At 36.7% G+C, this 53,766-nt stretch overlaps 2 protein-coding genes and 1 long non-coding RNA gene across 7 annotated transcripts; all 3 read right to left on the bottom strand.

Annotated features, from left to right (window-relative positions):
* Positions 1 to 9,961: 9,961 nt before the first annotated feature.
* On the bottom strand, positions 9,962 to 20,743 carry LOC145559500 (DNA ligase 1-like). Its single transcript, XM_081620916.1, has 17 exons — positions 19,856 to 20,743; positions 19,461 to 19,577; positions 19,116 to 19,217; positions 18,922 to 19,038; positions 17,003 to 17,233; positions 16,748 to 16,842; positions 15,482 to 15,569; positions 14,769 to 14,900; positions 13,798 to 13,910; positions 13,096 to 13,197; positions 12,301 to 12,362; positions 11,795 to 11,866; positions 11,620 to 11,693; positions 11,450 to 11,506; positions 10,855 to 10,932; positions 10,646 to 10,723; positions 9,962 to 10,516 (listed from the first exon to the last, which is right to left on the bottom strand). Exons 1-17 carry the CDS (start codon positions 20,717 to 20,719, stop codon positions 10,442 to 10,444), a joined length of 2,457 nt encoding a protein of 818 aa, XP_081477042.1. The 5' UTR covers positions 20,720 to 20,743; the 3' UTR covers positions 9,962 to 10,441.
* Positions 20,744 to 26,484: 5,741 nt separating this feature from the next.
* LOC145559499 (uncharacterized) lies at positions 26,485 to 29,479 on the bottom strand. 5 transcript variants are annotated; one of them, XR_014092740.1, is made up of 4 exons: positions 29,377 to 29,471; positions 27,496 to 29,076; positions 27,225 to 27,409; positions 26,485 to 26,666 (listed from the first exon to the last, which is right to left on the bottom strand). It is a non-coding gene; the product is annotated as an uncharacterized LOC145559499 (long non-coding RNA). The 5 variants fall into 5 exon arrangements; XR_014092738.1 differs by lacking the exon at positions 27,496 to 29,076 and having other exon boundaries at positions 29,377 to 29,479; XR_014092739.1 differs by lacking the exon at positions 27,496 to 29,076 and having other exon boundaries at positions 29,369 to 29,473.
* Positions 29,480 to 38,061: 8,582 nt separating this feature from the next.
* On the bottom strand, positions 38,062 to 40,392 carry LOC145557389 (uncharacterized). Its single transcript, XM_081618571.1, has 6 exons — positions 39,793 to 40,392; positions 39,554 to 39,697; positions 39,332 to 39,457; positions 38,728 to 39,276; positions 38,416 to 38,646; positions 38,062 to 38,301 (listed from the first exon to the last, which is right to left on the bottom strand). The coding sequence occupies exons 1-6, from the start codon at positions 40,390 to 40,392 to the stop codon at positions 38,062 to 38,064; spliced, it is 1,890 nt and encodes a 629-aa protein (XP_081474697.1).
* Positions 40,393 to 53,766: the final 13,374 nt, after the last annotated feature.

The raw sequence follows: 53,766 nt of genomic DNA, 5'->3' as shown, positions 1-53,766 counted from the left end.
CGCCACGGTGGCCAACCACGACGTCAGCAAGGTTCTTGTTGATGGTGGCAGCAGGGCAAACATCCTGTTCCGAAAGGCATACAATCAAATTAAGCTAAAGCCCAAGCACCTCACGCCGGTACCCTACCCGGTATCCGGATTCAACGGGGCCTCAACTTATCCAGATGGGAAAATGACACTTCCTGTCACCATCGGCTGCGATGAGGCAGCCAGGAACGTCATGACTGAATTCTTGGTCATCGATGCTCCTTCTGTGTACAACGTGATCATGAGGAGACCCATTATTCATGAGATCCAAGGGGTAGTCTCGACATACCATCAACTGATGATCTATGTCTCGGATGCCGGCTACCCCGAAAGGATCGAGGGCAGCCAGAAGGAGGCCCGAAGGTGCAACTACCTCAAGCCGTCCACCAGTCGTACAAAAGAGGACGACGAGGATGAGGAGGAGAAAGATAATCAGCCGAGCGCGAAAAGGCCGAAGGGCCTAAGTGCTTCGGCTCAAGGAGACCTGGCCAAAGAAAAAGGGCTAGGAAAAGAAAAGGATGGCTCATCATCTGAGCCGAAAGACTCAGAGAGCCAGCCGAAAAAGAAAAAATCTGGAACTCCTGCTGACATAGACAGCAGACCAAAAAATGAGGAGTCCAGCCTCACGACGAGGGAGCTGGACCATCAGACCGAAACGGTCGAGTTGACCAAAGGAGACGCTGAAAAATGCATTACAATCGGATTGGACCTTGATCCGAAAGTCCGCGTTGAACTCATCCAACTCCTTCGGGACAACCGAGATGTGTTTGCTTTCTCGGCAGCTGACATGCCTGGGATAAGTCCATACCTCATCTCTCATAAGCTTAATGTCGACCCCACGTGTCGACCAGTTAAGCAAAAGAAGCGGAACTACTCCGCAAATAAGAACCGAGACATCGTAGCCGAGGTCAAAAAGTTGCTGGATGCAGGCTTCATCGAACCCTGTCAGTATCCAGATTGGCTGGCTAATGTTGTGATGGTTCAGAAGGCAAATGGCACCTGGAGAATGTGCGTTGACTTCACAGACCTAAATAAGGCGTGTCCGAAGGATTTTTATCCCTTGTCGAGGATCGATCAGCTAGTTGACTCGACAAGTGGCCACGCCTTGCTTAGTTTCATTGACGCATTTTCTGGGTATCATCAGATCTTCATGCACCCCGAAGACCGAGAAAAAACGGCATTCGTTACGAAACGCCGGGGTGTATAATTACAAAATGATGCCCTTCGGATTGAAAAATGCGGGGGCAACATATCAAAGATTAGTGGATCAAGTTTTTGCCGAGCAAAAAGGTCGAAACATGGAAGTCTATGTTGACGATTCGATCGTCAAGAGCAAAAAGGATGAGGACCATGTTAAGGACCTGGCAGAAACTTTCGCCACCCTAAGAAAGCACCAGATGAAGCTGAATCCGAAGAAGTGTGTCTTCGGCGTGAAGTTAGGGAAATTCCTTGGGTTCATGGTCAGCAAAAGAGGGATTGATGCCAATCCCGCCAAGGTGCAGGCAGCACTCGATCTTCCCGAGCCGAAAACAAAGAGGGATGTTCAGCGGCTCACCGGAAGCATGGCAGCCCTCTCGAGGTTCATCTCCCGGGCCTCGGACAAGGGGTTACCTTTCTTCAAAGCTCTGAAACTCCCGAAAACAAAAGAGCTCGTCTGGGAAGACGAGCAAAAAGAAGCCTTCAAGCAGCTTCGGGAGCACCTGGCTCAACTCCCAACGCTGGCTAGTCCAGTGGAAGGAGAGTCCCTGTACTTATACGTGGCTGTCAGCCCAGCCACCATCAGTGCAGTGCTGCTGAGGGAGGAAAATAAGGTTCAGCAACCGATCTACTTCGTCAGTCACACTCTGACGGATGCCGAGACCCGCTACCCCTTACTCGAAAAAGTTGCTTATGCAGTGGTGGTAGCTGCTCGGAAGTTAAGACCCTATTTTGATTGTCATCAGATAGTGGTTTTGACCGATCAGCCGCTGGAAAAGGTTCTCGGCAAAGTTGAGAAATCTGGTAGGCTGGCCAAATGGGCTTTCGAGCTCACAGAATTCAGCATCAGCTATCAGCCGAGAGCAGCCATAAAGGCTCAAGCTCTGGCGGACTTCCTGGCCGAATGCTCGTACCAGGAAACGCTGGATGATGAAAAGAAAACCTGGACCGTGTTCACGGATGGATCCTCCACCGTGAACGGTTCGGGGGCAGGTGTGGTCATAACCTCTCCTGAAGGCAAGTCCTTCGAGTACGCACTAAAATTTTCATTCAAAGCTTCGAATAACGAAGCCGAATATGAGGCGGCCATTGCCGGCCTGGAATTGTGCATCTCGCTGGAAGCCGAACACGTTTGTCTGAAGACAGACTCTCAGCTAGTTGCATATCAGATTGGTAGCAGCTACGAGGCCAAAGAGCCCTCAATGATTTCATACCTTGCCAAGATCAAGTCAGTTATTGCAAAGCTGAGAACTTTTGAGGTTCAGCTGATCCCCAGGGGTCAGAATGCCCAAGCCGATGCACTCTCCAAACTTTCCAGTTCAACTCTCACTAAGCTGAACCGATCTGTATATGTGGAGGTGCGCTGAGAAAGAAGTATCGACGAAGCATCTGAAGTATGCTGCGTTGATCAAGAACCAAGCTGGATGGATCCCATCCTGGCTTTCAAGCTTCGGGGAGAAGTTCCCGAAGACAGAATGTTGGCCTCCAAGTTGAAGCGAACTGGTTCAAGGTTCATTGTCTTCAACGGGGAGCTGCTGAGGAAGTCCTTCTCAGCCCCATTGCTGAAATGCGTGGGACCGACGGATGCAGATTACATCCTTCGGGAAATCCACCTCGGCATCTGTGGAAACCACATTGGGGGAAGGACCTTGGCCTATAAAGCATTAAGGGTGGGGTACTATTGGCCCACCATGATCTCGGACGCTAAGGAACTGGTCAGAAAATGCGAAAAATGCCAAAAATTCGCACCAGTCATCCATCAGTCAGCCCAAGAGCTTCAGCCTGTGCTGAACCCACTTCCATTCGCCCAATGGGGACTGGATATCCTGGGCCCATTCCCGGATGCCGCATACCAGAAAAAATGGCTGATAGTTGGTGTCGACTATTTCAGTAAATGGATCGAGGCCGAAGCAGCCTCAAATATTACAGAGCAGACTGTCAGAAAATTTATCTGGCAGAATATCATCACTCATTTCGGCATCCCGAAAGTATTTGTCTTCGATCATGGGAGGCAGTTTGATAACTTACCGCTGAAACGGTATACAGATCAGTTCGGCATCAAACTGGCATATTCGGCGGTATGCCACCCGCAAAGTAACGGACAAGCCGAAGCTGCAAATAAGCAGATCCTGAACGCCCTAAAAAAGAGGGTGGAAGATCAGAAGTCCAAGTGGCTGGAGGAGCTCCCAGGAACCCTTTGGTCCCTTCGGACGACCGAAAAAGAGGCAACAGGCCACTCACCCTTTGAATTGGTGTATGGCGTCGAAGCCGTTCTCCCCGTGGAGATCGGTACAGAAAGCCTGCGAGTGCACCACTTCTCGGCTGAGAATGAGGATCTTATGAGGGAATCCCTCGATTTTCTCGATGAAGAGAGAGACTCAGCCCGAGTCAGAATGGCTGCGTACAAACAGAGAATCAGCAAATTTTACAACCGAAGAGTCCAAGCGAGGCCTCTCAAAGTTGGAGACCTCGTCCTTCGGAATGCTGCTGCAGTGCAAAAAAACCGAATTCATGGGAAACTCTCAGCGGCCTGGGAGGTACCCTATGAAGTCTATGATGAGCTTCAACCAGGGACATACCGACTTCGGAAGTTGGATGGGACTGAGTTGAAAAATCACTGGAATGCTGATGTACTTAAAAAATATCATGTGTAAACCCTTCGGGGCAGAACAATCGTTGTAAGTACATTTTGAATTATTAATGAAAGGCCTCAGAGCCACTATTTTCTACAAACATTTGCAATATTTTCTCCTGCTTTTCTTTATACTGTCTACTCTTTAAGGGTTTCCTTCGGCCCTGTCCGAAACCTTCGCCCTCAGAGCATCAGGTTTCGGATTGCCGATAAACTCGCCTTTTTAAGGAACTCTGGTCCTTCAGCTGGGGTAGAAACCCCAATAGGACTTGTTCTGCAAGGAAATGAGTCCATGGACAAATCTGGGATGTTGCCTTAACTGAGCTCTGCATCCTAGATAGCCATTATTTGAAACACTGCCTTTAGGTGGCCCTGTGTCTGAGATATCCATTTTTAAGATGGACGAAAACTCGAGGGAAAAAGCATAAAACAGCAGAAAATAGACAAGGAAAATGAGAACAATCTCAGAAATCTGAAGAACAAGTCTTCAGATGTCCGGGAGGGCAAGAAGCACAAGTGCAGACTGCCTCAGCTGACATCTCTAAGCTGAAGCTTTGTACTTAACAAAAAAAAAAAAAAAAAAAATGCAAGTTCAAAGCAAAGCAATACGAGGGAAATGTCAAATGCATAAAACACGAAATCATGCTCGTATAACGAGCTACAAAGTTTGAGTGTTCAAATAAACTAAAAGATTATATCGGCAGCCGCTCACAAGCGGAAAATAACAGCTGCCGAAATACGTACAGAAACAAAAATAAACTGTTTGTACATCAAGGCAAGCTGAAGCAAAAATAAGGCAAAAAGAGATTCAGAAAGCGGCAAATCTGAAGTTAAGCACACGTTGATCCGAAAGACTCTGAAGACGATTGCCCGATTTCCTATGCTTCAGCCGGAGGATCAGGCTGGTCAGCTGTGTCTAGCCCCGGAGCAGTCACGGTTCCAGCAGCAGAGGAGGCAGGTTGGGCCCTTTCCTGAGCATCAGCGACTCGCTGTTCAGCCTCCAACTCCTGCCGCTCAGCTTCCTCCTCGGCTTGTTCAGCCTGAAGGATTTCATGCTCAGCAGGAGTAGCATACAACATGTGCGGATCCTCGGGATCCTGAGCCCAAAGCGCACACTTGGCCCAATCTAGCGAAGGCTCAGCATGGAGAGCCAACCTCCGAGCCACCTTAAACCCATTTATGTAACCCATTTCGTATTCTTCTTGGGTACAGAGGCGGACTTGGAGCAAGGCTTCAGCATCAGCCAACCTCTTTCGACTCTCCTCCAAATCTTTTTTAGATTTTTTCTAATTCTTCTGAGAGTTTGGATGAAGAAGTCTTCTGCTCGTTAAGCTCCAGCTGGACATTGGAGGTCTCGGCCTTGGCTTGGGTCAGCTCATGTCCCTTAACCTTCAGCTGATCTTCAAATTCTTTCAGCTTCTGGTCCTGGCCCTCAGTAGCAGCTTGGGCAGCAGAAAGGTGAGCATCTCTGGCCTGGTGAGCCTCTTCAGCGGCCATCCTGCTGGACTCAAGACCTTCCAGCCTCTGCTCCATCTCTCGTACTTGACCAGCAGCCTCGGCAGCGATTCGGCGAGAGATAGCTGCCCTGAAACTGGGGATGTCAAAAGCTCCCAGCTCGTTGATGACGCTCTCCCCGACCATCAGAGTAGGGAAAACCTCAGTCTCCATGGCATGGCAGAAGGTCCGAAGGGCCTCAGCAGCCTGCTTCTCATATCTCTCAGCCGCTGCCTGTCTTTCTTCAGCAGCTTGCTGCTTCAGCTCTGCCAGCTTCGCCTCCTCCTAGGCGATCTTGGCATCCTCCCAGGCCCACTCCAGCTTGTCTTGGAAGGTGTCTATCAGCTCTACAGTAAGAGTCTGATTGTGCACAACCTGTTTACAGGGGCACGTCAGTAAAAAAAAGGGGGGGGGGGAGAAGAGCTGAAAAAAAAAAAAAAAAAAACTTAAAGCTTAAACGGTTAAGTACCTGCATCAGCAAGCGCTGGTTGTCTCTGGCAGGGTCAGGGACCCTTCGGCTGGACTCTCCCATTCCAGCAGTGGTCTTCAGCGACCACACCCTGGCTCGATCCACCTCTGATATACCAGTTAGGTCGCCGAAGTAACCTGCAACCCCTTCACGGTTCTGGCCCCAAATTCGTTCCCAAACAGATTCTGGGACTGTGATGCGGGGGGCCGAGAAGCCCAGATCTCCAGAGTTCAGCGTCTGGAAGGATGGGAAGGAAGAAGAGGGGACCTCCTGAGCCTTCTCGGGCTCAACATTTTCTTCCCTTTCGGCGGAGCCCAGCTGGTCTCCACCAGGGTCAGCAGCAATTACCTTCTCTGCTTCCTCCCCCAGATCAGGTTGACGAAGTAGGGCGTCAACCTCCCTATCAATATCATCTGAGAAACCTTCAGCGATCGGTTTCTCAGAGTCCTCAATGGAGCGTCCCTGAACCCCCCCCCCCTTCGGATCAGGAGTTCTTTGGTCCACCTCCATCTCTTGAGTTTCGGGAGGTGGAGGGGGGGTTTGAGGACGCGGAGCTTCCGGCGGAGGGGGAGCCCTCGGCGAGCGTCTACCTTCATCAGGCTCCCTTATTTGAATGCCTCCGGTAAGCCTCATCCCCGTCTGAAACTGACGAGGCCCCAGCACGGCTAACCTCCTCCTCCTCTTTGCCAAGGGCTGCTCGTCCATTTCTTCAGATTCTGACGAAGATGGATCCTCATAACGAGCAGGCGCTTTCCCTTCTCTCCTTCCGCTCCCTTCCTCAGACTGCAGAAAGGGGGGGGGGCAGCAAAGCGTGAGTAAAAAAAAGAAGAAGAAAAGAAGAACGTCAGGAGCCAAGGAACTTATCGGAACCCTCGGCTGAGCTCCAGGTGCAGGGGTATCCCTCTCGGCAGCACCAGACGTCCCAACACCTCCTTCCAAGGAGTCGATTGCTCGGGACACGTCCTCGGCTGTCTGAGCAGCCTGTGCTTCCTCGGGTAATAAGAGCCTGAGGGGATCTCGCTTCTCCCACCAAGGCTTCTGCTTGGTGTAATCGGCGGCAGCCTCGATCTGAAGGCCCGTTTCGTGCAGATGCAACGGACGGTTCTTCGGAGTCGTGATCGCCGGAGCCCGATCTAAAATGACTCGTTCTGCGTTCACCCCAAGCCGATTGTAGTCAATACCCGAGGTAGCTTCGCTCAGCTCTGAAAAGACAAGACGAAGGTTAAAATGAGGGAATAAGCATTAGAAATAGGAAGAAAATTAAACAAGGCAAAGTCCTCGGCCCCAGCCGAAGATACTTACCATCCCTGTACTTTCGGCTGAGGCCGACAACCGCCAACATCTTCTCTTGGAAGACGTAATGGCTATCTGGAAGCCATCTGGCCGAGATAAATCTCATTCGACTAACTCCCCCAGGGTTTTCCTGCTTCCCGAAGAAGCTCATTTGCTCGTAGCTGGGGTGACGAGCGGCATCAGGGTCCTCGGGGCCCAGATCCTGCATGCTCCGGATCGGCGGGAACTCTCACCCAGACCCATTGACCTCTCCAGTCCTTATCCGAAGAATCGTTCGGCCACATAGTCAAATATTGGGGGCGATTCTCTATTCGCCACCAGCTTGAGGATCCGTGTTGGCCGTACACGCTCTGGATGTTCTGCACCAGCTGATGCATCCTTCGGAAGCAATGCAAATTTGGCTCCACGGCAAAAAACCGGCACACCCAGAGGTAGGTCATCACCCGCCGAATGCTGACAGGTGTTAATTGGCACAGGGAAATCCTGTACTTTATTAAAATATCCCTGACGAAGGGATCCAGAGGGAACCGAAGCCCATATTGTAATTGCCGAGTGTACACCCCTATATATCCAGGAGGGGGACGGTGAATCCTGTCAGTCGGCGAGGGCATTCGGCACCAATATCCGTCCTCCTCGAAAATGCCATAGTGCAACTCTATTTGCTCGGCGAACCGGTAGGCTTCGGCGTGCCGAACCCACCAAGAGTAAGGAGTATTTCTCACCATGGCGTCCTGAGCCTCGGCGTCTTACCATTCAGCATGCCCAGGGAGCAGGTCCCAGAGCACAGGGGGCAAATCTTCGACCTGCCCAGCCCGCTCTCTCTGCTCAGGCTGCCCCGTCTCGCCGGCCCCGGCGTCCTGCTGGGGCGGCGCGACATTCAAAGGAATGGCCGGAATTCCCCTCTCCGGGTCTTCCCCGACTCGTTCCCCGTTCCAAATGTCGGCGCGGTCACGGGGATCCCCAGCCTGGCCCCGTCGACCTGGTTGACGCCCTCTTCCTCGAGCCATAATCAAATTCGAAGAAGAAAAGTAGGAAAAAGAAGAATTTTCTCAAAAAGGCAAGAAAATCAAAAGAAACTCGAAGAAATTTACCTTCAAATAGGCCGAAATGCGCCGGTCAAGTCAGTGGGAGTGGCGGATTTGAGTGCCAAGCTTGGATTCGGAGATATTGCGCTAAAGATTCAAAGCGAAAATGGGAGTTTTGCGAGAATTCGAATGCAAATCGGCGAAGAAATGGGGCGAAAATGTGAATCAGACCTTATAATTCCAGAAAAGAGAATTCCAAAGGTCGAAAAGTTTAAATCTCTCTTAAATGCCTCCTTAATTAACCGTTAAGCACTCTCTCACTTGATTAACCGCCCATTATCTTCTCCACTTCCTATTAACTACCCCAATTACAGTTATTTAATTAATGACTGTTTCAAATTTAAATCTTTTGATTTAATTAAATCATTCACTTCCCTCCATTTTTATTGGATTCAAACCCGACCCGTCATCCTTCCAAATCGGGTCTGAGGGGCAAGTTGTTTGGGTCCAATTGAGCTAATTGGGCCTATTCATTAAATGATCCAATATTCCAAGGTCCAGGCCCAAGCCTCCAATCAAGCCAAGTCAGTCATAGGTCAATTGGTCCAATTCGCAATGGTCAGTCCATGAATATTTGGGGCCCAATTGTTCTCCTCTCTTCATATGCAAAGGTATAAAAGCCTTCAATTAATTCATTTATGACATACACATTAAAGCCTCAAGCATTAAATCTCTTGCATAGCTTCCTCTCTAAGAACACTGTTTGACTTCGGCATCGGAGGGGTCTTCCTCGGATCCACCCCCGAGGCCAGTTTACGTGTGCTTGCTGTGCAGGAAACCTTCGGCCCAACATCCTTTGGACCGGACAAGTCTTCATCCACTTCATTGGACCTTCGGCAAGGTCCTATTGTTTTCATCCGAAACACGGAGTACTACCAAAAACAATGCCAATTAATAAATACCTTCAAATTCTCATAGTTTGCCAAATTTTCCCAAACCTCCTTAGTGACAGATCCAAATTTTCGATTAGAGGTAGCACCAAGCCAACAACTAAGACTGTAATAACAACAATATAATACATGCCACTTTTATTTTTTATTATAATTTTCATAATCATCGATCAATACTTTATACTACCTCCATTACATATTATTTGGATCGATTAGACATTTTTCCTCCGTTACATACTACTTTATGTCAAATCGTTGCAAATAATATGTAACGGAGGCATTAGTTTAACATTTAAACACGCTTATAAAACTTTACAGCTAGAATACTGAATACGAAGTATATAATCAACATCTAAGTTACATAACCATAATATGACAAAAACAACATAATAATTTTTCTTCATTCAACGCACCTTCTGCACGATGGGTCATCATCTCAGTGATAATACTCCGTATGTGAACACCAGGGATTGTTAAACAATTACAGAAAGAAATTAAAATTACCATTTTAGTCTGATTTGACAAAAAAGACAGAAGAAAATTATGTGATTTATAAAAAGGGGCCAAAAAAGTGGTTTACATAAAAACAAACGAGAAAAGAAAATATGAACGAAAAACGACAGTAATTTGAAGGAAAAGGAGGGAAAATAAAACAAAATTGAGGTTGCTTAACTTATTCATTAACGGGTGTTTAGTCAACAAAATTACTCTTCATTAATCATTAAAACATTAACGGCCATGACAAATGACAATACAACTGGTAGATTTCTAACAAGCAGGCACACAGTACACCCGTGTACAGCATCCTAAACTTTTTACAGACTCGCGAACAGAACTTCATCACAGGTAAAAAGACAGCAGTAACCAAGTACGCTTTCATAATCACTCCTATTCATTTCGAAATATTGTACTAGTATGTACATTCCGTCACAGATTACAAAATCATACATATGCCGAAAGCAGAAAAGGTTGGTGATAATACTACCAAAGTAAACATGGTTGATAGTTTCTACAACTAAAAACATCCAAGAATCTCATTGTGTTTTCAGATTCATAATTTTGGTAAAGAATTCTTAGACATTAAAATCTGATCAAATGGTTGTCCAATCTACTGCTGTGGATTAATGGGTGCACTTTCTGCCTTCTATGTATCGTAACTCAGTAAAGTCTCGGCATCTTGATACAATTGAACAAGTATGCCTCGGCCTTTGAACTGCGCATGAGCAGAATTTCTGCTTGATTTTGAAGGGATTTTCTTTCAACACGTATGAGTCCTCAGCGAGATGCTCATGAAGCAGCATGTGAATTTCAAACAGAAGACTTTGCACCAATAAAGGAAAAAAGGAACAGGGAATCAGTCCTCTTCTTCCAAATCATCTTTTGTTTTGCGGTGTGGATTATTTGCTTGAGATCTGTACATTTCTGCCACCTGAAAGAATGTCAGAAACATCTATCAGTGAAATACTAGGGGCCATTATTACTTGCAAAATTCACACCATATGTATCCTAGGAACAGAAAACTGATGCAGAAAAGACTCTTAAAGATCAATTATTTCACCTGATCAGATGATGTGGCGTCCTCTGGAGCCTTGTCTTCTCTAAGACGAACCAAACGTGGAAACCGGAGAGAAATTCCCTGATAACAAGACAAAGGATGGGAATCAACACGGGGTAGTAGTAGATAACAGAGCATGTGGTAAACTAGAGCTTATGGACTGAACAAACAGCACACATATAAAACAAAGTGGAAGTGATACAAATGCAAACCTTGTCAGAATCTACAATACCAACTGCAGCACGGTGAACAGGACTAATAGTCAAGTCAGCTGCTTTGACCTCCCATACCTGCAAAAAGCAAGCAATGCTCAATAACAGCCAGCTATTATTTAGAACTTAGCTTGCGAAAACCGGTGACTTATATCTAGCATTGGACATGGATCTTTATATAAACTATTAAAGGGGGGCACACTCTGGTTGGATCAAAGAATGGTGGTCATTAGACTATAATATCTTATGTAGGGAGAACCTACCCTGTAATGGCCTACGGGATTTCAGTTTGTCGCATTACTTCACTCATCTTTAAATAAACGGTAAAAGCCACATTCAGGATATAAAGGCTACTAAAAAACAGATCTTCACTTTAGGAAAGGAGAGATAGGAAGGGAAAAAGTATGACATCCAATTCCCATTTCCAGAAAATTGAATCAAGCCATCAAGCATATATAGAGATGTTTCCATTTAAAACCAAAAAGGGAACGCCTATAAAGAGCATCCTCTACAGTTTGGAGAGAGCAAACATATTTGGCATTTATAATAGGTGCTCAATCGATAACAGGTATGACTGATTTTTTTGGAAATTTACCTCAGAAGGCTCAAACCAGACATCCGGTTTCAGGTTATCTCCATACCGAAAGTATGTCTGTATACATCAAAGTCAAGAAATTAATATATGAAGTTCCAAGAAACCCAGACTATCAAATTTCAAGTCCCTAAAGCAAGGAAAGAGTCAGTAAAAAGGGGGGAAATGAGGACCTTAGGAATTGAAATCACTTTAGATCGAAGACTGGACGAACGTTCCTCAAGCACTGTCTCAGAAAAACCAGTACCTGTGACAGACGAATGTCCAGCAAACACAAACATGAAGACAATGCAAATGAAATGCATAAAAACAACTTACAGTAGCCACAAATAAACATTAACACATTACCAATTTTGCATATGCTCTGGAACTCTTCATTGTTACTGTCATAGCAAGCAAGGAGAAAAGCACCATAAACACCTGCAAATTTAAGTTATATACCCAGGCCTTGGCAGAAAAGAAGGGGGGGGGGGGGGGGGGGGGGGGGGGGGGGGGGGGGGGGGGAAGCATCGGTTTGCAAGGATTTTCATAATATGAAACAAACTATGCGAAAAGGCATCATTCCATTACAAGATATAATACAACAGATAAGACTTCATAAGAGAATAACAAAGAAAAGAAAGCAAAAACAAATGAAAGAGCATTTATATTTAATTTATTGCCTTCTGAAAAGACTAATTAAATAAACAGGATTATTAGTAGTCATTTGTCTTCAAATCCAGAAACAGATGTTCAGCAAAATGGGTAAAATAATTTGACTAAAACCTGGAGGAAAAAACTTACGAGTAGGGCATTTTTCATACGTAAAACAGATATGGCAATAAGCAGAGTAAGAAGATAAGTGTAAACTCGACCTGTTCGTTTCCCACGGCCATGGAATGCTCCAATAGGCACCAGATCCAAAGAGTCCCCAACACTGCCGAATGAAAATATAAACAAATTAAAAAAGGACAACTCGGAAGAGGAGGGGGGATTCAATAAGTTCAGGTTCAAGCAGATTCACTAGCTAGTTAAATCGCACTCTCCAATTCTTTCAAGGCCTTTGTTTGCAAAAACTAGCTGAAATAACTGAGAGTTCCTGTGCTGAATGAATTAGAAGTGTCAGTAAAATTTATTGTTGATTTAGCTGAGTAAAATGACAAAAGGATGTGTGTTGTTTTAAAAAATGTAACATTCAAATTTAGTACTTCATGTATTTTAAGAAATTTTGGAAGTACTACCTGTTTTGCTCAACTTTTGGAGATAACAAACTAATTATATAATATTAAAAAAAAATTTAAAATAATTATAAAAGAAGATGAAGAACTCTATATATATAACATAAGTTTTCTTTAGCCAAACTTCTGATATGAAGTTCCTACTTAAAAAGCACTTTTCTAGGAACTGTTATTAGAGAAACATCGAGTATGTCCATAAAAATTGTTTCTCGCAAACAGAAATAATTTGCACCTAAAGATATAAGCTATCTCTTGAAGCTCCAATTTAGCTTCAGGTAGCTGAAAAGTGTTAGCAAAGCACAACTAAAAGCTACTGTAGTTAAATAATTTCAGTATATATGTGCAAACCATCCAAATTTTCCATCTGTAATTCTTGTAGTATGTCACTGAGGATGAAATTATATATACTGATCAAGAAAATTATGTTCTTACCTGTCCATGTAATCCTTTTTCAATTTAAGCCAGTTATTAGATCTCTTTGAAGGCTCATAGGTGGCCTCTTTTTCCAATGTTTTGATAATCAACCCCTCACAACTGCAAAACAGAAAGAAATAAATTAATTAATTAAAAAAAGAGGTAGGACCAAAAAGAAAAGACAAATATAGAAGGTAGGACAAAACGAATAGAATCCAGATTAGCGTTAACTTTTATAACCACTTCGAAGTTCAAAGCACAATCAACACATCTAGAGGCCCGAAAATGCAGCATGAAGAAATAACAGTAAAAATCTGAATAGCCATTAGGATTCATCTTGTATTGATGACTACCATAGGCTTACCTTTGTTAATTGAAAGGCACATGAACAACAATGAAATCATACCCTGGACCAACTCATATTAGCCTTACAACAAAGTCAACAACATTTCTTTTTGATAAAATTACTCTAATAAAACATCAGCTGCGAAAAAGATGTAACATAAATTTCTTTTTTTTTTTTGACAGGAAACATAAATTTCAACTACATTTAGAGCAATGGATAAGGTCACAGGAGAGCTTTAGATCAGAATGTGTGTGTGTAGATATAACTTAATCTCTTCTGCTAAATGGAAATAGAGGTCATATCTTAACTTCTTTCAAATTTCAGAGCTTTGTCTACAGAGCGTCTAGACAAAAATTTTGTGTGGATGAGATTACCTCGCATTGACAGACGCTTCAAGAAACTTCTGTATTTCCTCAATATCATTAGATGTAAGTGTTGTAGCAAACTGAAAATATCCACAATCTTCCTCAAATGAATCATAAAGATGCTGCAGTATACACAACAGGCTAAGTTAGATATACAGAATCAAAACACACAGAGTACAGAACAGAAAAACACATTATTTCAACATAATTTCCTAATAATAATAAAGCCTTATGTACATTTTACATTTCTAATAATCAGACATTTATAAGATTTGTTAATTTTATAAGATTTAAAATTGTTGCGGTATGTGCTCACAAGAAAATGTCTACACTTGACCCTCCTAGAAAGCCCCCAACTCCAGGGTATGATTTCATATATCCCCATGGAAAATCAAATACAGTAGGATACTTCAGCATTCTTGGGATTTTCAAGTAACCAAAAATATTTAATCTGGCACAGAAGGGCTTCTTATAAGCTTAGTTACAATACTATAACCAATGAGGATCGCACCAAGAGGGCGCATGAGAAGATCAAGATCTAGAAGCGTTAGTACCAAAAAGCAAGAGTCATTTTATATACTTTTTATGCTACGCCTATCTTCTATGTGAGGCGCTCTGATATTGGCCTCTAAGTGTTAGTACATTGATGCTGGATTATTCAATTCTAAGCCCTATAAGCAAACCAATATTCTTCACATACTCTTAACTTATTTGCTGGATTAAACTTACAGCTATGTGCGTCTTTGGTAGCTAACTTTCTTCTTTTTTTTTTTTTTTCTTTTTCTTTTTCGAATTAGTAAAACCTATGATGCAAACATTTCAGAATATGATGGCCATTAAGATTTTGAACGAAGCAGCTTGCAGCATATCATTATAACAATCTTTGTTATTCAATGTAAATAAAGAATGCACAAAATAATAAAGAACAGAAGGAAGATTATTGATGTGCTAAAGACCGGAAGCATACAACATGAGTTTACCTTTCTACGAACATCAAGCTGTTCCTGGAGAAGTGGCATTCCATTCAAATACAATATGTCGAAAGCGAAGACACAAACATCAACCTTTATCTCACTCATTTTGACATTTTTGCGAGCTCGGGTGCTTAGTATCTAGAACCACCACCAATATAGTATTAGGATTAAAATTATACAGAATCCATAACTTAAAAGAGGGAAACAAATGATAAAAAGATTTATGATAGCAATCTTAAGCATTATCGATAATTATTTAAAATTGAGTCAGAGTACAGCTAAAACATAAAGGTTGTTTGTGATTGTATCCTCAATCACTTTTGTGTTACTACGTGTAATGGAATGGCCAAAATTGATAAAATCATATAAAAGTGAGGAAAAAGGAAAAGTACAATAATGATGATAGAAATGCTAATCAGATCAGGAATTCATTTTCAAACACTGTTATTAATCTGCTTCATCATTTTAAACCTTGCACAGTAAATTAGAAATCAGGGCGCGATCTGAATTCAAATTAATGACTGCCATCTGAAGGGTTCATTTTATAAGAGAGCATGAGCTGTATAGAATGAATAATTTGCAATAACAAAACCCTTGATGTAGCCATCCACAATACAGCAGCTACTCTATGTCTCATTTTATGAGTTTATTTTCTGAGGAAGAAAGGCTGCCCTACTACAAAGAATGCAATAAAATTCTTCCAAATATAGATCTAGTACCTGAAAAGGAAGAATCTTCTGCTTCTCACGATCATAAGCAACAATTTCACAGTCCAAAATAAAAGACTTTACAGATGGCTTCTTGAACCTGGAACACAACAGTAAAGCACATTAACAACCAATGATTTCATAAGCATAAATGTAGATTGAAGCATCTTCATTCTTAAGAAAAAAAAAAAAAGAAGAAAATATACAACAAATCTGCAAGACATCAAGAGAAATCAAAATCAAAATTCTAAAAGGCTTGATAAAATTAGAAATCAGTTGAAAGATGAAACCATGAACCATAAGTGTCAATAATATGAATTTGTTGCCAAGAAGCCAAGAGAAAAAAGAAATACCACTTTACAACCAGCAAGCTCAGCAATGAAACATTCATATACAACTTGGAATTCCAAGTAACAACAATACAAAAAGGCTCAGCCTTAGAAGCTACGCAAGGTAACTCCTTGCAGATCACAGAAGTAAGGATACACGATAAGCTTTTGAGCACCAATGCAACAAGCCAACAACCACATAGGTCATAGGATCAATTCTCCTAAGCTAATTTTCTTAAGTTTCAGCATCAATAAGTTTATTCAAGTAAAATAAATTAAGTAAAAACAAGTTTCAAGTTGAGTTTAGAAAAAAAAAAAAAAAAAAAAAAAAAAAAGGAATTCAAGTTCAGTAATACAAGTCCAGCTAAAATAGATTTTATATTTCGGTAAATCAAGTTTTTACCTGCAAAAAACAGGAAAAAAGGGAGCTGAGTAGAGCCAACCATAGTTGCAATCAGCCAATTATTGGAATTGATAAAAAGAAAAGGGAAAAAAATCAGAGCTATAACACCAGCTAATGATTGTAGCATGACTAGCATCTTGATAAGGTGCCAATCCTTACAACCTGAATTTATTCAACTTTTATTTATTTATTAATTTTATTTTTTTTTTTTTTTTTTTTTTTTTTTTTTGAGAGAGCCTGAATTTCTTAAACTAAGTTGATAAAAGAATGCAACAATGCCTGTTATTGTTTCTTATATTTCCTACCAATTCAATGTACCCGTTTCCGTACTCTTCCTTCTGTTCACCCCTTCCACTCTCTTGAGTATTCAAACAAAAAAAGAAAATCCATTAATTGCAGTACCAGCACCATTACCCACTCAATAAATCATCAGATAGAAGATCAAAGCAGTGTCAAAAGTTTTTAACTGTCACAGCTCCTTGAGAAACCTTGAAACTATTTCATACACTAGTCTCTATCACAATGATATACATTGCAGATAAATACCTTGGAAGAGCAGCAACAACATCAGGGAATTTCTCTGTGTTCCTTTCAGCATTTCGGCTGTATATCTCAACAGAACCATCTTCCATGAAATGAATCTGCATATAATATTAATATCAGACAATATAAGTACAGAACATCCTTTGCATTTAGTCATCCTTTCAGACCCTTGGCACCGAGGAGGGAATGGGAACTAACATACTACACCTAAGTAATTACAATAACTGGGGAAATTGAGAAAAGGTACACGAAAATTACTTGAGCACGTTCTCCATCATACTTGTACTCACAAGTAAATACCATATCTTGAAACTTATCTATGATTTCTGAAACTCCATTTGTTGGTTTCGCTAACATAGGTCCTATAGGAACACCTGGTGTAAAGTTACAGGTCTTTGATAAATTCCATACACCATCACTGAGAAGGGCAGGGATAATTTTATCATACACAGGAACCACTGAGTAAACTTGTTTAACAATCTTTCCAGCCTGATACAGATAAATTCGAAATTGTCAAGAGGAATTCATGAGGATAGATCAAAAACATTAAGACATAAAAGTAATCAGTTAGGCAAAATAGAATCTATTAGACTTGTGCAAAATGCAGCATTAGCTCTATGAAAAAATCATAATGTTATTACAAAAGCAAAACATGTAAGCAATGTAGCTATTTTAAAAACCAAAACTGCTCATATCTAGGAGCTTCAGAGTTTCCACAAAAAAATTCAACAGTCCAGACCACATTCTCAATAAACCAGAGTTGACATGAAAATAAGAATCATATCAAAAGAACTTCTTGACATGAACATGAATTACCACAATAGTATGTTGAACCTTTACTTCATTGTATTATTTCATTTATGATTCCTCCATCCAAAATTTATAGAGCTGTTTGAAAAATCAAAAGCTAAATTTTGTAACCTTTTAAACTTTGAACACTACAAAATCATATTTTACACTGATCCTAAACACGTAGATATACTTTCAGAATTCGGTAGAAAAGCAATTTCGAGGAACATTGACTTTATACTTTGATGCTTATATCATGCAGCAAGTGATGAATGATTCAAATGGTCACTAATGGTCAGAATGGCACTGAAATACAGAAATAAGGAGCAGCCCCAATACAAACTCTTAAAAATGACCAGCAGGAGAAACCAGTTTCAAGTTTTCAACCATATCCTTTTTATTTATGACTGAAATAACTGCTATATTTCAAGAATTGCAGCAGACTTTTATGAATCCAGAAACAGCTTCCCGAGCCTTCTATACAACCAAATTATATGATCTCTACTTCCCTAAAATTCTCATTTTCCCTACAACTAGTAATCTAAAACTTAAAATTATAGCTGTTTTAAAAACTTAGTTAATTTTCCCACCCTATGCAACTTTTCAGGCAATAAATGTAGGGATTTTTTCTCCTCTTTTATGAGTATTAATATTTGGGAATTTAGAACAGAATTTAACAGACATCATTCAAGAGGTTCTCTTTAAGATGCAATTTTTTGAGAAACCCTACTAATAGTAAGCCAAACAAAAGTGATCCTAAAATTGCCAGGAATCTGTACATCCCACACATCAACCAAGCCTAAGTTTCTTAGATAAAATTATGCATGATCTAATTTAAGGAGGCCATGGAGGTAATAAGAAAATATACTGGAAAAGTATCATCTAAGTCACAACTTATCACAAACATCTAGTTCCTGAAAAGTCAGAAGACACAGAACATAAATTTACAAACATGTAAAGACAATAATAAGCCTTCAATATTAATTATTCCCTCCTCAAACAGCAATAGTACAAAAGCCTTAAGAGAAGGCACCAGAACTCATGGAGTAGTAAGTCTTTGTGACATATAAAGTAGAAAAAGACTTCTTAATTTTCCCAAAATCTAGTTATAAATACGTACAAGTGAAGTGTCGGTATTCTATATCAGCCACTAGTAGAAAAATTCGGGGTTATCTTCACTATTACTGACAAATACCACGACCTATGGAAAGTAGCATACATTATTACATTTCCTATACTTCAGTAGAAAGCAAAATTTGTTCACAAACGTCTAATAGCAGCTAAATATCTCAATGGTTCAACAAAGAACACAACAGCAAAACAATAATCAACAAAGTCAAAGTACCATCTTGATGCCATACAAAGTACTGATATAAGACACCACTTACTTCTTCTAGTGGAGATTGAATATCTGACGGGGGCTTAGAATGCTCTTCGGAATACACTGCAGCTTGTCCCAGGGCAACAAGAAGAGTTTTCTCTGCCAAACTAATCCGCAATTTTGCCTGAAAACAACATAATTATGAAAAGAGGAAATATAAAATTAAACATAAATTAATTGCACTTGAATCCACATGTAAACCTGAAGTAGTCGCATCAAGTAAACAGGTTCACAATCTTTGGCAGCCACAATAAGTGACTTGATATAATTCTTTTTTCTTTCTTGACTATCCTTCCCGGATGCCTATACAGATGACAAACAAATGCAATTAAGATGACAATAGAGGTGAGGTAAAAATCATCAATCAACAAAATATCTCCACTTTACTTCTAATCAAAAGATCGAACCATATTATTTTAGAGCCACAAGGAAGAAAATGAGGATATTGGACAATAGAAAAACCATCAAAATTCATTCCCCACTTAAACTATTATGCAAAGAAAAGATTAGATGAAATGTAGCTAAAACATAAGAATTACACTCCACCTTGGCAATGAGCTGGAATGTATTAAATACTTTGGTAATGGTCAGTGGTGGAGGTTGCCGCATCATACTTTGCTTAGAACGGATTTCTTTGGCGACATCCCCGAGATCACCTAAATCCTGTCAACGCAATACAACAAGTACAATCAAGTATGGATAAAGACACAAAATGCAACTTAAACAACCCTTAGAATGTTTTAACAACCAAGAACCACCATAGTTCTACATTCTAAACCATCATAGGAGTTCTTTTTTCCCAATCATCTTTGTACAACTTTCACACATATACACATAGTAATCAAAACTATCGCTAAAACATGCATAAATTTCCATGCATGATTTAACAAAAGGCAACTACATTACAAGAATAAACCAGCAGAAATATCACAGGACATTACCTTGTATAACTTCTTAACATTTGCTTCAGTAGCTCCACAAGCCTCGGCAAGCGCCTTAATAAGCGTAGCATCACCGATTCCGAGCTCCAAACCTTGATGAGCAGGAGCAATCTTGTTGGCCAAAAGATAAACAGCCTCCAAAAGATCATCAGGAATCTTTGCAATGACAGTCCTCAACACATTACAAGTAATATCAGTAATCACAATCCTACCCGATTCACCTTTAATCATATCAAACGCCCTAGCAAGAAAAAGAAAAGGAACTTTATCACCATCCCCCCACCACGCAGCCAAATTGGGGTCGAATTTGGCCGGTTTAATCTTCAAATTAGCAACAAATTCATCCACATTAAGATCAACCTTAGGTTTCTTAGCAAAAGGGTTTTTCAATTCAGGCTTTTGGGTACCCATTTCTACCACGGAATTGGATTCTTGGGGTTTCTCAACAGAAATCGAAGTGGGGTTAGGGTTTTCTGCAATTGCGGGAGATGGGTCTAGGGTTTTTCGTTTCTTTGGAGAAGAAGAAGAAGATTTGGGGGTTTTTTTATTAGGGGATTGGGTTTTCTTCTTAGAAGATTCTCGAGCTTTGCCCATCATAGATGCGAAAATGGAAGAAGAAGATGGGGGAGTAGAAGAGGGTGGAGTCGAAGGAGGAGGAGTAGAAGACATTGCTCGAAGCTTGAAATTCGTAGGGAAATGTTGGAGAGAGAAAGTGGAGGAGAAAATGGTGGTGTTGAGTGGGCGAGGAGTGAGAAAGCAACAGGAAGAAGGATGAGAGATTTTCAACATTCGACAATGTCCAAGGATTTTTGGGAGTGAAGGTGGGAAAAAATGGCGGGAACTAGGCCGTATGACTATGAACATGTGTCTCTCGCCGGGTACGGATGAAGTGAACGTTGATACACAAAAACACTCTACTTAAGGTTAGAGACTAGAGAGGTGTTTATTCGGGTGCTAGGGTCAGATTTGCTAAACGACAACAAAGCTTCTTATAGAAGCTAAAGTAATAGGAAATCGCTTCTTAGGGAATTTAAACAACTTCTCAAAGAAGTTAAAACAATAGCTTATCAAGAAAAAGATAAACTAAGGGTCTGTTCTGATAATAGAACTGAACTTATTGGATCTGAACTGAACTGAATATTTTATAAGAGAAAGAAATTAAGAACTGAACTAAATTGAACTTATTGGAGCTGAACTGAACTGAGCTGAATTGAAATGAAAATCAACTGAAGAGAAGAGGCCCTAAGACAACAAATTAAACACCCAAGTAGAAGTAAGGAGGTGGTGGCCAGTTGGCTGCCGGCGGTGCAAACAACTAATTTCAGTGGCGGTGAAGCTTCAAATAGCGGCCTCAACTTTTAAAGCTTCGAATGACAGTGGCAAGCCGGAAAAACGACGATGAATACAAGGACCACAAGTCCACAACAAATAAATAAAGGATGAGGAGATTAATGAATATGTAAAACTCAAATCCCCTATATACCAACGGACGTGCCACTTTTTGCGCTCAACTTAAAATATTGACTAGAGGGAAAAAAAGATATGGCCATTTGAAGTTGATTCTTGCAAAATCCTTTCAAAACTATTTCGCTTCAATGCACTCTTTCATGTTTTGTGAGTGAGATTAAGATCTCCATTGCCAAACTACATCAGTGTAAAACAACAACAACAACAACAACAATAATACTACCTCCGGTTCAATTTACTCGTAACAAAGGGGTATTATTTGTGAGACATAAATATTCCTTTGTTGCGAGTAAATTGAACCAAAGGTAGTAATAATAATATCAACTACTTAAAAAAATATGGGAGTACTAAATATAATTTTTTTTTTAAAAAAAAAATATATAATAAAATATAATCTTGTTGTAGCCTCCTCTCTCTCTCTCTTCTCTCTCCTAAACTCTAGCTCCCATTATCAATTTTGAAAGAGATTCCATCGGATTTCACCGGTGTAAAGCCCCAATCGTTATTTTCTTTAAGCCTTTTGTTTCTTAGGTTATAATAATTTCTCTCTGGAAAGAAAGGGTTAATCTCCTTCGGAAGACAAGGTTTTTCGATCTTTTCAGACTCCTTCGGAAAATAAGGTTTTATTTGTTTTTTATTTGGTCTCCGGTTGTGCGGGGCTACAATTGATTATGGCTCATATTCGGGTTACAGAACCAGACCAAGAATTTACTTTCTCACAAAATTGCGAAGCGGCGGCGAATTCACTCAAAAAGTTGTATGAGACAACAAATCGAGAATGTGCCGAATTGTTATATTTATGTATTTGGATTCTTAGACCTTCCCCGATTAATTCTTATTTGATTTTGTTATATTCGTTTTCATTATCGTTAATTGTCAATTGTAGATGGCGTATATTTTAATTAATGAAATTTAGTGTCCTTTAGACTTTTTTATTAAAAAAAAAATCACATAAAAAAGAGATTTGATCTAGATGAAGAGAAGAATATCATCCCCTTATTTTTACAAATTAGTGAGTAGCCCGAGCATGTCCCCGGATTGCTAATGTTGTAGACGTGCAATCGATAAATTTTTTAAAAGGCTTTTCAATATTATAATTGTCATTGTCAAACCACAATTGAGCTATTCTTTCAATATATTTTTTTTCTTTTTAATTGAACCTTGTGGTTTACACTTTTATAAAAAAATTTCCACATATTAATAATAGAGTAGATAATTGGCTTAGATGGTTAAATAGCCGTCTTTATTATAAGAGGTTGAGGGTTCGGGAAAAATCTTGCGTGGACCTGGTCCACAATAACATTATTGTGAACCTTAGGCTTACACGCACGCAACTGACATTATGTTGTACATATAGTAACCCTAATTTTAATATAGTAACCTTGTTTTTAACATAGTACTCCTTAACCTTTAATAAAACTTGTGTGACCTTTAATATTATTGTGAACCTGAAGTACTACGTTACGTTGAACATAGTGACCTTAATTTTAATGTATTGACCTTTATTATTCATATTGACCATTATATAAAGAATTTCATTAAAAAAAAAAAAAAAACTCTTATAGCCTTTATAATGCCAAAATGACTTTTATTTTAACCTAATAACCTTTATTTTAATAGTGACTGTTTTTTTTTATTATTATTTATAAAACAACTATAGTGTCTCTAATAATGTTAGTGGTCCACATTAAATTAATGTGAACCGGGTTCATTTAAGAATTTGTATAGGGTTCAAACCTCCTTATCCTTATGTTTTTATATTGAGTAATGTTTGTTGCTAAATTGATGTATTTAACCTAAAAAAAGGGAAATTAAATTGTGTGGCAGAACTAAAGGGAGGTATGAAAGTTTGGATATCTTGTATTAAAAAAAAAAAGGGGGTTTGGATATGTTCATTGCATTTCAAAAAATAACTACTGCATCTATATATATTGCTCCGTATTAAACAATTGTCATTATGAGCAGTAGGGCATTGACAAAGGACAATCCTGGAAGAAGGTTGCTTGCATGCCTTGACTTATAATGTAGAAATAGAGAGAAGGGGTTGTAAGTTCTTTAGATGGTTGGATACAAAAGACCATGCTTGTTGAGAGATCAATTGAGGTGATTTTGGGGCTAATGCAAACTGAAGCATGAAGTAATGAGAGGTGTTTGGGCCTAGTCCATGTTTTAATCCTAGTGTACCTGAAATTATGAAAATACCCCTCCATGATCCAACCCATTATTGATCATCACAAAGTACATATTTACCCTTAATTTGTCCATTCAAGTACAAATCTATCACTAGAAAAGTACATTTATAAATAGCTCATCATTCATTAATGATGGGGGAACTTTTTCCTAATTCTCTCTCCTTCTCTCTCTACTTTCTCTCTCTAAATACTCTCTCTATTTTCTCTGTCTAGAAAGTACATTCGCTGACTTAAGCATCGGAGGGGCTTTTTTGGGTTAAAACCCCGAGGCAACTAACCTTCTCTGTTTTGCAGCCCGAGCTTATCAAGCGTCAAGGTGGAGCCCTCGGATATACCCTAGCAAGGCGGAGCTCGGGAACTTCTTTAAGGACCTTTGGAGTTAAATTATAGGACATCTTGATACCTTACCTAAGACTCCCAAGAGCATTTTGCTCCCAGAAATAAGAGGAAAGAGTTGAAGCAATCTAATTAGTATGCAAGGAACATTGAAAGCGACTACTTGATGTAAGGTTGAGAAGGGTTGCTACGATGAATTTGGGTTCAATTGTGAACTATGGAAGATTATTTTGGTTACGTTTGTAAGTGTAATATGGTATACAATTAAGAAATGATTGTAACGAATATGGATTCAAGAAATGATAAAAGAACCTTCATCATAATATGAGGAACATAATCTTTAACCTCAAAAAATAAAACATAGGAAAAAAGATTTTTAAAAAAATAATACTAATAAATTCAGCAAGTGTTGAATGGACCCAGTCTAATAATATAATCACATTCTGGATAATCACTTTTTTAGATGATAAATATCTTTGTTGTAAGTCATATTTTGAATGATATAGTCGTATTTTAAACAATTTAGTAAGGAGACATAATTATCTTTTGGATGATATAATTATCTTTCGAATGAAAAAATTATTGTTTGATATTTTTTTAATGATAAATTCACTTTGGGAAATTCTCATTGGCAACCCCCAACTTTTGTAACACTAAAATGGCGACCTCCTTTTTTTTCATAAAATGACCTCACTCATAAAATTAATCCTACTTATAACATTAATGATGTTAATTTGGTTAATATGCTTAACTATGGTTAAGTATTTCCCTTCAAAAGGTCAAACCACCTCTTATAAAACATCGATTCCTCTCTTCTTCCCTATTCTCCCTCATTAAACCCCCATTCCTCCCCCGTTCTTCACAATTTCACCATGGTAGCACCTCAAGCAATCAAGCTACGCTTCTGCAGATGCTCTCCTCACAAGTTTCTTGATGTCAGGTTCTTAGATTCAAGGTCCAATCCGGATAGGGCATATTATAAGTGCAGCATTAGTCATTATTTTTGTTGGGTTCCTAAAGAAAACATTTTGATGAATGTCGAAGGGGTTGCAAATGGGGTTTGTGATGATTTTTGCAAGAAGATTCTTAAATTAGCGTTTGGTTTGGCTCTGTCTTGGGTGCTAATTGCTCTGCTTAACTGAATTTAGTTGATATAATTAGGATGTGGAAATTAATGTAAACCCTAGATTTATGTAATTGGAAGGTTTGAAAGTATGTAATCCTTAGTTTGATTTAGATGAAATAGTACTTAATTTTCCCTAAATAAGATGTCATGGTTGTAGGGAATATTTCAAGCCATCCCACACTTGAGCCTCACTGTGATCATACACTTAAGCGTGGTGGCGTCCAAAGGGAAGGAAGCTAGAGTAAAAGAGTCGCCAACAAGTTTTAGGAACTTGTAACCGTTCACAGGGTGAAGGTTACACCACTTAACGATCTAGGAGATCGTTAACTCTAATAAGTCTGGAACCATGACTGGAAGTTCGGGGATGAAGGTACAAATCCAACCTAAAAGAGATTGAATCTGCCCTAAAAATAGGCCTCTACTTTATTCTTCTCATATTCATGTGCGCTTTCTGACTAACATGCAATCAATAGGTTAACCCTAAACCCGTTTAATCTAGGTTGAGTGAATATTAATTCACAACAAAACTATTATTGGCGTTCACTTGAATTATAATCATATTAGCCCTAAACAAGATTATTAACACTAGTAGAAAAAGTGCTATTTGTAACTGGCGAAATTGACTTTTTGTAACTGACATTGTTGGTTGCGAATGCCACCGTTACCACTAGTGAAAATTATTCGTAACCGGCTTATGTTAGTTACAAATAATGTACTATTCGTAACTGGCTTAACCTAACGCCAATTACAAAAAGTCGATTTCCAAGTTAGAAAGCATACTATTCGTAACTGGCATAAAGTTATGCGGGTTACAAATAGGGTATTATTTGTAACTGGCATATCCTAACGCCGGTTATGAATAACCTTGTATATTATTAAAAAAAAATGGCAGTAGTAGCAAACACCCCTACTGCCACCACCCCTCTACACTGCTTTTTTTTTTTTTTTTTTTTTTTTTTTTTTTGTATGTGAAGCAATATAATTTATTTATCAACTTTATACTAAATACAATAATGATTATCAATCTGAAGTTATGAACCATATAAGGCACAAGTTAAATGACATCTACATATAAATCATCTAATCTATAATGGCCTTGTTTGGGAGAAAGCTGAAAGCTGAAGCTGATTAAGTTAGCTGATTTTGACTAGCTGATTTTATTAACTGATTTGACTAACTTATTGTGTTAGCTGATTGTATAAAAGTGTTTGGTAAATAGCTGATTACTTAAAGCTGTTTGAGTTTGCAAAATGACCAATAAGGACATTAGCATATTTAACTTTGAAGAAGTAGTTATTTCATAAATGATATATGTATTTATTGTTAACAAATTTACATGGTAGATATAATTGGGCATATAATTTTATCAATGATATTATGAGATAATTTTTGTACATAATTCATTTTATGAAGTTGTGAGATCATTTTTTATATTTTTTTTTTTTTTTGAAAGAAGATCATTTTTTATATGAACATTGCAAGAATAATTTTATATTAACAATAGTGAATGCACAACATCAATGAAATCGAAAAAAAATATTACAAGCTGAACTTTGTAATGTTACAATGCAAACAACCTTTTGATATTGGAAAATGAGAATGTCTATTAAATTAAAAAAAATCTATGTCTAAGAAATACGCCGTCGTCTTCTGGATTGCCTATTTGTCATCCGATGTATAATTTTTTTTCCTGATATAATACATATATAATTCAGATTAAAAATAAAAAATAAACGTATATATAATTCAAAAGAAAAAAAATCACATAATTAAAAGCCAAAACAGTTAATAAGGCACATATATAGTTTAATTAAAAAATTTTAAAAAAAAACAGAATTGTTCTGGGTAACAACTAACAAGGATTTCGAATTTTTGTTAACATGAGATAATTTTTGGGAAGGAGATAAGGATTGCTAAAATTTGGATTAAAATAGATAATTTCTTTTAACAAAAAAAATGCATGACAAATATAATAAAATAAACTGAAAAACAATAATCAAAACAAAGAAATTAAGGAAGAAAAAATACAAGTTAAGCAAATCAGCTCTTTGAAAACGTTGGGTTACCCAACGTTTTGGAAAACAACTTATTGAGGTAAATAAGCTTATTCAATAAGCTTACTACCAAACACTTGTATTAACTTATTTGACTAGTCAATCAGCTAAAGTTGGTCAAATAAGCTAATATAGCCCCAATAAGCTAACTACCAAACAAGGCCAATATAGAAAATGATATATGAAGTACATACTTGTAAATTACAAACATGTCTCTCACAAGAGTCATACAAACAAGTGAGTTGCTATGATGTTCCCAATAAACTTCGAAATTGGACCAAATAATTGATTCGCCGTACCATAAGAGAGTTGTAGCCACTCCATAGTTTGTTGTATATATACAAAATAGTATTGGTCCTTCAAAACCAGTAGCTTGAATCTGTAGGCAAATAAACAAATTCAAGTAACTTTAAAGATATCACCATACAAATTGCACTTCAACAAATATTAAAGTAGAATACTTACATCTTGTAAATTCAACTTTCTCCCTGTTGAAATTATTACTGCTTATCATACTGACAACCAAGTAAAATACAATTTAAAAGGGGCAACGTTTTCGAAAGTAAATTAAAAAATAATAATAATAAAACAATTTAAAAATGAATAATATAAGTATCTAAAGGATATTCTTACAATTATATCAGATTCACAAGCTTATTTAGCTCAATTAGTAAATGTTCAGCAAGACCGTTTATTATAGGTAGGCCTTTAATTTGAAGTTCAATAGGTGAAAAGTAGAACAGTCTAGATGTGTTCCTTACCAAGTTTTTCTTATTGAATGCAGCTAAGATAATCACATTGAAAGCAGGTATTGTACAAGAACCAAAAGAAGTTATCTTTCTTTAAGTGAGAATTGTAACTCCTGCGTATAATAAGAACTAATTTCTCTTAATCTATACTATATATGTATATACAAAAAGGTAATAAAAAAGAATCTAAACTATGTATATACAAAATCCTAATCCAAAATAATTCTTTTTGAACTAATAATAATCTTATCATTTAACTAGTGTATCATTCTTATCACAATACAAATGTACAATATCTCCAAATTCTATATAAAAAAAAATTAAAAAAAAATAATAAAAAATAATTAAAAAAGGCTAGTTAAACAGTTTAAAGATGCCAAAGTGGAGTTAGATGCTTGAAGTATCCAAATTAACCACTATGATTGCCTTCTAACTCCAGTTATCTAAACTCCCCCAAAACACCACATATCAATATAAGCTCTAGCAATTAAACAATCAATCAAAGCAAAACAAAGCTAATCAATTAACATGGCACAACTTGATTATAAGAAGCTAATACTCAGGCCATAAAAAACTATAAGGAAATCAACCAACACAATAACCAGAAATTGTGGCCGCCAATTGCAAGTACAAGTGGGTCTATATCAATCCCAATAATATAAAAAATCATTCAACAATAATGCAAGCTAAGTTACAAACATAGAAAATAACCCATATAAATGAAATAATAAATCAACATAAACTTGATAAATATCAAAAATTATTTAATCACTAACCGACCAAATAACATATACACTAATCAAAATGCAACACAAAAATAAATTCACAGCAAAATAATCAAGATCTAGCCATACCCAAACATTAAAACCTAGTTCAAATCTTAACCAATTTTCTTAGAAAAAACTAGAAAATGATCAAGGTTTACAGAATCCAAAGAGAGCTGAAACATTGAAAACAAAGTTCATACATTTCTAGGTGCGAGCGGCAAGATACGCATAGGTAGAGCAACGACTCTTCCAGGACATTATGAAATCGAATAACCCTAAAACTAAATTACTCTAAATAGGAAAATGTAAAAAAGAGAAAAGTAGCCTTGAGGGAGACAAATGTGGAGAATGATGCAGGGTGGTCGGAGAAAGGCGACGATGGCCAGAGGTGTTGAGTCGGTGGTGATGATGGTGTAGGAGGTATCGGCTATGAGGTTGAGAATAAGCGGTTTAGAAATTACAAGTTTTAATTTCTCAGAAACAAAACTTTTTCCCAAAATTGAACAGCCATACCAATCGAATCTTCTACCCTGCAAATCGTTCAACAAGACACCGGTTTAGAAATTACAAGTTTCAATTTCTTGATCTCTTGCCCTCGAAACTATCGCCACCCAGCTTCTCAAGAATAGATGTTTTTTATTCCAATTTACTCTGAAACGCGAGTTCGCAACCATCAAATAATAAAACCCCAAAACTTCCATTTAATTAATTTTAAACAAACAAAAGTACAATTGTACAAACCCTACAAATCTTTTAGTTCTTTTATCAAATAATCACATGAATTTAATTAAAAATCTATAAAGATGGAGATCGAGAGCATACCGCCATACCTTGATGATATTCTTGATGTTCTTTGATCGAGAGCAGTTTCAGAGGAGAGAAGTTGTAATTTATGTCAAAAAGATGGAAAAAAAATAAAGGTGGAGGAGGAAGCGTGGAGCCGCGGACTACTACTAATAATTTCCTAAATAAAAAGAGTGAAATTAGTAACGGACCTAAATAAGTCCATTACAAGTAATAACGTCAACAAAGTTTGACTTATTATTTGTAACTGGCCTTCTTTGAGTTCATTACTAATAGTTGGTTAGCCTATCATCGACCTACTACTTGTAACTGACCTTTGTAATGCCAGTTACTAATACTATTTTACTTGTAACCAGCACTATCTATGTCAGTTGCTAATACTTTACTTGTAACTAACGTAAATTAAGCCAGTTACTAATAGGGCGTTACAAATAGCTTTTTTTCTACTAGTGTAATTATCTTATCAAGCGTGATTACAAGTACGAATTCCCTTTAAACATGCATAAAAGGTGTGATCAAGCAATAACAATAATATATATCAAGCAACATAATAACAATCTCAATAAAGCATAATAATATTATTAGCAGATATTATTAGCAAGATCCTAGGCATGATACTAACAAGATTAATAACAAACCCTAGCATGTCACTAAACATTAAAGATCAAAGCTTTAATCCTAACATGATACTAACATGATATTAGGAATTAATAAAACAATTTAAGCATGATTTCTATATCAAAAGATTAATAAAGCAATTAAATTACTTATTTGGATGCCTCGTATCTCTTTCTAATAACAAAATACACGCGTTAGTAACTTCAAGGAAAAGTAAACAAACAATTAAATTAAATAATTGAAATAGAGGTTTGGGACCAAACCCTTAGAAATTATCAACCTTTCACGTATAGGGCGTAAACAACTTCGAACTTGGCTAGGTGTGTCTAGAGCTAATGTATGTGGAATTTTGTAAAAGGGAAGGTTTAGAAAAAGAATAGAGAGAGAAGGAAAGCTTCTAACTTTTAGAGAGAGAGATGATGGTTGTGAAAGATTAAAAACGGGGAGATACGACCCCTATTTATAGAAAAAATAGCACGGAATCAAATCAAGTCCTATTCGGAATAAAATACCTCTTGTCGCAAACGACAGGAGTCGGCGCCAGACGACAAGGTCGCCGCCAGACGACGAAGGCTAGCGCCAGGCGACGAAGGTCAGCGCCTGGCGACGACTCTGTCGTCTTGCGCTGGTCCAAAAGTCAACGCGCTTTCACACGCGTAATTACCTTTGAAACCGGTTGCAGGTAATTATGCGTCCAAGCAGTTTTCAAAATCAGATTTAATATATTTTATTCTAAATAAAACATCTTTAAAATATAATTATCAATCATATCTTATTAGAATTAAAAAGAACCTTTTAGATATAACTAGAAGATTAAAATCAATCCTAATCACTTTAGGAATAATAATTAATAGGCCCTCCTCTAGATAATTGGGCCACCTTTAAAATTATTGGGCCTAATTTAATTTAATCCATAAGTTCCTCATAATTCATCGGAATTAGACTTATAATATATCATTGGAAAACTCTTTTCGAGCCCAATCCAACTACATTATTATTGGACCCTTATTATGGACCAAGCTAAATTAGACTGGCTATTTTTCATAAATAAAGGTAAAAAAAAAAGAAATATTTTTGAAAACAGAAAGAGAAATATTTTAATAAAAAACATCCTCGTCACTAGACTTTTCACACTTTCACTTCGTTCGATAATCAAATGACGTGAAAGGTATTCATCACTGGGTTTGGTTTTGGGGAGACACATTTGGGTGTCTACAATGGTTTATGTACAACTACTGCTAAATTTCTGAAAATATAAAATATATGAAGGTTTTATTTTGTTGCAAAATTCATTTGCATTTCATCATTATCTTAAGTCTGCATAATTGATGTATACAATATCTGGTTGCTGAAATAAATTGGACAACACCTCAAAATTGTAAGTTAAGTAATTGGATAACACATAAATTGGTTTCAAATGTTTGGAATGTAGCAAAAAATTACAACTAATTGCTTAAATATGTAGCTATTTTCAGCTGAATGTAGCAAAAAAAATTGACTAGTTGCTGAAATATGTTAGGCAAAATAGTCGGTCAACATAATTACTGCTGGTGTGACAAAAATCTAAGTGCACTTGCTCTGGTCTTCCTCTAAACAGGTTGTGATGATGATGTTGTTTTCTTCCCCCTGCTTTTTGCCAATGCTCTAGCTTTTGCAGTTGGTCCTTTCTTGCATGTACCAGCATTGTGACCATAACAATTACAATTGCTTGCTTCTCTTGCCTTTCCTCTCATCATCCTCATCCCTTCTCCTTTCCCTCTACAAGGTCTATCCACTCCCCTTTTCATGGATGGAGGTGAAATAGTAGGCATGTCAGATGTTGGCCATTGCTCATTGTCAGGGATGGCTTTGATTCCATTTGCATAAGTTTGTTTGTACCTTCCACAAGTGTACAATTCATGGACAAAAATTCCTAGGGTCTAGTCTAGCATGTAGAATGGCTCTCATTCCATGTCTGCAAGGTATTCCATATATTTGCCACACACCACACAGACATCACTTTTCATTAAGACTTACAGTGAGGATGAACTTACCATCTTAGATCTCATATCCATCATCACTAGGGTATGCCTTACATGCCCTAGATTATTGTGTCATTTCTTGCAGCCTCTTCAATATATTAGAACATATGTCATTATCATTCCAATTTGCAGCCTTTTGTTTCTTACTGCACAATCTCACCATTATTGTTCTCCTAATACCTAAAGCAACACAATTGCAGTATATATAAGTCAGTAATGAAGCATTTACAAGTGAATATGTGATGAATGTTTGCAAAGTTACCTTCTAACAAAGTCAGAACAGGTCTTGCTCTATCAACTCCAAGAGTTGCATTAAAGCTTTCAACAAAATTACTGTTGTTACCATTATACTTGATTGCCTCATTAAACTAGTGTTTAGTCCATGTAGACTGTTCCCTAACTTTTGAAAGCCATATTAATGCAGCAGGGTTGACTTTTTGAAGTTTCTCCATGGCTTTTCTGAAAGTGAAATCAGTATATGCATCACAAGCCCTCCAAAATAAACTGAAAATCAGTGGCCTAGGAAAGACCTTATTCCAATTTTTCACCGAGTGCATGCAGCAGTACCTCCTTCCAGCTTTGGGCCTCTTAGAGCTGCATAAATACCCTATAAAATAGGGCAAAGCAAAGTATTAGGTTCAAAGCAAAGCAAATACATAAAAAAAATCATTAAGAGAAGGGAATTATACCTTATGTCTGTTAGAAATAATGCACCATTGATCACCTCTTCCACTATCCTTCAACAGATTTTTAAGTGCCACACAAAAAATTTCTAGTTGTCTGTGTCCTCTACAGACACTATGGCCCATGCAAAGGGGAATAGTTCATTGTTTGCATCAATTGCCACTGCTGACAAAATAACTCCCCCATAATTTCCCTTCAAGTGTGCCCCATCCACACCTATAAAACTTCTACAACCATTAACTAGCCCATCAATGCAGCCTAGCTTTAAATGAGATAAATATGCTGACAAATTGCAGTGGCCTGTCAACATGATCAATTGGAGTCCATGAACAAAAAGCAGCTGATCCTGGATTTGTTGCTCTAACCATCTCATAGTAGGCTGGTAGGTGATTGTATGATGTGTCATGACCACCATTTATCTCTCTTAGATCCATCCCTCTCATCCTATATAACGAACTTGCTAATATCTATACACAATACCTTTGCCACAATAACTGATTCAGTGACTTTACTGGAATATCATTATAATTTATTTGCTCTTATGACCTCCATTAGTACCCTAGCTGCCTAAACCAAAACATGTGTGTTCCATACTTTTTATGCTCTTAATAGTCCAAGTTACCCTATGTGGAAGCTTATAAGCATGCAACCTCCACTCACAAACATCAGAAGAACACCTCACAGTCCATCTAAAGTTACTTGCTTTATCCACAACATAGAAAACCCAATTTGGATACAATAGTCTCTCACAACATCCCTTAAAGTTGCTTGTCTGTAAAAATCTACCAAGGTTTGATGACTATTTTTTTTTTCAAATTCTTCATCAGTGTACATCTCCCCATTATTATACAACTTAGAAAAATAGTCCTCAACCTCATTTTCATTCTCTCAAATTAGGCCTTCCCAAGGATCAAACTCATCATGTACAACACCATCATCTTCATAATCCATTTCATCAATCTCATCATCATTTCCATCAGTTATCACATCATCATAAAAAACATCATTATCACCTATATCAACATTCTCCTCTACATCATCTTCAGTGACTACATTCAAGGTATCATTTTCTCCAATACTAATAGTACCCTAGTTTGAAGGATCAGTTTGTGAATCAGAGCTAGACCAAACCACAAGACCCTTTCTCCTTGCTGTAGTCCTAGGAACTCTCCTATGGCTGCATGTGTATAATAAGACCTTAAAGACCCCCTTTTATCCTCTTAATTCTCTCTTATAATCACATGCGCTTCTAACATAGGTAGGACCATGACATTTTGGTTGTCAAGTCTCATTGTACGGGTTGGCTCATCCTGGGTTTGAACCCTCTTTCTAGGGATTCTTCTCAATATTTGGACAGGCTAAACTACTGGTTGCTCAACTATCATAGGTTGCTTTCCCTTTTATATTTTTCTTCCTGAACTCTCTGCCTTAAACTCTTCAATTTTCTTTTTGTACAAAGCTACTAAATATGTGTCATACAAATCCCTTTATCCCTCTCCTCTTCCCCTACCTCTCCCTCTCCCTCGTTCCCTACCTTTCCCCCTACCACTCCCTCTACCTCCCTCCTCATCAATCTCTTCCATATCCTTGAGAATATCAGCAAATGTGACTTCATTATGTGCATTGTATGGGTCATCATCCTCATTCACCGGTTCATCAACTTGAATGTGGCTTTCTCTTCTTCTAGGTGCGATTTTCTTAGGCCTATATGTCTGTTCAACAACTACAGGTTGCTTGACACTTCCCCCCTGCCCTATCAAACTTCTTCTAGAAACAACAACATTAGTGTCACCAACTGTGTGCACCATATCTCCCACATTCTGGTTCCCCTCAGTAGCTATCCTAGAGTCTCTCAATGTTTAATCAGTCTTTAATAACCGAGTAGGTTGTACTGCATTATTCAAAACCACATGCTTCATTTTGTAAACATATTGAAAAGAAGGATGTTCAGGTTGGGGTTTACCACTTTCGATCTGTAGCCTTATCCCAACACTCAATTACTAAGTCAACTAAGTTCACTTTATCAATGTCCTTAACAACCAAATCAACCCCAAACCTCCTATAACCTTAATAGCACAACATCACTCAATTTTGTGTTATTCCCAAAAAAAAAAACATCAAAAGCAATTTTAGAAGCATTTCACATTATCAGCAACATCAACAACCACAATCATAAATAAACCAAGAAAAATCGAAACACCTAGAGTAAGAAAAAAACAATTAGCGCTTGCATAATAGGGTACATAATTCGCATAAATCAAAAAGGAAAATCAAGATTAACGCTCAATAACTACACTTGAACTTATTAAAGTTTCAAAATTGCATAAAAATTGAGTCTTTTGCCAAGCCGCCACACCCACAACACCGATTTTGCAAGCGATTCCTCCATCAACAACGACTCACAAAATTTTTCTTCTGCCTTACAGAGTTCTCTCTTTCAATTTATCACAAATTTAATGCCTTCAATCGTCAAATTTTAGGGATGAATTAAACCCTTCTGCTTTTTTTGTGACTCGGTGTTTGAGGATAGGACTGGTTATGGTGATCAGAGGGAAGAACATGCAAGGTATTAAAGAGGGAAAGGAGGGAATTAAATATTGTTGGTTGAATTTTAAAAAGGGTACTTATGTCTTTTACATCTGATTGTTAACCATAGTTAAGCATATTAACCAAATTAACATCACTAATGTTATAAGTAGGATTAATTTTATAAGTGAGGTCATTTATTAAATAAAAAAAGGGAGGTCGACATTTCAGTGTTACAGAAGTTGGGGGTCGCCAATGAGAATTTCCCATTCACTTTTTGAATGATACATTATTAGTGAGGGAAATACAAATTCATAGGAAATGTGTTTAACGGTGGTTGTTTGGTTAACATTTAAAAGTAAAAACGTGGGAAGTGGAAATTCCTAAGGAATTTGGAATTCCTATAAAACATTAGAATTAGCTTCTCATACCCAACCTTAAGGCTTGTTCTCCTTAGCTAAATTCGGTTTAGTTTAGTTTAGTTCACTTTATCTTTATGTCTAATGATATTGCTAATGATAATTTAAGCCAAATTTCATAGTTTTTAGCATATATTACAACAACGATAATAATAATAATAATAATAATAATAATAATAATAATAATAATAATAATAATAATAATAATAATAATAATAATAATAATAATAATAATAATATTATTATTATTATTATTATTATTATTATTATTATTATTATTATTCATAAATATTTTAATATGTATTTTTGTACATACACTTATAAATATAATAATAAATTAATAATCAAAGATCATTAATCCGTAGTTAAAAATTACTAATCAATAGTCAAATAGTAAAGTTCAGTTTAATTAGTTCAACTCTAATAAGTTCAATTCAGATCAGTTCAGTTCAGTTCGGTTTAGCTCTAATAAGTTTAGTTCAGTTCAGTGTATATATATATATATATATATATATATATATATATATATATATATATATATATATATATATATATATATATATTCATGGGAAATCTAATTTCCTATATGTCAACCAGACACAATTTAGTATTTCCTAGGCAATAAAATTTTCTTGTATTGTAACTTCCTATAGGCATTTGATTCCCATATGCAACCAAACTAGGCCTTACATAATCAGTTCTTTGGATGATATAATCAATTTTCAAATGATATAATCACATTTCAAATGATATTATACACCGGGTCTATTCTAGAATTTCTAAAACAAAAAATTGAAAACCTTTCTCTCAACTACGAATTCGTCAATTACATCTTTCTATTGAATGATTAATTGGAATGATAAAATCAACTCCGTACTGCACATTAAATTTCTTCAATTCAAAATTTATCATTGTTTATCTCTTTATATAAAGGATTTTTTAGATTTTAACACCTGATAAAAATGGAAAAATTGATATTAACACCTCAAAAAAAAAATTTATTTTAACACCTCTTAAAAAAAATTTAAATTAGAAGTTACCACCAAAATCATAGTTCATTTGACGGAACTGTTACTGGGTCCCACTCTAACGGATAGTTTTTTGAATTCCCTCTATATATGCACGATTCTCCCCAATTATCCCCTATTTTAACCTAATCTTTGTTTGAAACAGATCGATTTGCTTCAAAATAACAAAAAATTACTGGAGTAATTGGTTGTATTTTAGTTCATGGAAGACATTGAAGCTACTGAAACAGGTATTTGGGTTTATACGAATGCAACGAATTATGTTGAATCAAATTAGGTAAATTTAGGTTGGTTGTCTGTTAATTATGTAATAAATTCATTAGGTTTATTAATTAGAATTGTTTTGTACTCGAATTGATACTTAGATTGTGTTATGTATGCATGTAATTGCCCAATTACAAAACTAGGGTTTATCAGAAATTGAAATTTGGGGCTTTTTGTATAGTTAATTAAAATTTAAAATTGTTGTTGACAATGTTAATTCGTTGATGATTAAATGTGTATATGTAATTGTTGTTCTAAAATTGATGCAGATTATGGTGTTTGTTAGCTCTTCCCCTTCTAATGAAAAAAAATGCAACTGTGGTGTGCCAATGGGCAAGCTAACTAGCTGGACAAGGGAGAATCCAGGGAGGAAGTTCAGAGCTTGTAAGTTTTATGATCCAATCACAGAAACAAGGGGTTGCGAATCTTTCGAGTGGGTTGATCAACCTGACGGGAAAGATAGGCAAACAGGGGTTATTAACAACCTCTTATTGGATAAGAAGCTGCTAAAGGGTGAAGTCAATGAATTGAAAAGGGAAGTTGACGAAATCAGTGGTCAAAGGAGGTGCCTACTAAATGAAGTTGATAATTTGAAGATTAGATGCAAGGCCTTAAAAGGTGACAGGAACAGAATGAACAAGGAGTGCAGTGCAGGGAAGGCAACTTCAATGAACTGTTTTGGTTGGTTGGGCATTACCATTTGTATTAGTTTGTCAATGTTTGTTGTTTTCATAATGGGTAGGGGTGGTTAACTTGTATTAGTATCAATTAAGTTATGGAACATAAATTTAAATATTTTGTATTGGCTTGAGTTGTTATGAGAATGGTATCAATGATATATATATTTATGTCAACCTTTTCATGCATTGACTGAGTTGTTGATTTTTAAAATGCTTTAACATTGCTAAAGGAATTGAAGATTGTAAAAGATGTGAAACTCTTGCACTTTTTTCATTGGCAACATAAGTAAGCACTTCATAAGTAGTTTGACAAAAGAAGCTTACTTTACACTACCTTAAAGCAATGCAAATCATACATACAACTTTTAAAATGTCATATGGTAATCAAACCCATAGCAAATCTACCAAATCATACATAAAACTAACAGATTGTTCACTGATAAACACTGTTCACTAATTATACACATGAATTCACTGGGTGAGGTTCATCTTGAAGGTCTGCATCTTGCCCCTTGTCACAACACCTGTTTGCTGAGCTGGTTGTGCTCCAGGCTGACTTGAGGGGGTTCTTGCCTTGGTTGGAGGCTCTTTCTTTGGGTTTGGCTGACTTGAGCTAGGTTGACTGGAGCTAGCCCTCTTCTTTGTTTTTGATTGACTGGAGGTTGGTTGGGTTGAGGTAGGTTGTCTTCCAACTCCTGCCTCTGTTGCATCCTATCAGACATGTTGTGTCAAAATGGAACAGTTAATGACATGTATTATAGGATTGAAAATGTACCAAAAAAAAGAGTAAGCAAGTTGAGGTTGAATTGGGTTACCTTTTTTTACAGCCCTGAGCTCTTTCTTTTTTCTCTCCTCTACCATCCAAGGTGTATTCAAGGGGGGTCTGCCTGCTGCCTTTATCAGCTCTGTTGCTGGTGCTGGAGGTAGTTTGCAGGTCTTGGCATAATGCCCAAAACCCCCATAATGTCTGCATTGCTTCTTCCTCTTTGTTGAGCTACTTGTAGTTGAACATTCCCCTGGCTCAAGCTTCCTTTTCTTGCTTTTTAGTCTGCCTGGCTGCACTTTAAATGCAGGGGGTTATGGTTCTCTCATTTTGACTTTCTCCCAGTGTTTGGGACCTGGCATTGGGTGGACAACTGGTTCATAAGCAACTCTGTATGTTTTCATTGTGTAGTATGGGTCAACATAAGCCTCTATGTCACCCCTCATATCCAGCATGCATGCATAAGCATGAACACAGGGTATCCCAGTGAGTTCCCAATGGTAACATGTGCATGTTTCTTTCTCCAAGTCAACCAACACTTGGTCATCCTTAAGCTGCACTTCATAAGTGTTGTCCCTTGATGGCTGCACCACACACCCCCTAGCCACAAAATCTATCCTATGCAGAACATGCCTGACATATGGCACTAAGTTACTATTTATATTTTTGGCATCCTCCCACTTTTCATTATTCCTGTTCATTATATACCTCCTCATCCATTCCATTTGGGTGAGGATTGGTTTATCTCTTGCAGGCCTGATTACTGCATTGAAAGTCTCACACATGTTGTTCAACAACATGTTGGACTTGGCAGTAGGTGGAAAAGCATGGCTACACCAATGCTTGGGAGGAATACCCACTAAGTACTCATATGAAGCTTCATCAAGAAATTTGATAGACTCCATGGCTATCTCATACTCAAACTGACAAATACATACATATACAATCAGAAAAACACTCAAACTGACAAATACATACATATACAATCAGACAAATACTTAAACTGCCAACTACATACATATTAAACCACACAGAACAACTACTCAAGTCACTAAACATATATGTAACACATGCATTCTTAAACACAACACTAAACATGTAAAACTAAACATGTAAAACTAAACATGTACTGTCATTACACAATCTAACATGTACTGCAAATGTAAAACTTAGCACATCACAGGGAACAAGTTCACTTACAAAAGTGTTAGACCTAGCAGCACTCCAGAAAAGCTCCTTAAATGTTGCTCCAGTGAATTTGAGCTTAAAGTTGGCCCAAATATGCCTAACACAAAACCTTTGGTCTACTTTGGGAATAACATCAGCCATTGCTTCAATCAATCCCTAAAAAAGGCAAACATCAATGAACCATATTAGAAGAAACTCAAACACTTACACATGAATAACAGTTTTGGAAGAAAAAAGTAAGGTAGTAATACCTTTTGCCTATCAGACATGATGGTTAGCCCAGCTCCTTGGTCATGTGTGAACATAGCCATTAGAGACTCTAAGAACCAACCCCAAGTCTCCTTGTTTTCCACCTCCACTGTGGCCCAGGCTAGGGGGAACAAATTTTTGTTCCCATCTTTAGCCACTGCCACCAAAATCTGCCCATGGTAGGCACCTTTGAGGTGACAACCATCCACCCCAATAAGTGGCCTACAACCTCTTTCAAAACCATCTCTCAGAGGTCTTAAACACATGAACATTCTAAGAAACAAGGGTGGTTCTGGCCTATCAATACCATCAACAACAATATTACACCCAGAACCAGGGTTGTACTTCATCACAGCTTTCCCATAATCCCACACCTTTGCATACTGCTCCCTAGCAGAACCAAATATAATTAACTTTGCCCTACACCTTGCTACCCATGCCTTAAAATAAGTCACTTCAATACCCAAATCATTCAGAATCCTGGCCCTAATCTCCTTAATTCTCCAGCTAGGGTTACTCCTAAACTCCTCCAAATACCTCTCTACTATATACTCAGCAGTAAGCATCCTGTTCTTCCTCACTCTTAAACAAGTGTCTTTCATTCTAAGGTTTTTTATTTGCCAAGTTTGCTGCTTAACAAGTTTTGAAGCAAGACCTTGAATTGACACTTCACTCCCCCCATACATGTACAAGCAGGCATTCTACAAGTGTAAGTGTTGAACTCACAATCACACCTATACCTACATTGTATTGTAATCCTAGTACTGTCATTATGCAAAAAGTAGAACTCATACCTGTTCTGAACTGCATGAAGTCTAAGTGCCCTCCTTAGCACTTGAGCATTGCTGAACTTTAGATTTACTTTCAACTGAATAGGGTTCTGAAAGTCAACATCAGCATTGAACCATGGAGCAGTGTCCTCTTCTTCATCAGAACCACACAAACTCCTTGACTCATCTGAATCTCCTTCATTCTCTGGATTCAGATGCAGATCTCCAACATCCAGGTCTTCCCTAAGCTCTGACCTCTTATCTTTCACAGGAACAACTTCTTCTATTTCACTTCCCAGCCCTTTCTTCAAGCTTTTGTTCACCTTGTCCAAAATATCCTGTGACCCTTCAATATACCATTCCTCATCCCCTTCATCATATTCTTCCTCACCAGGTTCCCAGTCCAAGTCCTCATCACTTAAATCTTCACTTGAGTACTCAGAGTCAACATCCTCAAGCTCATCAAACTTCAGAGCTTTTGCCTTTGCTGACCCTTTCCCTTTCAACCTACCCTTCTCAGTTACCACTTCAGCTACTTTCTCTTTTCCTCTCTCTGCCTTACTAAACCTAGGGCTCCTTCTCACACTGACAGTAGTATCAGTGGTGCCCTTCTTGCCCTTTTTTTTTGCCTTTGGTGGATTGGGTTGGGCCTCACTTGTGGGCTTAGTAGTAGTTGGAACTATTACAAATACTTCTACATACCCTTCACCATTTATTGTCTCCAAAAGACCCTTAATATCTTCACTATTAACTAGCTCCCTTTTCCCAGTGTTAAAAGTTTTCCCCTTCTCCCTATACCAACAGTTGTAATGCATAGGAACAGGGATATCCCCTTGAACAAACCCATGAATAGCAGTTGTCCTAATCAAATGCACATCCATCTTAGACACTTCAACTTTCCTTTTCCAATAACACCACCCACCACACCAAACAAGAAGCTGCTTATCTTTGCTTACTCTTTTTGGAACAAATGCACCTCCAACTCTAAGACAAATGTCAACCATGCTATCATTGTCCCCCATTATCTACCCACCAGTCAAAAAGGATAACAAATATTAAAACCCATTCAATAATTGAACATTATATGATTACATGCGCAATGACACTAAGAGAATAAACAAATCTACCCTAATTATCTAACTTGCAGTGCAAAGGCAACAACTCCAACATTTTTGCATAAACAATTCAAACTCAATGCAAGTACTCCATGAATTAATTAAGAATAAACCACTGTAAATAACCTCTAATCTCAATTAAATAATTCAATTACCCTAATTCGCAAAGTCAATTACATAATTTACCTAATTCGCATAGTCAATTGAATTGTCAAGGGTTTCATGCTCTTCTACCAAAAGTAACCCTAATTCAGCATATAATTGCAATTTTGACATCAACCAAGCACCACAATCAAAGATGATAAAAAAAAAATACCTTCTTTGGAATCTTTCGACTGTCTTTGTCAGATCTCCAGCAACGTTTGCCCATTTTTGCTTGATGAAGATGACGAACACCTGCTGAGTTGTTCTTTTGCAATGTTGGCACCTAGCTTTGGTCCTCAACCACACAAAATTAGGTTTAAATGTTTGCCCTTTGAATATTTGTTTGATTAGATGAAGATTCAGAGAGAATTGAATGAAGAAGTTGGGTGAGTATTCAATGAAGGAAGAATATTCGTATTTTGTTAGGTGAAAATTGGAGGTAAAACCAAATGCTAGGGCCCACAGACTTTTGCCGTCACGGAATCCGTTATCTGGTGGTAACTTCTAATTTAAATTTTTTTAAGAGGTGTTAAAATAAATTTTTTTTGGAGGTGTTAATATCAATTTTTCCGTTTTTATCAGGTGTTAAAATCTAAAAAATCCTTATATAAAATCATTTTCTCGTTTTTATACGAAAAATTGAAATTATATTCACCTAAGCTAAAATATTTTATTAATAAATATTAAATCAATCCTCAAATCAAAGAATATAAATAACAAACCAGTTCCGTAAATCGAGGAGGGAATCATTTTGAGTTTTTTTTTTTTTTTTTTTTTTTTTGCTCGTGTATTTTAGATTTGTATACAATGTTCTTTTCGTGTCATTTATAAGCATAAAATTTTGTATTTTGTTCTGATTTTTGTTTGTGGATTAATGTTTGATATACATTTATCAATCAAAGCTCTAGTCCCAAAAGTGGGTCGGCTATATTAATAAAAAATGAGTATTCCGTATAATCATCCACAAAAATCTTCCTCCTATATATATTTTGTTTGTTAAAATAAAAAAAAATATAGTTTGATAATTTTTGTTTACAACCTTAAAAGTTTGTAAGCAGATATTTACCAAAAATATATATATATATATATATATATATATAAATATATATATATATATATATATATAATAATGAAGGATGTTTAAGGAGTTGCCACTTGTCACTATGTCAAGTGTGTCTTTTAGTATATGTACTTTATGAATGTCAAAAGTAATCGTTTATCTCAATCAAATGTGAAACATTTTTTTAAATGTGTACTTACTAAAATATTAATTTATTCAATTACGCATTATAAAAAAAATGATTAAGTTTTTACATTTCGTTAGAATTAAACATGTTACTATAATTGTTAAACATATATAATATTATTTAAATATAAAATTTGTGTAGAGTCATTTGAAATAATTACTAAGTGATATTTTTAAATTAGTTAGCTTAAATATTAAATCATTTTTATTGTTATATTCTTGGCAAATACATAAAAATATTGTTGAATATTTCAAATAATATTTTTCTGTGAATATATATAAAAAAAAATGAACAAATAGATAGGAGTATATTAATAAAATAGGGAGTTTGAAGGGAGAAATAATTATATATAATTACATATGACAATTACAAAAATTGTAAAATAAGGTATTTAGATTATTTTTTTTTTCAAATTATATTTCTTACTTTTTGAAGGTCGAAAACAAAATAATAATTTGAATTTTAAGTTGTTTTTTAATACCTAAGGTCGTTACCCATTAGCCTTGAACATCTATCGAAAACATTTGGTGTCGAAGAGGAGGAATTCAATGGCCACCTATATCGTGAGGAAATATGTAAGCTTGAACAGAATACATTTGGTTTAACAATATTATAAAACTTTATGAGTGAACTACCTCTAGTAACCATATAAACAATATCACAACTTGCTTGGACCATATTAACAATTTATGATTAACCTTTTTTTTTTTTGCTTAAAAAAAAAAAAAAAAAAAAAAAAAACCTTGCTTGGATCATAAATTGTTGTGAAACAATTAGCCATATTCCAATCTTCTCCGAATGCACATTGGCCTAATATCGCTTTCCAGACATTGCATTATGCAATTAAATCATTTTCCATAATGTATATAATGTTATAACCCATGATTTTTATTTATTTATTTTTTTGACAGGAAGATCAAGCCATAATATTATTCAAAGCTAGGAGAGTGTAGCAAAACAACATTACAAGCATAGAGTGGTACTTTTTCTAACCACACTCTTATCTCGCTCTAGCTAATATATGAGCAGCACAATAATGTTACACCTAGATTATGAAATAAATTAAAACTAGTGTGGTACCCGGGCATTGCCTCAGATGTTACTTTGAGTATTTTTTCAAAAGTATTTAAATTTTTTAATAATAATAATAATAATTTGAAATATAATGTTTAATATCGAGTAGAATATAAAGAATACTATAAGTCTTTTTTGTTAGGATGTTATTTTTTATTCTACACTGAAATACAATGGATGAAAAGATCAAATTGTTGCTAGTTAAGATGGCAATATGTGTGGTTCAAACCGAATTACATACAACATGCAAATAACAGACCAATTTAGACTATGTATAGCTAAAATAAGTATCGTAATACTTAATTCAGATCAGATCAGCAACATTAAGTTCAAATGAGATCAGATTAGAAAAATAAGTGATATGAATTTTAATGGATATAATCTTCAATCGCAGTTGAAAGGTTTAATTTTAATGGATATAGCCTTCAATCGCAGTTGAAAGGTTTGGAATCTTGTGTCTCGGTCGAAACGCTAAGCAACACGAACTTTAAACCTAAACTAGGCCATGAATACACAAGCACAAGCTTACGTAAAACTTTATAAATTTCAAATCAATCAATCATACTTTTCGTTAAACACCATCACGTATTTATAAGCTAAATAATTAGCCTAAAAATCGTGTAAAACAAATTCTAATCTAACTAGGAAACTAACACTAACTTGTAAAGATAATATTTTGCAAATATGATCTTTAAAGTTAAGCTTATCTTCTACTAACTGAATTAAACTAACAAAAATATCTTAATAAATTCGGTCACCTAATAATAAAATAAAAAATAACAATAAAAATTATTATAATAACAATATTGATGCCTTGGAACAACATCAATAAGTTTAAATCATATCACATCATAAAAAATAAGTTTTGTCCATAAATTTTTGTCTCCCCAAAACCAAACCCAGTGATGAGTACCTTTCCATCGAATCATAATCGAATGAAGTGAAAGTGTGGAAAGTCTAGTGTTGCGGCTAGTTTTATTTCTTTTCTTTCTCTCTGTTTTTGAAAACCTATTTTGAGAAAACAACCAATCCAGTTTGGTTTGGTCCATGATAAGGGTCCAATAATGATGTAGTTGGGTCGGATTCGAAAAGAGCTTTCCAACGATATATTATAAGCCCAATTCCGATGAATAATGAGGAAGTTATGACCAAATTACTAAATTGGGCCCGGTTTGATCCTTATATGCGGCCCAATGATCTAGAGGAGGGCCTATTTTGATTTATAATTCCTAATGCGATTAGGATTGATTATTGTCTTCTAGAAGGTTCTTTTGAATCCTAATTTGATTAGCATTGATAAAATTGACTTTTAAGAGTTTTATCTAGAATAAAAGAAGTGTTTTTAGGGAAATTACAGTTTTACCCTCTCGTACGTTTAAATTTTATCAAAATAAGAAAACGCGTGGAAAACTAGTTGCAGCGCCATACGACACGTCTGTCGCCTGGAGACAGACCTGGCGTCTGGCGACAAGCGCGTGTTTGGTGACAACGTCGTGTTTTATTCTTTTCGAAACTCTAATTCGTTTTTTTATCATGTCCAGCTGATTTTCTCTATAAATAGCCTCCTAAAATTCTGTTTTCAATCAACTACTACCAACAATCATCAATTTCCATCAATTCTCTCTCTCATCAAGAAACTCTTGATTCTCTCTCTCTTTTCTAAACTAGTTTTTCTCAAATACAAAATTCCGCATTCACAAGATCTAGACACACCTAACCAAGTTCGAAGTTGTCTTCGCCCTAGACGTGAAAGGTTTTAATTTCTGAGGGTTTGGTCTCAAATCTCTCTTTCAATTATTTAATTTAATTGTTTGCTTTATATTTTCCTTGAAGTTACTAACGCGTGTATTTTGTTATTATAAAGAGATACGAGGCATCCAAGTAAGTGCTTTAATTGATTTATTGTTACTATGATATAGAAATCATGTCTAGGTTGTTATTATGATTCTTAGTATCATATTTGGATGCTTGATGTTTTGAATGACAACAATGATTCCTAGTATCATGTTTAGGAAAAAGGTTATAATATTAAATATGCTTATTATGATTCCTGCGATGTTTCTTATTGTCTTTCTTAATATTCATGTTAGTATCATGTTAGGGCAAAATATTTGATCTTTGATGTTTAGTGACATGCTATGGTTTGTTATTAATCTTGTTAGTATCATGCCTAGGATCTTGCTATTATTATGATTATTTTCATGATTTTAATTGTTATTATTATTATTATTATTATTATTATTATTATTATTATTATTATTATTATTATTATTATTATTATTATTATGTTGCTTGATGATATTTATTGTTATTGCTTGATCACACCTTTTATGCATGTTTAAAGGGAATTGATACTTGTAATCACGCTTAATAAGATAATTAATAATCTTGTTTAGGGTTAATTTGATTATAATTCAAGTGATCGCCAATAATAGTTTTATTTGTGCATTAATATTCAACCAACATAGATAAACAGGTTTAGGGTAAACCTATTGTTTGCATGTTAGTCAGAAAGTGACATGGATACGATCATAATAAAGTCGGCCTATTATTAGGGCAGGTTCAATTTCTTTTAGGTTGGATTTGTACCTTCATCCCCGAACTTCCAGTCATGGTTCCAAACCTATTGGAGTTAACGATCTCCTGGATCGTTAAGGGGTGTAACCTTCACCATGTGAACGGTTTACAAGTTCCTAAAACTTTTTGGCGACTCTTTTGCTCTAGTTTCTTTCCCTTTAGACGCCACCATGCTTAAGTGTATGATCACAGTGGGGTTCAAGTTTGGGGTAATGCTTGAAATATTCCCTACAGGTCACCTAATAATAAAATAAAAAATAACAATAAAAATAATTATAATAACAATGTTGATGCCTTGGAACTGCATCAATAAGTTTAAATCATATCACAACATAAAAAATAAGTTTTGATCATAAATTTTTGTGCGAGTTTTGAATCAGTAAATATCTTTTATTCCGTAATGAAAAAATTATAAAGATTGAAAAATCCACATTCATTGAAATCTAATAAGACCCCATTTAATGTATTTTATCTCTATGGATTAGCGCATATGTAATGTCAAAGTTTAACCAAACTAGAACGTAAAATTTAGGGGTGAGCATAGACCAGATAACCGATTTGAAATTAGATTTCGGATCGGATATCCGTATTCGAAAATATTGAATTTTAATATCTGTATCCGATCTGAAATGATTTGGATATTAAAAAAATTTCTGATCGGGTAATTCGGATATCCAATACCCGTTCTGTTAATAACATATATATTTTAATAATCAAACTCATTATCATAAACTACAATTATTCATATATTTAATTTGAATCTAATAAACCCACAAATACCAAAATATAACAACCTAGAAATTTCAGAATATATGACAATAAAAATTAACACATACTATATGAAATACTAATTAAGAAAGAGAAAAAAGACCCAAATGACAAAAACCAAAGATTAATTTGGTATAAAATCAGAATCTAATATCTAAAAACCCAGAATATTTATTTTAACACTTTCCTACCTTATAAATCCCTACCTTATAAAAAGTATGAAACTGTTCTTATGAATAGTGCGCGGACTATTATACCCCTCAAAATGTTTGTTTACCTTCTTACCCACATGTGTAATTTTGTAATTTCATAAGACTCATCAATAAATTAGAAATTAAATGGAGAATGGAATAATAAAGTTTAAAATTTTCTATATTTAATTGGTGGGGGGGGGGGTTTATGGTTTAATTATATGACAACATTAGTCACTGGACAACGAAAGGTTGTTGCTTTATGTGGGTGTTTTTTTTTTCAAAAGTATGAAATTGTTCTTATGAATAGTGCACGGACTATTATACCCCTCAAAATTTTTGTTTACCTTCTTAACCACATGTGTAATTTTGTAATTTCATAAGACTCATCAATAAATTAGAAATTAAATGGAGAATAGAATAATAAAGTTTAAAATTTTCTATATTTAATTGGTGGAGGGAGGGGTTTATGGTTTAATTATATGACAACATTAGTCACTGGACAACAAAAGGTTGTTGCTTTATGTGGGTGTTTTTTTTTCTTTATATTGTGAAGGTCAAAATTAATGACTTACACATAATTGTGTTTAAAGGACATTAAGACTAATGAAATAAATATATGATTGTGCCAAAGTAGATAAACTAGGAAGAAAGGAAACCAAATTGACTACGGTAAAAAGGGGAAGAATGCAAGAAGAGATTCAAGGGAATTATGGGGATGTATAGAGCTTATTTTACCGCAAAACCAAATTGTTAGAAGCATTATTTTGTCGGTCATTTTCTGATTAAATTATCTGTTAATTATATATTGAGCATTGTGAAATCACGTGTATCTGAATACTATTATATATTAATGCCACTACTATGTAATGTGACGCACCCTATACTGCTATATGTTGTACATTGTTGATTCCAATTAGGCCAATGAGCAGAAAAGATATATTGTATTAAGGGTTAGCACGTCCTTTTTTTTTTCTTTTTTTTTTTAATCACTACTTAAATAAGGGGTACAACCTGTTGTATTAGATTTCCATAATATCCTACAACATCAAAAGACAAGAGCCCTCAGCAGCGAACGATTAACTCCATGTGAAGTGTAAACACAAGTCAAGGAAGAATAAGGCTAAGGAATGGAGAGATATTTCTTTATCAATTCATTAAGTCCATGTCAAGTGCAAACACAAGCCAAGAAAAACTAAGCTGAAAGGGCTGACCATCCTGCGCGCAATGCACGCTTTGGCTGCCCTAGTATATACAAAACTTGTCATTTAAACAATAAGTAAATCTGAAAATAAAAAAATCAGAATAAAGCTGCGTTGTTGAGAATGAAAAAGAGCATCGCTTAGGAGATTCAGTTGCTGGAGCAACCGTGAGAGGGAGGGAAGACGCCGCTACCGGAAAGAGAGTGTGGCAGTGTGTTGGAAAAGCGTGTTGCGTGGGTCGAATCTAAGGAGAGATGGCAAGCTGGTGGTCAGTGAGTTGCAGAGATTGAAGGAGAGAAGGTAAGCTGGTGTTCGGTGGGTTGTAGAGAAAGAGGAGAAGAGGATGAAAGTGAAGATCAAGAGAAGGGAGAGGAGAAAGAGGACGAAAGAGAAGCGTGGGATTCAAGGGGTGTAGACACCCATTTGTGTCTCCCCAAAATCAAACCCAGTGATGAGTACCTTTCACGTCGAATCATAATTGAATGAAACGAAAGTGTGGAAGGTCTAGTGTTGCGGAAAGTTTTTATTTCTTTTCTTTTCTCTCTGTTTTTGAAAACTTTATTTTAAGAAAACAGCCAATCCAGTTTGGTTGGTCCATGATATGGGTCCGATAGTGGTGTAGTTGGATGGGGCTTGCAAAGACCTTTCCAACGATATATTATAAGCCCAATTCCGATGAATATTGAGGAAGTTATGGCCAATTTACCAAACTGGGCCCGGTTTGAGCTTTATATGCGGCCCAATGATCTAGGGGAGGGCCTAATATGATTTATCATTCCTAATGCAATTAGGAATGGTTTTAGTCTTCTAGATTCTTCTAGAAGGTTCTTTTCATTCCTAATTCAATTAGCATTGATAAGTTGACTTTGTTGACTTTTCAGAGTTTTAATCAAAATCAAATAGCATTTTCGAAGAAATTATATTATTTTATCCTCCTGTATGGTAAACTTATTGGATTTTCGAAAACGCGTTAAAATCAAGCTTGGCGTCCAACCCCAGGCCTTGGCGCCTGGCGCTAGCCATTGGCACCTGGCGCTAGTGCTGGTGCCTGGCGCTAGCTAGCCAGGGTTGGCGCCAGCTCTGTTTCCTGAGCGTCAGACTCTGTTTTGTTAATTTATCTTTTTTGGCTGATTTTGGCTATAAATATCGTATTAAAAACTCCGTTTTCATTCACCAATTCTCTTCATTCGCAAGTTATTCACCTACAATCAGTTTTCATTCGCAATCATTAATTCTCTAATTCTCTCTTAATCATTCACCAACTCTCATCAAGATTTCCTTGATTATTCTCTCTCTCTCTCTTTTCTAAACCTTGGTTTTTCTCATACAAAATTCCGCATTCGCAAGACTTAGAAACACCTAGCCATATTCGAAGTTGCCTTCGCCCTAGACGTGAAAGGTTTAATTTATGAGGGTTTGGTCCCAAATCTCTCTTTCAATTATTTAATTTAATTGTTTGATTATTATTTTCCTTGAAGTTACTAATGTGTGTATTTTGTTATTAGAAAGAGGTACGAGGCATCAAAGTAAGTACTTTTATTGATTTAATTGATATTATGATGTAGAAATCATGTTTATATTGTTATTATGATATTCCTAGTATCATGTTTAGGGAAAAGGTTATAATATCAAATATGCTTATTATGATTCCTGCGATGCTTCCTATGTTCTTCCTAATATTTATGATTGCTAGTATCATGTTAGGGCTAAAGATTTGATTTTTATTGCTTAGTGACATGCTAGGGTTTGTTATTAATCTTGTTAGTATCATGCCTAGGATCTTGCTATTTTTATTATGCTTTAATATTAACATGAATATGATTATGATTGTAATTGTTATACTGTTTATGAATATTATTATTTTGATGATTATTTTATTTATGATAATTATTTCAATTATTATTAATATGATGATTATTTTCTTTTATGATTATTATCATGATTATTTCAATTATAATTTATTTTTATGATGATGATATTTATTTATTATGTTATTGCTTGATCACGCCTTTTATGCATGCTTAAAGGGAATTTTGTACTTGTAATCACGCTTAATAAGATAATTAATAATCTTGTTTAGGGTTATTGTGATTATAATTCAAGTGATCACCAATAATAGTTTATTTGTGCATTAATATTCAACCAACATAGATTAAATAGGTTTAGGGTTAATCCTATTTATTGCATGTTAATTGGAAAGCGCACATGAATACGATCAGAATAAAGTAGAGGCCTATTATTAGGGCATGTTCAATCTCTTTTAGGTTGGATTTGTACCATCATCCCCGAACCCTTATTTGGTTCTAGACCTTATGGAGTTGACGATCTCTTGGATCGTTAAGGGGTGTAACCTTCACCTTGTGAACGATTTACAAGTTCCTTAAAAACTTGTTGGCGACTCTTTTGCTCTATCTTCTTCCCTTTTGGACGCCACCGTACTTTAGTGTATGATCACAGTGGGGTTCGAGCTAGTGGGATTAAGGCTTGAAATTATTCCCTACAGTTTTTGGCGACTCCACTGGGGAGGATTTCTATTTTAATTCCTGAATTTGTTTCGGCAATGATTTAGAATGAGTGGATGAGACTCGAAACGTTCTAAGTATTTCATGTGCGTAATTTTGATTAACATTATTGTCATATGCATAAAAAAGATCTCATTGGAAAGACCATCCGTAATGAGTTAAAAACATAGGATTTTACCTGTAGGAAATTTGAGGAATATCTTTCACAACTAGGACCGAAATAACACCGTGCGAAACTGGAAAATTTTATCGAGCACAGAAAGCTGCTGAGGCATGTGGGAAGTAGCGTCAGGGGCCAGAGCTTGGTGCCAGCATTTTAGTCGTAGCGCCAGACGCCAGTATTGGCGCCAGGCGCTACAGTTAAAAGCTGACGCCAGTCTCTGTTTGTTGGCGCCAATTTCCCCCAATACCGAGCCAGAAATATGCGTTCTAATTTCGACCAGTTTTTCGTATTGTTTGCTCGATCCTACTTCCTGATTGAATTTTTTCTCACTTTTCTGAAACCCATATGTGTTCTACATATGGACATAACCCTCTGGGAATTCATGCTCCATCTACCCGATTGAACGCTCCGTGCAACAAAGGGTACATCCGAGATGTTGAATTCACCAAACCATGGAAGCGAGTTTTTTCTAAAACTCGCGGTGTCCCATCCACTCGCGCCAACCCTTCACGGTCAGGCTTCCGCGCGGTGCATCCAGACAATTAACCATGGACCCTCTTTGACTAAACCATATCCCGAACTTTAGAGAACTAGAGCCATGGTTAGTTTGTGAACGCATTGCATCATATTGTGCCTACTTGACTAATTGTGCATTATTTGTTGTGCATATATATTCTATGTTTCTCTTGACCGTTTGTTGACTTGTGTTGAGATTAAATAAATTAATGACTTAAAGAACTTTGCCTAATTAATTAATTAATTAATTATTTAATTTGAGTCAATAAAGTCTAATTTTTTTAATCGGAATTGACCTAGTACGACTTTAGGCATACCCCAGTTGACTAATAACACCGAAAACAGTCCTAGACCGACGCTCCACTATTGGCGCCAAGGTCTGGGCTGTAGCGCCACACTATGGAGTGTAGCGCCTGACGACGGCTATGTTATCTGGCGCCAAGCTCCACAGTGTGACGCCAGTCCTGTCGCTTGGCCGACAGTTCGGATTATTTGTCGAGTCACCACCTAAGGTCTAATTAATCAGTTTTCTGTTTTAATTCGATTAATTTTGCTGTCAATAATGTTTAATTGAATCAATAATTGAGTCTTAGTCACATAGTCTAGCCACATGGTCATGACACGAGTCTTAACATGTCACATACACTCACTAATCTTAGCACACACTTTGAGTACACATCACCATGACCATGTCGTAGGTCCATGCATGAGTCGGTTTTTTCCGTCATTTGAGTTGGGGGGTATATTCTATCCCAAATTCTTCATATCCCTCCACCTCCATCATCTTTTTCTTTTTTTTTCACTTTCTATTCCAATTTTTTCTTCACTTCCTCCATCCATCGCATGTTGAATAAAGTTTGAGTCAAATAATTAACAATAAGTATCCCCAAATTCCTTTTCCACAATACTTGGTCGAGGAGAGAAGGGCGACTAATCAAGGACAACCTCTTTATTCAAGTCTCGCTTTTTGATAAACCGATTCGCCAAAGGAGGAAGGCTAAGAAGATAATGGCAACTCAAGAAGAAGTCAATGATCTTAAGAACCAATTGTCTATTGTGACTGAGACACTGAAACTTCTCGCACTTAGGGTCGATGACCCCGTGAAGCAACAACAGATGAACCTCATGCAAGAGAGTCTAAGTAAGCTATCTAGTGACTATAAATTTCAGGGCATGAGTTCACAAGGGGTCTCGCTGGACAAGGAACTTCTTCCACATAAGTTCAACGCCACTGACATCCCAAAATTCAAGGCAACAGATAACCCTTACTTCCATTTAAGAGCTTTCGAAACAAAAATGAACATTAAGGGTATCGATAAGAAGGTTTTTCCCTCTCTGTTCTCACTATCTCTTGAAACCGTTTGCCAACAATGGTTCTTCTCCCTTGACAAAGAGAAAACCTCTACCTGGGAATCGATAGTGAACGCTTTCGTTGATAGGTACAAGTGCAATATCCAAGTTGAAACCGACCATAGACAACTTGAGATGCTAAGACAAAAAGAGAATGAAGGCTTTACTTCTTTCTTTAATAAATGGAGGGAAACTTCCGCCAAGATGATTGAGGTCCCCACCGAAAAGGAGTCTGTGAGGATGTTTATCAAGAATCTCCAAGAGAAGTATTCGAAGCATTTAAAATATCAACACAATCTGAATACTTTCAAGGCCGTTTATGACATCGGAATTGAAA

Source organism: Chenopodium album, chromosome 9 (genome assembly GCF_948465745.1).
Source record: "Chenopodium album chromosome 9, dcCheAlbu1.1, whole genome shotgun sequence".
Taxonomy (NCBI): Eukaryota; Viridiplantae; Streptophyta; class Magnoliopsida; order Caryophyllales; family Amaranthaceae; genus Chenopodium; species Chenopodium album.
Note: the sequence above shows the minus strand (reverse complement) of the source record. Positions and strands in the feature narration are given on the sequence as shown.

Coding starts and splice junctions, on each gene's coding strand:
- LOC145559500 (XM_081620916.1), bottom strand. CDS start 20,719: ATGTTCATAGTCATACGGCCTAGTTCCCGCCATTTTTTCCCACCTTCA. Junction 11,507..11,619: donor AAGTGATTTCAATTCCTAAG/GTCCTCATTTCC, acceptor TGATGTATACAG/ACATACTTTCGGTATGGAGA. Junction 10,517..10,645: donor ACGCCACATCATCTGATCAG/GTGAAATAATTG, acceptor ACATTCTTTCAG/GTGGCAGAAATGTACAGATC.
- LOC145557389 (XM_081618571.1), bottom strand. CDS start 40,392: ATGAAAGACACTTGTTTAAGAGTGAGGAAGAACAGGATGCTTACTGCT. Junction 39,458..39,553: donor CTGCTAGGTCTAACACTTTT/GTAAGTGAACTT, acceptor TTACATGTTTAG/TTTTACATGTTTAGTGTTGT. Junction 38,647..38,727: donor ACAGAGTTGCTTATGAACCA/GTTGTCCACCCA, acceptor TTTAAAGTGCAG/CCAGGCAGACTAAAAAGCAA.